Source organism: Xenopus tropicalis, chromosome 4 (assembly GCF_000004195.4).
Source record: "Xenopus tropicalis strain Nigerian chromosome 4, UCB_Xtro_10.0, whole genome shotgun sequence".
NCBI classification, from domain to species: domain Eukaryota; kingdom Metazoa; phylum Chordata; class Amphibia; order Anura; family Pipidae; genus Xenopus; species Xenopus tropicalis.
In genome coordinates, this window is record NC_030680.2 from 129876264 (window position 1) to 129948352 (window position 72089).

Sequence of the window (72089 nt, forward strand, 5' to 3'; positions counted from 1 at the left end):
TGTTTTTTGGCTTTAGCCGATAGGAGGTCATTTGTTAGTCAGGTTAGAGCAGTTTCAGTGGAGTGTTGTTGTCTAAAACCAGATTGTAGGGGATCCAGGAGGTTTGGAGCCCAAGAGTGGGCTGATCTGTGAACAGCCAATCAGATTTTACCTTTTGATTTGTCAGATATTCAACCTGCTGCCATACTCACAGTAATAACGTCAGGGTCCCCAAACTTTGCAGAGTTAGGCACCAGGTAATTGTGGTTCAAGGTTAGAAAAAGTGGGCTGAGCCACCAGCAGCCAATCAAATTTTACCTACTGACTTTCAATGGGGAAATCCAACCTGCTGCCATTCTCACAGGGTCCCCAAACTTTTCACAGTTGGTCACTAGGGGGCTGCAGGTTTAGATTTGAAAAGTGGTGGAACCACAAACAGCCAATCAGATTTTACCTATTGAATTTTATTGGTTTGATGCCAGGGTTCCCAAACTTTGCACAGTCAGTCACTGGGTAACTACGTATTCAAGGTTTTTTTGTCAATCATATTTTACCTATTTACTTTTAATGGGTACATTCAACCTGCTGCCATTCTCACAGTATTAACCCCAGATCTGCTATGGTCCTTATCCATGTTTCAAATGATGGGTGGGCATGTTCTATCGGTCCCTGCCAGTAACATAGTAAAAGGTGAATAGTCAATCACAGACCTGTATTCACACAAGCAAAGACAGACTTCAGTCCCCTATCAGGTCAATCTTGCTGCTGATTGGTTCCTATCTTACAGTGCAGTGTGTTGAGTGCCACTGGCTCCCCTGCACAGCCTGGGAAAGGAGGCAGCAGGAAGTGGAACAGATTAGGTTTTTGAATAAATTAGTCTTAAACACAACTTTTTATGGCATATTCCTTATATATTATATAAAGAGTATAATGCACTGGCACATTCTTTTTTTATGCAATATGTCCCCTGTAAAGAAGGTGAACCACAAAAGCTAACAACCACTACATAGTTTCAATGGTAAATGTGGTCAGAATCTGCCTTAAAGAATGAGAATCACAGAAGTGTGCCAGGCTTTGTGGGAAATAAGAGTCTTGGCTGGAGAACAATTAACTGCCTCTGCATTGATTTAACGGTACATGTAGCAATGCAAAGATTAGCAAAGAACAGAACACTGCTTTGGGGGGAATGCTTTCATTGTGCAACATTTTATGTTACGATATAATTAATTTTCATGGTTTATATATACAGGAATGGGATCCCTTATCCGGAAACCCGTTATCCAGAAAGTTCTGAATTACGAAAAGGCCGTCTCCCATAGACTCCATTATAAGTAAATAATTCTAATTTTTCAATATGATTTCCTTTTTCTCTGTAATAATAAAACAGTACCTTGTACTTGATCCCAACTAAGATATCATTACCCCTTATTGGGGGCAGAACAGCCCTATTGGGTTTATTTAATGGTTAAATGATTCCCTTTTCTCTGTAATAATAAAACAGTACCTGTACTTGATCCCAACTAAGATATAATTACCCCTTATTGGGGGCAGAACAGCCCTATTGGGTTTATTTAATGGTTAAATGATTCCCTTTTCTCTGTAATAATAAAACAGTACCTGTACTTGATCCCAACTAAGATATAATTACCCCTTATTGGGGGCAGGACAGCCCTATTGGGTTTATTTAATGGTTAAATGATTCCCTTTTCTCTGTAATAATAAAACAGTACCTGTACTTGATCCCAACTAAGATATAATTACCCCTTATTGGGGGCAGAACAGTCCTATTGGGTTTATTTAATGGTTAAATGATTCCCTTTTTTCTGTAATAATAAAACAGTAGCTGTACTTGATCCCAACTAAGATATAATTAATCCTTATTGCAGGCAAAACAATCCTATTGGGTTTATTCAATATTTAAATGATTTTTAGCAGACTAAGTTATGGAGATCCAAATTACAGAAAGATCCCTTATCCAGAAAACCCCAGGTCCCGAGCATTCTGGATAACAGGTCCCATGCCTGTATATATATATATGTATATATATATATATATATATATATATATATATATATATATAGGGGGAAGGGACTATCCATGGTGCCACTAGGGCAGTGATAATGGGGCCCAGAGTTATTGATAGACCCAATAAACCTGTTGATGGGAAGAGGTCACTGTTTTCCAACAGGTTCCAACAGGGGGCACAAACAAAGAGATCCTGCAGCAGTGCCTGGCAAGATCTTTTTTCCCACAAAGATAATGTATTGCAGTAAGTAAGTTACACCACAATACAGGACATGAAGAAATGTGAGGTGGTGATCGTGCAACTGCTTGTGAACGTGTGACAGCACATTTATCGGTAGCGGCAGAGTTTGCTGTGGGTGCCTCGCCATGTTTTGGGCCTTATCTTTATCCTCCAAGTCAGGGTGCAATTTCCTGGCCGTTTTTTAGGTGGTTGTTTATGTAACATGATCTGCTGATAATATTTTATTACAATTTTGCATACCTGCTTCATTGGTTGTAAATGCAAATATCCCTGGCCACTCTGTAACTTCCCTACCAATAATGTAGCGTCAACATTGTTAGCAGGGAAATGGTTAAAATATGCTGGCTACTTTTTCCCTTACAAAAAGAGAGGGGGATTGATCAATGCACATTCCCTGGTCCCGTTTCATAAGTAAATTGTCTATGCTAGTGCATGTATTGACAAAAAACGGGTTTTTAGTTACAAAATTATGATCATAAGATTGGTAAGCCCCCATACCACGTATGGTGGTCCTATCTATTTACCTCTGGTCATATTTTTCAAAGGCTGGCACTCCCGTGCACTGTTGCCATTCTTGACCTGGGGGCTGGTTTGAGTCAGAGGGCTTAGTCACTCCCATGCCTTCAGCTTTTATAGAGAGAGATTGCCAGGACCACAGCTTGGATCTACAGGCTCAATCCTCCCCCGCTTGCGGCTTGTAAAGGAGAAGACTGCCCAGTAGCCAACACCCATTTTTTTAAAGGCATAAGAGCACCATTAAAGGGACAGGTGTGGGGGTGCTAACCCACATGGAAGTTTGGCCTTTCTTCCTGCAGAATAACTCTGTGGTCCTGGCAATCTCTCTCTATAAAAGCAGAAGGCATGGGAGTGACTAAGTCCTCTGACTCAAACCAGCCCCCAGGTCAAGAATGGCAACAGTGCACGGGAGTGCCAGCCTTTACCAGAGGTAAATAGATAGGACCACCATACGGGGTTTACCTTGACGTGGTATGGGGGCTTACAAATCTTATGACCATAATTTTGTAACTAAAAACCCCTGTTTTTTTGTCAATACATGCACTAGCATAGACAATTTACTTATGAAACAGGGGACCAGGGAATGTGCATTGATCAATCCCCCTCTCTTTTTGTATGCTTGTAGTTAATTTGGCCAGATCAGTCGCACTTCCACTGTCTTTGTATACTCTATTTAGCCTTGGAGTGCTCCCACAACCCCTTTCTGTGTACTTTTTCCCTTAATGCGTCTAAGATAGTTGAAGGCTTTGCATAGTAGAACCTATGAATACATGTGGATAACAAATTTAAAAGGCACATATACCCACTCATGTAATCATGATATTAGTAGTGGGATCTGTTATCTGGAAACCTGTTATCCAGAAAGTTCTGAATTACTGGAAGGCTATATCCCATAGACTCCATTATAAGCAAATAATGATAATAATAAAAACAGTACCTTGGACTTTATCCTGCTGTTCTTCAGTTATGCATTATTAACAGTGTAAAATATGCACATTTAGGCAGGCTGCCAAGTTTGTCATACAGTAAAAAAAGACTTCAGCACCCAGAAATGTAAGAAAAAGCAATACAAAGTTATTGAATTCCTTATCACCTAACATGAACATACCCTAGAAATTAAAGTGCAAATTCCATGTCAGTACATATGATTCATTCAACCAAGTCCATAAAACAAGATCTCTATGCCAATCCCTTTTAGTTAGATATAAAACAGAGGAGTAGGTGGGTGCCTACCCACCCACACAGGGTTAAAGGCACAGGATACAGCAGTGCAGGAGCAAACATAATGCTCACTCATCATAATAAGCCCCCAGAGCAGCCACTGCCTAAAGGCTGCTAAGTTTTCCAGCAGCAACTTCCTGACAAACAATTTCAAGACAAATGCCACAACAGGCTGTGTTGGGGGTAATGGACAACGCCATTTCACTAAATTTTATGAGGACATATAAATGCCTCATATCTATCCTAGCACAGGAATTCCTAAGTCACTGTAGAGCCAACATTGTGTCACCTTTTACCATAACAGCAACATATATAAATTAAATTTTGTTACAACTGCGCCACCTACTGGTCTGTTGGCTACCGTGATCCAGTCAAGGAACTTGAGGAAAGACAGAGGGCTTGTCTGATGTTCTTCTGGTTAGGAAAGCACTGATAACCTCAGATACTCATGTTCTTAACCATAACAATATCTGGTGGATTCTTTAATTAAGACCATGAGGAAAACACTGGACTGTGAAGATAAATCGGTTTCCCTTTCCAAATTGGACAAATTATTCAAGTCTAAGAAAAATATTCTCTTTCCGGTTAATGACATGATTAAAGCAACAAATAACTCTGAAAGGGAAAATCCAGATAAAATATAATTTAGAACACTTCTCCCAAGGTTGATGCTGCCATAACCAGGGTGGTGAAGCAGTGTCCTTGAAAGTTCCCATGAAAAGACAAGATTCTGCTCTTAAGAGTTTATATTGCTGGAGGAGCTGCATGCAAGGTGGCCATTGCCATCACATCAGTTGCTAAAGCCAATAAGCTATGCATGCAGCAACTGGATGAGGCTATCAAGTCAGGTGCTGATGGACACCTTGTTTGACATTCTTCAGGACATCAAAGTAGGCTGAAGCCTCAATGGATTTGATCAAGGTAACAAGCTAATCTGTGAGCCCATCTGCGGTTGCTAGGTAGGGGCTATGTCTTAGGCACTGGAACACTAACCATCAATTAAAACATAACTCATGCTCGCTTCCCTTCAAAGGTAATCAACTTTTTGGGGGCAGAGCTGGATCAAATTATTTCCAAGGCCTCTGGTGGGAAGTCCTACTTCCTTCCTCAGGATAGAAGAGGCAGGAAAACCATTTCTAAAAATGTGAAGAGCTCCTTTAGAGATTCCAGGCAGACCATTCTCCAGGCAATAGAAACCCAGGAACCAATCCCTTCCCTCCAAGAGAGATGAGCAAAAGGATAAGCCCAGGTGCGAGAGTCCAGTCACACATTGGGGGGCAGACTTTATTCCTTTAAGATGGCATCGCTCATCTAGAAGTGGTTACAAACTAGATCCTCTCAAGTCTCCTTCAAAATAATTTATTTCCTCAGACAAGACAAGGTCCTTAGAAAGTCTCAAGGATCTGCCCCTCATCATCAAAGATTTATTACAGAAGAAAAGCATCTCAAAGGTTCCCCAGAAGCAAAGGGTTGAAGGCATCTTTTCACACATTTTCCTTAAGAAGAAACCAAACAGGGATTTCCACGTTATTCTCAACTTGAAGACCCTTAACCAGCTACTAAGAGTTCTCTTTCAGAATGGAAACTATCAAATCTATCTCTCAAGTCTTTTCCCAGGGTATTGATAAGCGAAGATAAACCTCAAGGATGCCTATCTTCATATTGCCATTTGGAGGAAGCACAAGAAGTTCTTCAGATTCAAGATTCTCAACCAGTGTTTTCAATACAATTCTCCCCTTTTGTGTTTGCTATAACTCCCAGTTATTGCTGTGACTTCAGGACATCCAATTATTTGTATACCTAGAGGACATCCTGATCAAAGCCCCTTCAGAAGAATCCTTGAGCAATCATCTCTTGACAGCTTCCACTTATCTGCTTCTGTGACGATCAACACCAACCTGTTAAAACCTTCAATGGGAAGGGAAATTCAGGATGTCAAGTCCTGTTTCTCGCCCCATTGACTGTCCAGTGACTTCAGCAAAATGTTCTAGGCAAATTTGTGTCTATGATCGATTGTGCCAAATGTGGCCAATTCCATGTGACCATAGTTCAAAATGACCAATTTCTCTCCACACCCCAGGAGCTTAAAGCTATCCTCCTCAGCCTCCTTACATCTCAGCAACAAGGCAGAATGGTCAAGTCAGACAACATCACTGAGGAGACTGTGGTTTTTCTCCTCATGTTGATGTCCCAGGATCAGCCATTCAGACTTCTGAACAGGCCAGATCTTATATCAGGGAAAGACAAACCATCAGATAAAAAGGCAAGTTCTCCTTTAAAATAACTTTTAGTATGATGTAGAGTTCTATTTTGGGACAATTTGCATTCGGTCTTCAATTTGTAATTGTAGTGTCTTTTTAATTCTTTAGCTTTTTGTTCAGCAACTTTCCAGTTTGGAATTTCAGAATCTATCTGGTTGCTATGGTAAAATGAATCCTAGCAATCAGGCAGTGATTTGAAAGAAAGACATTAATATGATTAGCGGGAGTATATAGAAAGTAATAAAACGGAATTATGCCAATGAAGTTGTAGCCTCAGAGAGCAATGGTTTTTTGGCTGCTGGGATCAGTGACCCCCGCACCCCCCCTTCTCTTTGAAAACTGAGAGTCAGAGGAAGGTGAATAATTATGTAGCCCACTTTATGATTAGATGTGGCACTACCTGCTGATATGTCACTATACTTGGCGCTTTCAGAGATCCTGAGCCCCGCTTACTTTGGGGAACAGCTGTTACTTTATACTTTGGCGTGCCTCCACCCAGAATAGGGATAGACTGAACTATAACTCCCCTCCTGGGACCTTGATACTGTACTGCAGTGTGAGGACTCCCAGCACCCCTGGCACCTTGCCCCCTCCCTGGGGTAGTTGCTTACCAGGCAGGTGGATCCTCCAGATATGCAGAGACAGGACACTGGATTGATGTTTAACCAGTGGAACTTATTTATTGTACAGTTGTATCAGACAGGCAGGTTGCATACAGGAGCAATGAGGCAGTCAGGGTATACTCCCTCTTCCTTAAGAGACCCTCTCTCCACGAGATATTAGCAGTACTACACGCCAGATGATTCCCTTTAGGGGTTCCCTCCGGTACTTCTCGCCAGAAGCCCCTCTCTAGGGCACTTCCCGGTACTCCCGCCAAGCGGACACCCCCTCAGCAGACCTCACCCCGGTACTTCCACTTAGATACCCCTGGATTAGGCTAATCTCCTATACTTAGCACTTATACCCTGACTCCAGCTATGAGTGCTGGTGGATCTTAATCCATTACACCTCCTGTCGGAGCCACGCTGCCCAGCTAGCTTGCCTGTCTCCCACTCCTAGAGTGGTCTATAACAAATCTCTAACTGTCTAACTCTAACCTGTTGTTCACCTGTTATCCAAGAGGGGTCCCAGGCTGAAAGACCTGCAGGCACATGGCTGCACAGCCTTATATACTGTGTGCACCCTGTGGCCTAACTATTGAACTGCAGGGAAGCTAACTCCCGGTTAACCCTTATAGTGCCAAACCACCCAAGGTGTCCCACTACTAAGTGTTACCTTCCCTGGGGCCTATCCTGGGGGCAACCTTCCTAGGGGACCCAAACTTTGGGGAACCCTACAATTACAAACATATAAAATAAAAAGCAATTGAAAAGTTTATCAAAATTGACCAAACCACCCCAATGATCAGGAAAAAAATAAAGATCTAGGAAGAGCCTCCAACATACACCATAGTGTCCCCCCTCAGCGGCTTGGTATCGCTCTGAATAGATCATACCAACCCAACTCCCCGACATTTCCAACTCAACCCTGTCCCCTTGCAGCCCTCATACATATATATTGCTACCCCCCCCCGGCCGCCCGCTCTCTTCCCTGGAAGGCCAGAAACCTATCTTTCCCACGGGTGGGTACGTGAGCAGAGACATGGACTGTCCTTCCGCCCACACGTTGGTCACATGGCTGTGACGTCACGCCCTCCCTGCAGGAACTGGCCAATAGGATGTGCTGTTCCGGGGGAGCAATGCTAGCGTAAGCGGGCCCATGTGTGAGTGAGACTGTGTAGCTCGGCTTGTACCGCTGGCTAATGCTGTGAGGTGGGAGCGGGTCTGTGTGGCCCTCAGATGCTGAGCAGGGCCTGGATACTGAGCAGGCGCCTCTCCACCATGAGGCTTCAGTCTGATGAGTTTAACGCTTTGTTTACCGACGGGTTAAAGACACTGGCAAGTGAGTCTGTGGGAGTGTAGTGTGGCCCCTCTGGCTTTCTGTACAGGTGCTGGGAGTTGGGGCTAGCACATTGCTGCTATGGGCTACTAGTGACACAGTGAGTAGGGCCCCAGCCGCCTGCCAGTGACCTTGCACAGTACTCAGCAGCCTTATTCAGGGGCTAAGGCGCCTTTTCACTATGTTTTAGTAGGAGGCTATTCTGAGACAGGCTGTCTTTGGTCCTCTTTGTGCTTTATTTTAATTACATTGTTGTTCAGTTTCTGCTGGAATATAGGCTGCAGTGGTTTTAATGATATTCAATAGGAAAGGCCTGGGTAGAAAGATAAGTAATAGGAAGTAAGACATTTTGTAAACTCACAGAGAAAAGTGGCAAATGAGGCAAATCATTCAAAAACAATTATAAATAAAGAGCAATTAATAAGGGGCTAAGCATAGGATAAAGGGGTGCATCATCTTTAAGTTAAATGTTCATATGTTATAAAATATCCTATTCCTAGCAGCTTTGCAGCTGGTCTTCATTATTTATTTGTTTTACAATTTTTGTTTTTAATTGTTTGCCTTCCTCTTCTACATCTTTCCGACTTTTGTTCCTCTGTCAGGCTGTAATTTTATTGTTATTGATATTCCTTATCTATCAGTTCAGGCCCACTCCTATTCACATGCAAGTCTCTCATTCGAACCAGTGCCTGGTTACTAAGGTAAACTAGACCTTAGCAACCAGAGTTGCTAAACAAAAACATAAAATAATAAAAAATGAGGACTAATTGCAGATGGTCTCAGAATATCAATGTCTACTTTATACAAAAAGTTAATTTAAAGTTGAACAATCCTATCAAAGGAACAGTAACACCAAAAAATGAAAGTGTATATATGTAACTAAAATATAATGTGCTGCTGCCCTGCACTGGTAAAAGTTGTGTGTTTACTTCAGAAAGTCTACTATAATTTATATAATAAGCTGCTATGTAGCCATGGGGGCAGCCATTCATTACATTACATTATCATTTATTTATAAAGCGCCAACATATTCCGCAGCGATGTACAATAAGTGGGTTACATACATTGGACATACAGAGTAACATATAAAGCAATCAATAACCGATACAAGAGGTGAAGAGGGCCCTGCCCAAAAGAGCTTACAATCTACAAGGAGAAATGGTCTGGTCTGTTTGCTACAGTAACACTACTATAATTAATTTATATAATAAGCTGCTATGTAGCCATGGGGGCAGCCATTCAAAGGAGAAAAGGCACATAGCAGATAACAGATAAAACACTATTGTATTCCACAGAGCTTATCTGTTATCTGCTATGTAACCTGTGCCTTTTCTTCTTTGAATGGCTGCCCCCATGGCTACATAGCAGCTTATTATATAAATTATAGTAGTGTTACTGTAGCAAACAGACCAGTTTTACCAGTGCAGGGCAACAGTGCATTATATATTTATTACTTTAAAGCTCTTTAATTTTTTAGTGTTACTGTTCCTTTAAAGGACAAGGCAAGGAAATTTATTGTGCACCCTGCAGTGATCCTAATCACTTACTTCAGACTCATTTTCACTGGAAATGTATTGACCAAGGGTATCATTCTGGTGGGGGCCAGATAATTAATTGCAAAATAATTGCCTCCTTACTAGAATAAAACCCTGGGCTATGGCGTTTTACTGCAAAGAGGATCTGAGAGTCTGATGTTAGCAATTATAATCACTTAGGGGTGCCTAACAAATTGACAACCCCCTTTTTTGCTCTTTTTAACTTAAAGGTGACATAAGCAACCAGGTGCTGTTGTTGTTGCACAAAAATTAAGACCAACTGCATATTGTCTTAGAAAATATAATAACAAAAGGTGAACTACTCCTCAACCCAACTTGGCCTCTGTGAGATAAAGTGGAAACCTCACTGTGAGCTGGTCTGGTCCCATCTGGCGTGACATGACTGGCAGGCAGATCCGGCAATATAGTGTATATACATGTGGAGCAAACCTATATATAGAAGTTTTTAGATCCCTGTTTCCTACATCTCCCAGCATTCTTTAAAATATCAAAGGTTGGAGCATGGTGGGAGCTGTAATCTAGCAACACCCGGAGGTTTAGGGTGAAGAAACAAGAATCTGTGATTTTTTTTTTTTTTTATTATGAAGCTATTACCGTACTAACACACCGCTGCATCTGTATTCCAGATATCTTTGCTAATGAGCGCCATGAGCTCCGCATAGCAGGAGGTGCCGTAAGAGATTTGCTCTCTGGAAAACAACCGCACGATGTGGATTTTGCCACCACAGCCACTCCAGACCAGATGAAGGACATGTTTCTCAAGCAAGGGGTCAGATTGATCAATAATAAAGGCGAGAAGCATGGCACAGTGACTGCCAGGGTAAGATACACCGGGCTGAAAGTGCCGCAATGTGCAGATGGCAGACTCATCTTTTGTTCCATTATGCCATCTGGCTTTTCTCTCTCTTTGCCTATATTTCTCTATATGTCTATTTTGTGACCTGCACCCAGGGCTGCTATTTTGGTGATGGGTGTGCTTCACTCTGTTCTCTCTCACTGATTTACCAGTGTTCTCAGCAATGCAGTGATCCGTGTGTGTGTATGCTATCTCTCTTACCTCATTTTGAAGTTTGGTTAATCTGTAATTTCTTCTGTCCCTTTAAAGGGGTTGTTCACCTTTGCGTTAACTTCTTATATGTTGTAATCGCTTACCTTATACCCCAGGGTGGTGCTCCCACACCAGCCTGGGGGAGCTGCGAGACCGTGATCCTTTTCCTTCTTCTGTCTTTGCACCGCGTGCGCAGTAGAGCGAAAAGCTAAGCTTTAACAAGAAAGTCTCCATTTTCACCCTACCGCACATGTGTCGGCCCTGGGAGGAGGATGAGGATAGCTGGTTTGCAGCTACCCCAGCCTGGTGTGGTTTTCTCCTAACAGGAGCACCAACCTGGGGTTTAAGGTAATTGATTACAATCACTGGGGGGGTGCCTAACATATTGGTACCCCCAGTGATTTTACCTTTCCTTCTCCTTTAATCACCCCAGTGCAGGGTATGAGTGTGCCCTATATACATATTGGAGTGAAGCGCAAACTTCTTGTTACATGTGTCATTAGACGGGGGGGTAGTGAGTGGAGAAGACCTTAAGGTTTTTCATGATTTTCATAAAGCTGTTGCTCATGTTGTTTTATACAGTAGCTCTGTGCACTGGCTTAGACCCAGGTAAATGTATAAATAACTGCAAAAATAGCAATAAAATGCTTTCCCATTTATTAACAGCTGTACGTCGGTGCAGTTATGAGACAGGAAACCCATTTATGACCAACTTATCTTTATTTTGGCTTTTGTTATGTAGTAACTTTTCCCGTCCACCTTAGATAAATGATCAGAATTTTGAGATCACTACTCTACGGGTGGATGTGCAAACTGATGGGCGACATGCTGAAGTGGAATTCACTACAGACTGGGAGACAGATGCAGAGCGGCGAGACCTGACCATTAATTCCATGTTCCTGGGTAATATACTGAACCATGGCTGTACAAATCCATCATTTTAAACAGAAATCAGACTTTAAAGATACTTGGAAACCATTATTGCTGCACGTTGTTCTTGTGAACAGCTTTAAAGGAATATTTCAGTGTAAAAATGAAACTGGGTAAAATAGATAGACTGCGCAAAAAAAAAAAATGTTTTCAATATAGTTCGTAAGGCAAAAATGTAATCTATAAAGACTGGATGGATGTCTAACATAATAGCCAGAAATCTACTTCCTCCTTTACAGCTCACCAAGCTGTTAGCAGTCAGTAGCCAATCAGTAACTTGAGAGAGGGGGGGGCGTATGGGACATAACTGCTCAGTTAGTTTGCTACTGAATCTGACCTGCGTGTTCACAAACTAACTGAACACTGACTGAAGTCACTGACTAACTAAGAGGTTAGAGAGCTGTAAAGGAGGAAGTAGTGTTCTGGCTATTATGTTAAACATCTGCCCACCCCAGCCTTTATAGATTACATTTTTGCCTAACTATATTACAAATATTTTGTACTTTGCGCAGTCTATCCATTTTACCCGTTTCTTTATACAAGCACACAAACACCAAAAATCCATTGGCACCACTGGTAATACCTAATTTGAGGCTTATGCCTACTCCCAAGCAGTTTAGAGGGTCCTACTGAAGCACAAACACTATTCTCTGTTCAGTCATCTCTCTTGTAGCCCTTCTCTTGCGAGTTCAGATCATTCAAACCCCCTGCATGCCCTTTGTTGTTGCACCCACACTTATTTTATCACTGTTTTGTCCCTCAGGGTTTGATGGGACCCTCTACGATTATTTCAATGGTTATGAAGATTTAAAGAATCACTGTGTAAAGTTTGTGGGGGATTCATCACAGCGAATTCAGGAAGATTATCTGAGGATTTTGCGCTATCTTAGGTAAGGAGTGCTTTTTAATCTTTCTGAACAGTGCTTCCTTAGCTATAAATACTAAATCTCTTTTATATGGGGACTTTCCACAAAATCTGAACGCGCAGTAACATGTGTTTTGTCATTTGGTTGCCAAAATGTTCCATGCCTACAGTGTTGCTGTACTAATCTAGTTAAACCTAGTTACAGTAGGGCTGCTACTGCCTCATTTTATTTGCCTTCACAGCTCCTCGTTTTTGTTTGACACAGTGCTTAGTATTGAATAAGTGCAGTGAATTGTCCTGAAATCCATCTTTGTCATATGGTGTGCACTGGGAATAGAGAAACTAATTACCCTGAATTGGTGCAGTTTTTTGCTAACAGGAGCACCGGCCCAGGGTATCAGGTAAATGATTACAATCATTGGGGGTACCTAACATTGTGCACCCCCCCAGTAGTGAACCTACTGAATCTATGTCTTTAGAGAATAAATACATATATTTTGATATGGGCCAATACACAAGTTTGGTAGTTTTAAGCCAGTAGTCTGTAGTATCTGAACATGGACCTCATATATTTTTTATCATCACACATATCCCTTTCATTTTTTTTCTGTTTATTAAGGTTTTATGGAAGGATCTCAAAGAGGTCGGGTGCTCATACATCAGGCACACTGGATGCAATTAAGGAGAATGCATCTGGGCTGAGGGGCATCTCTGGAGAACGGATCTGGGTAGAACTAAAGAAGATCCTAGAGGGAAATCATGTCAACCATCTGATGCAGATTATCTATGAGCTAGGAGTGGCACCACATGTAGGTAAGTATTACTGAGCAAGAGAAATAATAGTGCAGCTCTGGTGTGTCGCTGTAAGCCAGTGGTCCCCAGCCAGTGGCTCAGGAGCAACATGTTCTTCACCAGCCCCTTGGATGTTGCTCCCAGTGGCCTTTAAGATAGTGCCCATTTTTACATTTCTGGCTTTGTTTTGGTTGTACATAAACCAGGTGTACTGCCAAACTGAGTCTCCTGTAGGCTGCCAGTACACGTAGGAGCTACCAAATAGCCAATGACAGCCCTTACTGGCACCTCAAAGTAAATATTTTCATGCTTGTGTTGTTCCCCAACTCATTTTACATTTAAATTTGACTCGTGGGTACAAAAAATTTGGGGATCCCAGCTTTACATAGAGCCATTTAGTGTGTGACGAGTAGGGGCTGATATCAAGTCTGGAACAAGCAGCTGGCTTATTGGGGCAAATGTTATGAACATTTAGGCATGCATCCAATCATGTAAATACCATTTACAGGTGAGTTTTACTTCCCGTTTTGGAGATGTACACAAGTGCATTCCCATGTGAGAATTATATGATTTTTAGCGAGGGAAATAAGGGGAGCCGTGCAAAATTCTAAAAATGATTGTGCCTGCAGGTTTACCCAAAGGTGGAAACCTGGAGGAATTTGCCAAAGTCTGTGAACGCAGCCATCGCATGTCTCCAAAACCCATGACTCTCTTGACTGCTCTGTTTTCCAACACGGATCATGTCCAGAATCTGGACCTAAGGTTAAAGATATCCAAGGAGGAGAAAAACCTGGCCTTGTTCTTGCTACAGCAACGTAGGGAGTTAACTGCTGAACGAACAGATGCTGCACCCCTCAAGCCCTTTAAGGATTACGTGGTTGATGTAAGTACTACAAACATTTCACAGATCTTAACAATATTAAGCGAGTAAGTATTCAACTGTGTACTTGTCTAAATAGGTGTATTAAAGTGGACCTGTCACCCAGACATAAAAAGCTGTATAATAAAAGTCTTTTTCAAATTAAACAAGAAAACCCAAAGTCATTTTTATATTAACACATCCAAACCCATTATAAAGGGATTTAAAAATTCCAGCTGTCAATCATATATTGCCTGCCCCCTCTATGCCTTAGGCATAGAGGCGGGGCAGACAAGTACTTTAACTTTCAATTCAGTTCTCACTTTCCCCCTCTCTCCTAACCAGCTAATTGTGTAGCCAGTGCATGGGCCCGGGAATCTGATCCCCCATTCTGGCACATACACAAGTTTTGAGGTGATACAAAGCTTGCCTTAATAACAGGAAAAACTAATGTTAATATGTTGCCCTATTTGTAACATAATTCTTAGGCTGTGTCTTAAGCAGGTAGTGCTAGGAGCTCAAAGCTAACACTATAAACATGTACCCACATGACCTGGTTACTTTTCACCTACTTAAACCTAAAAAGCGAGTCTCTTCGTCCCTTCTTCTGTTATTACGGTCTTTTTTGTCTTTCAGTCACGTGAGCCTGATGCACACAAAAAAATATCTGAGCTCCTGAAGTACCAAGGAGAAGAGCAGCTTTTTCGGGAGATGGAGGGCTGGACATTGCCCCGCTTTCCAGTCAGCGGCCATGATTTGCGGCGTATGGGCATTTCCTCTGGCAAAGATATCGGTCGAATTCTTCAGGAACTGAGGGAACACTGGAAGGAAAGTGGTTATCAAGCTAGCAAAGAGGAGCTTCTGAACAGAGTTGGGCATGAGTGAATCTCCTACATTGAGATGAATGAAGGGATTTGTTCCTGTCACAGAGAAGCTCTGAAAAAAGCAAATAAGGAGCCTCCATATGAGTACGGCGCAGGGCTGCTTACTAGGGAGTAAGGTGTATGATTTGACCTAAATATGGCCAGTGTGACCGAATATGCAGTCATGGACAGAATCACCTGGTGCCTCCCAGGGATACTGAATTGTCTTAGTTCAACCAAAGAATGTTATAGATGGTACCAGTCATTTGGGGAGAAATGAATAAAGACAGAGAGGTGGTTATTATTTCACAGGTTTTATAACTTCTCATTTAAAGTTCTATTTATTTATTTGCTCTAGACATTACGAATTTTGCAGTGCAATATTCACTTCTCATTTACAGAGAAAAGACCGAGTACAAAGAAAGCAGGTCCCACACTGATGACTTTAGTGGTTTAGGGAAAGACAACAAATGGTCTAAATGTAATGATAAAAAGGCTGCTTCTATCAGTGCACTTCTTCCTTGTTACCACACGGGGGAGCTGCTTTATTATTTTTACACTCCTTTAGAGAATACAGGTTTTCTGATTATACTTATTAGAACTGGAAAGTCACATTGGTAACCCCTATATTTTCAATGATTTATAGTGCAAAAAAAAAAAAAAAAAAAGGCCAATTACCTGCCCTACCCTTATACACCACCCAAAATAAAAATCTATTTCTCAAAGAGGTTTAATTTATAGGGCAACCTCCAGCTTTAGGACTTTAGCTGGGACTGCCCTGGCTTAACATATCCTAAAAAGTCCCCCTGACCTTTCTCCATCTGTGCAATAGCAACACTGTCTGATTGTCCATTTAACAGCCCCAAGGTTTTCCCTATCGGTTCACTTATACTGTCCTTACATAGGTTCTGGTTTAAAGAGGTGGTCACCTTTGTTAACCTTCAATTTCCCACATCTCTTCATACATCAGCTCTTTATGCAGCACCCATTGAAATGAGTGCACATCTCCTGCAATGTCTATGGAGTTAAACAGAAACGTAAGTTGCCAACATGCTGAGACCAGATTTATTGGTATTAGGGAGAAGCACCCATAAATCCAGAGTTGTGACCATACGGCAGGAGGGTCAGGGGACTTTTTTTTTTTTTTTCCTTTCTTTTGGTAGATATATCGGAGTCTAAAAAATTAAATATATTACAAAAATATTTTTTGGCCTCAAAAATCATTAAAAGAATCCTAGGTGTTACATCCATTGTAACTAAATCTGTTTGGAAGCTGAATAAGTGTATGAGGAAACATTCCAGACATTTCCATTGTTTCAGAGGGTGTCTATGTTGAGATACAATGAAACAGAGGTTTTGTTCTACAGGGATAAGAAGTTTTGATACTAGCAATGCGCAGGGAGAACATATAGCAGACTGTGCTGGTTTTAACATTCCTGATCAGCAGGTCTGGACTGGGATTTAAAATAGGCCCTGGCATTTCAAGTACACAGAGGCCCAAACAGCCCCCCACCAGCCCAATAAATAGTGAGTGTCTATGGCATCTTACAGCAGCCCTTCTGGCATTTGCCAGAACCCACAGATTGCCAGTCTGGGCCTGCTAATCAGAAAGGCATACAGTGACAGCCCTTCTCCATACTTACTTACAAAGGGCTCAATTACAGGACAGGTACCTCTTTATCAGCAACATGGTCTCACATGCTGGGACACATGCAGAACCCCATACCTGCAGAGCATCTTTCTTGCGCAGAGATAAGGACATTTGTCAGCAAGACAAGAGAAAGCAGAGCAGTGATAAAGCAGTCCCTGATTCAGGATTCACAGGCACAGGATTGGGGAGTGATCATGCCCCATTTCCCCTTCATCTGGCTCTGGGATTCGAGGCTGCAAAGCTGAACGAGTCAAGCCCCAAAACTTCTGAGGTGACAGATCTTTCCGCACTGCAGTGAATTTCCATCCCATGTGACTCCCGCAGACCCTACATTGTGCAATAGTCCAAGCGAACCTGCAGTGCAAAGAAATACAATAATAAATACAACAAGGAGGACAAAAAGGGCATGCCGAATGGCAAAGGTGGAAATCGGAGAATAAAAAAAAAAAAATCTTTAATAGGACACAAAAGGCCATTGTAGTGAGTAAGGAAATCCGGTGACAAGATACACTGATTGCACCAAAGCTAGAAAGCATGGGGCATCATGGGAAAATATAAAGAAACACTTTGCATATACTGCAAAAACAGAAATAATGAGGCAATTAAAGTGAGATAACGTCAACAAAAAGGTCAGCCTGTTAGGTAAGATGAGCTCTGCAGACAGAGGACATAATGTTCTGTTCTGTTACTCAAATGGGAAAGAGGATTGAGCAAATAATGGATATATAAGGAGATGACAATACAAGGATGGAGCATGCAGAACTGCAAAGTCACCCAGGAGATGGGATTCAAGCTATAAATGTAAGAAATCAGTTTCTATTTTACTTATTGCCATGTCGGCCAGTTAATGCTGGACCCATATGGGCGGAATATCAGATCAAATGACCACGTAGCAATCAATTAGATATTAGAATAATTTAGCCACAAGCACGTGCCATATAGGATCACTGGTCAGGCTGTTTATGTTAGGTAAAGATCAAATCATTAGGTCAAGATAAAGGTAGAGGAAAAAGATTCCATAGAGGCAGAGTACAGAGGTTTCTAGTAGAGAGGGAATAAAGAGTCTTTGCCAGCTGTTGTCATACTCACCCTGGGAACCAGCTGTTCTCTGTGGAAGGACGACCCACCAAGCTCAGATTAAAGGCTTTGTAGACAGTCAGAGTCTCATGAACGTAACCATGAGGATTCACATATGCAGCCATCGGACCACAAAGTGATAAGCTACAGATAATGGCAATTGGGTTATGACCTGTCTTTGCTCACTGGAAATCATCTTCTTGATGCAGCCCAAGAGATTAAAAAACAAGCCCTCCCAAACCAATCAACTCTACTAAAGGGCACATACAACCACCATCCTTCAATTATTTACCCATTTAAACCAACTGCTCTTAATAAGACATTCCTTATAAGCACACAACATAGCTAGGCACCAAGGCATTTTAACTTTGCTGCCACAAATGAATTTTATTCTCAGCCTTACCTAAAGATCTCATTCTTTGTGGTGATCTCTGTGTCGGGACAGTGCTTACAACACAGCGATGTACACTGGAGAATGAGAGAATTTTACTCAGATTAGTACAAACAGCGTATAACCACCAGACCTGGACTGGCATTCTGTGGATTATGGCAAATGCCAGAGGGGCTGCTGTAAAATGTCATAGACAGGCATTATTTATTGGGCTGGGGGTCTGTTTGGGCATCTGTGTGCCTATTTTAAATCCCAGTCCAGGCCTTTGAACCACCACAATCTCAGCTATAAAGGGGTGCTTACTTTGCTCATAATGTCAAGCTCACAGCGCAGACGCTGTATGGCATTTCCAATCTGCAAAAGCTGGATACGTAAAGCATCATCAATAGGGAGACAGGCTGCAACCCGGTAAGAGAAATCTGTAAAAAGAAAGAAGGAAGATTACAAGTAACAACCCTTGCTGCATAAAAATGAGGTGCCTGTGAGTGCATGTACAATTATACAGAAACAATAACAAACTATATGTACTACATTACAACAGGCCCAAGAGTGGCAGTGTATGAGAAACTAAATGGACTGTGGAACCAAAAGAAAAAATGTACAATGAAAGGAAAGTATGAGAAACAAACAGAACAAAGGCAAATGGGGTTAGTTGGACATAATGCACAGCTGATAAGGGGGAGTTAGAGCAACAGAGATAAGGGTATGGCACAGATCTTACCAATCGGATTGGCTGGCAGAGAATCATCCCGCAGATTCTCATCCCACTCATGCAGCTGTAGTTTCACTCGTTCCATAAGGGAATCCTAGTGCATGACACAGAATTGGCTTTAACTTGCAGTCAGTGCACAAAATCATCTCAAAGCAACAACCTGACAATATACAAAGTACATATAATATACAGATTGATGCCTTACTAAAGGCAGTCACACAGACAGATTTAAGATGCTGATTTGGGTCCTTCAGACCAATTCGGCAGCTGATCTGCCCATGTATGGGGCCCTCCGATAGGCCTACCTGACTGATATCTGGGCGAAAATAGTGCAGGTTTAATTTTACTGTTAGATAGAGGATCACGTTGGCTTCTATTTCCTGTCATTGTAATTCGATCATTTGGCCCTATGGCCAAATGATCAGATTAGCAAGATATAGCCTACCTTGGACGTACTGTGGGAAAGAGGTCACCAAAGAGTGGAGTCTATAGTGTACGGCCACCTTAAATGTCCTAACACTGTCATTTTATGCTTGAGTTCCAGAACACAAACTACACAACTGCTGCCAGGAAAGAGCTAAGAGACACGCAGTGATACACCCCAGTCAGTTCAGTATTACCCCCATCAGAACACATATTTATTGTAACTATTTTAGTAGATTCTGTACGCTTCCATAGCTCATACTGCACAAATCTCCCACCCAGTGCAAAGCTGGGACACCTTATTGCCCCCTCCCAAGTGATGCTAAAACAAACCCCAACTGAGGGACACTCACTGCATCATACAGAGCATACAGCCAGGAAGGCCAGGAGGTCAGACTGGCACCAAGGAACTTCCTCTGTGGAAACATGACACATAATTACATAAGAGCTTTTAAAAGAATAGAAATTGTTAAAATGATCAGACAGTCAAGGAATATTCCTAGTTCTATTTAGCTCTGTTTGTTTTCAGAATTATTAAAGGATAAGTAAACCTTTAGAGAAAATGTAGAATTCCTTAGGGTATTTTTCTAAGCACTTTTGCAATTTACATTTATTTTTTTTGTTCGTTGAACGCCCATATAATACATTTTCAGAACGCCACCAGCTGGTCAATTTCTGAAACTGTAGTCAGAGAGATACCATTAAGAAGGAAAACAGAGATGTATTCTGATGTTGCTCTGCTCTGAAGGAGATGAAAAGGGGTTTCTGATCTCTTTCCTGAGCAAAACAACATCAGTACAGCTTTCAGTTTTCCTTCTGAGCTTATATCGGTCTAATCGCTCCGACTGTTTAGTTATAGACACTGTCCAGCAGGTGGCAATGTTGTTACAAAATTAATTATATTGGCTGGTAACAAATAACTCTGAACATTTTATAGTTTACTTATCCTTTAAAAGTTCATCAAGCTGGCTTGACATGAAATTAAAATGTTCTTATGGAGGCATTTATGAGCTTTCTGTTTCTACCCAGCTACCAGTAACAGCTTCTGATATCTTAGTGTGACTTAAGATGAAACTAACTACCTAAGGTCACAGGCTCCACCTCCAACCTGGTCCCCTCCAACTCCCTGGTGGGTTAATTTCTGACATCCCATTCTGTGATTGGATGATACAGAATGTATTGTACAATTTGTCACTATATACTAGGGATGCACCCAATCCACTTTTTTGGGATTCGGCCGAACCCCAAATCCTTTGTGAAAGATTCGTCCGAATAACGAACCAAATCCAAATTAACATATGCAAACTAAGGCATAGAAAGTGTAAGAACCACACACCCAGCAAAAGAATTTCAACTTCCGCATTTATGTGGCGAAAATCACATGATTATAAAGATTCGGATTTGGTTCGGCCAAAACCACGAATTTGTCCAAATCCAAAAAACCCAGAATCCCAAACTGAATCCTGGATTCAGTGCATCCCTACTGTATACAAACAAGAACTTTACTCTATGTATTTTCTATGTATTCAGTGAACCCTGATGTAAAGAAATAAAAATTACAGTTTTCATTACCAACAAGCCTTATAAGTATTCTACACGCAAATTGTAGGAGCTGAAACTGTACCCTGCGGTACTTGTGCAGCCACTGGCATTTGCTCTGTGGGCTTCGGCCGCTCACTGGCTTGTTTGTTGGGAACAGCAGATGCCGACTCTGAGAGTCCAATTGCAGAGATGTCATGGGACAGGGTAAAACCCTCTCTGGAAGAATCTGCACCCGAGCCACCTGGATCCTGGAGTAAAACAAAAGCACCCAATATTAATTAATAAGTGTATTACTCACCCTAAATAGGTTCTTGCGCTAAAAGGTCATTTTTTCATATGAGACAACTTTAGTCTTATAATAAAGGACTGCACTGCTGTAAAGGACAGTAGTGTTACTCTGCGACTCCAAACATCTAGTGAAAACCCTAATGTTGGTGGTTTTCCCACCATTAAAATCTTTCCCTCATTTCTACACTTTCCCTAAATGAAGTCCATGTTCCTTACCCATCAGCCTGAGTTCTTGTTTCCAACACCTGAAACCTCTGCCTTCCAATTGCTTTCACTTTTACAGTCTCAATCCCAAACTCATGCTCTTCTCGATATGCGTAGATTTCGGCAGTAGTTCCAAAGTGTGCTTCTCTCTGAAGGCCATCACTGTTTTAAAGGCAAAGAATTTATTATTATTAGTCTTTATATAGTGCTGATATATTCCACAGTGCTTTACATAGATTATACATCATTCACACTAGTTACTGCCTATGGGAGCTTAGACTCTAAAGGTCCCTATCACATTCGCACATAAACTATGGTCCTTTCTATTAGGAGCCAGTTAACCATCCTGTATACTTTTTGTAACTGGAGTATGTGCAAGCATGAAGAAGCTTTTTCATTAGTCAACCATATTCAATACTAACAAATATAGCCGACATTGCAAGGCTCCTTGTGTCACACACCTGTATGCAAGCACAGCAAATGTTCTGTCCCTCTGAATAAGACCACGCACCATGCTGACCTCTTGTGGCCTGGAAAGATGGAGAGGCAGAGTCTGCCCTGGAATCAGCATGACCTGAACATGGGGCAGTACTGGAATCTGTTGGCAGCTGTCATCATCATGCAGTGTCCGTCCATGGAACTCTTCCATGTCCACCCCAAGATACTGTAAACATACAGAGACACATGTATTCCTACCTAAACTATGGCTGTTTCAATTCACATACTTTTTACACAAGGCAAACACTGGGATGGACTAAATCTCTCTCCTTAGCACCCCCATTTTGCCAAAAAAGGGACCCCATGCAATAAGATCCCCCTGTAAGTATTATCCCTATCAGAAAATCATTCAACTCATTGTTTTTAAACATAGCATGGAATGTTTCCTTGCTGAAAGAAAACCAGGGTAGCTACAATAATGTTAACGTGTTCAGGGCTAGAAAAATCAGTGTAATGCCTCCAGAAAAATGGGAACCTCGAACACTAAGAGGAGGGAGGGTTCACATTGGTGGGTCCTCTTTTATTAAGGGGACCAGAGATCCTGAAAAGTTAGGGAATATGTAATATGTATTGAAATAAATAGTCACAAACTGCATGCGATGTTGGCAAGCTGGTGTCAAAATTGATGATATTCGGGGATTCACTGTCCGCAGTTTTTGCATCTTCCAACTCCATTTCATCTTCCTCTTCACTCTCTGTTGGAGACATAAGTCTATGAAGCCGAAATCCAATAACCTTCCATGTTTGCTACGTATCAAACCAAATAGAATATAACGTACATTTACTGCAGTGGCAAAAAGCTGTGTGTTTCCTTCAAACTATCATTTCTATAAATAAAGCTGCTGTGTAGCCATGGGGGTAGTTTTTAAAATTTAAATAGGGCTAAATGGCACAGGTTACATAGCAGATAAGCTCTGTAACACACCATTGCATTCTATAGAGTGTATCTGTTATGTAACCTGTACCTTTTCTCCTTTTTTCCAGCTTGAATGGCTGCCCCCGTGGCTACACAGCAGCTTATTTATATACTATAGTAGGGTTTCTAAAACAAACACACAACTTTTACCAGTTTATGGTAGCAGTACATTATATTTTAATTATGTTGATACACTTTCATTTATTGGTGTTACTGTTCCTTTCAGGCAACTCCCTGTTTGGTAATCTAAACAAACATGGAATAGTTTCAGTTTCTCTGTTTAGCTGAATAGCAAGAAAACATAGCTTGATTGTGATTAATACAACAGGCAAACATATGCTCAGGATAAGCCCCTTTCATTGCACTCCTGTTGCAGAATAGAATATACTGCCCCTTTAATGCCAAACCAGAAAAAAAACAATAATTCTATAAGTTCTACCTATGTTCTGTCCGTGGATTCCCACATTGTGCCCCTTAAGGATGAGATTTGGGGTGATGTCTAATTTGCTGCATTGGGTACTAAACATTTTTTGCATGAGCAAGGATATTCTATCTTCCAGTTTCATTCTGTGACCCCTTCTTTGCTAATTTATTGCTAGTGCTCTGTTTGTTTTAATATCACTGTAAAGCTCTATGTAATATAAATCAGTGCTGGTAAGGAAGCATTATAACAGTAAGCAAAATATGTTGCTATTTGTTTTGAGAGCCCCAAAACAAATGTGCAATCATCTTCAGAATCTGGTGGATAAATTTGTTTTTTTTAAGCATTAATGGCAGTAAGATTATAAAAGATTAGCTCAGCTGTAAAAGCATCAGGATCTGGAAACTGACAAGTAACAGCAGCTAGGTGATGCACAAAACTCACCTGGGAACAGTTTCATGCTTAGCTCAGAACAGTGTGTATATTTGTAAAGACCCGGGGGAGGTACACAATATTATGTAATGCAAAACCACTTTAATTAAACGTAATACCACAAAAGGGGGACTGGAGGAACCCAACTCAATAAGAGAAATTAATTATTAAAGAAAAACAAGTACAGGTATAGCATATATTAGCTAGAATGAATATTGTAGCTAATACATATAGTTTTACATATAAAGGGTTTTCCATAATTCAGAGCATCATTCATAAAATGTACTAGTACAGTTGTTTTTCATTGATGACAAAAGCTATATCCCAGGATGCATCTATCAGAATATCTATTTGTATAATTCTAGCTTAGTGTCCCAACAAGAGCTTTCATAAATATTATATATATATATCAAGTCTTGGATAAAGGCCCAAGATGGGGGCCGAAACGTTGACCTGCCTTTCCATGTACTAAGCTTTTATATATTTCAATAAAAGTTAATTTTTAAAGGATTCCCGGTGTGCACCGTTATACCTGAACTTTATCTAAATTGCCTCAATCGGTAGCACCTGATAATTACATGCTAAGGAGTGCTGGACTATTGCGGTTTGTATATATATATTTTATATATATAAAACATAGCAGGGTAACTGTATGTGCTTGTGCTACCATGTCTTCCAGTCTATGATGTACCCAACACACGTCTGCCCTATGTTTGAATGCACTATAATGAGCACTCACACTAAAAAATATATTGACTGTCTGGGTGCTAATAACAAATAATATAATAGCCCCATTAAGTACAGCACTCAACAGGTCTTATGCAAGTAAAGATACAGTTTTTGGGGTATTTTTTTTAACAATTTGGGAAATTGTGGGAAAAATGGCACCAAACAATAGTCTCTACGGCAGGGATCCCCAACCTTTAATACCAGTGAGCCACATTCAAATGTAAAAAGTTTTGGAGAGCAACACATGCATCAAAAAAGTTCCTGGAGGTGCCAATGATAGCTATAATTGGCTATTTGATAGCCCCTATGTTGACTCGAAGCCTACAGAAGGTTCTGTTTGGCAATTACACCTGGTTTTATGCAATCAAAGCTTGCCTCCTAACCAGAAATTAAAAAATAAGCATCTGCTTTGAGGCCACTAGGAGCAACATACAAAGGGTTGGCGAGCAACATGTTGCTCACGAGCCACTGGTTGGGGACCACTGCTCTACGGCAACCTATCAACAATACACAGTGTTTGGTGACTAAAAAGAAAATAACCTATCAAGATGTCCGCAACAAATTCAGTTGCTGTTTCACAGGGTATTATACCCAAAGAGCATGTAAAATATTGTATTTAAGGGTAGTAGTGAATAGTGCTTGGTAATAAAGCCAAGTGATAGAAAAGAGCTGTAAAAGGAAACAAAGGACATACAGACTGAGGGACAGAGAGGAATACCTGAACACAAGTTCTGAAATGATCAGCAGTGAATCAGGTTTGCTGTGCCAGGACTAGCACTCTGTGTCCAAGCAACAGACACACACATATATATATATATATATACACACAGGATTGGGATCCCTTATCCGGAAACCCGTTATCCTGAAAGATATAATTAATCCTTATTGGAGGCAAAACAATCCTATTGGGTTAATTCAATATTTAAATGATTTTTAGCAGACTTAAGCAATGGAGATCCAATTTATGGAAACGTCAGGTCCAGAGCATTCTGGATAACAGGTCCCATACCTGTGTATATATATATATATATATATATATATATATATATATAGATAGATAGATAGATAGATATATAGAAAGCCAACATATTAAGGAGTACAAACCAGAGATTGTTCATCATTCATATCAGTCCCAACCCAACTGGAACTTACAGTGTAAAGCCCAAGTCACATAAAGGAGGAACATGCACACAAGGGCCAGTGACCGTACCTGCATGCTTTTAGAGTGTTGGACATATGGAATACATACACATACCTACAATACACTGCCCTGTATAGCATCACTGGAGTCATTCACATACAAACAGCTTCATATAAAGGAAAAAAACACTGGAATCAGCTGAATCCTTGTATAAATGCTGTGCAGTAGACAAACACTGGCCATAAAATCCAGTTAATGACCCGTTCATAGCAGACGCTATATATTTTTTTTCTCACAACAGGTTAATGACAAGCAGCACCGTTTCGCAGGTTTTGTTCAATGGGGCAAACTGAGCTGGCAGAGATGAGCTCATCGGGCATATATTTAGTGCACATTCTACGCAGCTGATTTGAAGTTATTCTTTATATAGAACCAACAGCGTTAGATTACATGCATGCTGCAGACTGCACTTGTTTCTGTAAAACCATGCAGATGAAATGTAACTGCTGCCTAGCCATACAGCATGCATACAATGCAGCCCATCATCTTTATGGTAAATAAACTGAATGAAGGAATTCTTATAGGGAAATCATTCTCTCTTAAACCCAAAGAGGAAACTCCTTGCACAGCAGCAAATCGTCCTGATCAGCTGACTCCCGGACATGGCAGATTGATGGAACCCAAGCTGGGGGAGTAATTGCCCCTGGCACTGAGGTAACGTTATACATCACTATGCAAAAGCAGGCTATACATCATTGTTTATTGCCTAACCAGGGGCAGCCTTCGAGCATCAATGCTACATGCAGGTAATAATAATGGAACATTCTATAGCAATGTCTGACCAAAGAACACACTTCCCCAAGGCATTTCTCCTTCTGCCTATGTTTCAGCTACACCCGCTTAGCTCTAATGATTTCAACGCGTGTCCCTAACTAGGGGGCGCTGCCATCATTACCCGAGCTTATAACTTGCAGCAGATTGCCCATGTTATTGATGCCGGGATCCTCCTCGCCTTCGTCGTCAGCCATTGCTGTTTACCAGCAGTGCATGTCGGGATCGTAGCCCCAAGCCCAATAGATACAGTCTTTTGGCGTCACGTGACATAGGGATGCGCGTCAAGCCTCAGTATGGGAGCCACGCCTCAGCCTGAGAGGGTTATTTTAATTGGACGCCTCATCCAGCGAAGTTCTATGATGTTACTATGCAGATGTTGGTTGACAGGCGTGCGGTGTGAGAGAGTATTGCTTAGTAATGGGAGTATTTTCCATAGGAACCTAGTTTCCATCGTTTTCACTGATGTGAGAGAGTGGTTACAGGCAGCAGATATTAAAAACTACATTAACAACTAACATTGCTATTAAACTACAAAGTTATGAAAGTTACACAAATCACTTCACATTTTTCATGCTCTACTGAGTCTTTATATGTTTTTAAGTAAATCCATAACTTATAATTATACATATCAAGAGAATCTGCAGAGAATTTTCTTTAAATAAAAACGTTGGACAACTGCAGTATCGCAGAGGCTTAAGACATCAATAAAACCAACCTTCTCAGCATTGTGATCTGTCCTGTTTAAATACCTTGGGGGAGATTACCTGCACGCCCGAACAGATGTCTAATGACTATTAATATTTTGCAATGTCATTTTGACTATATCCATTACTCCCCTGGTCACACCCAGTAACTCTTGGCCACATACCCGATTCACAACCCTAGTACTGCCTCCATTTCACGTAATTCAGAAGCATGAACAGGTCAAAGGGCAGAGGTAAATGTAATGCTGTGCAAACTATAAGGGTGAAGACACACGGAGCTACTAGTAGCAGCTACTTGTCATGGCTACTTAAACAGACAATGCTGATCATTTACTGATAATTGTCTCTATGTGTGTTTTACCAGAGGCAATTCTCAGTTTTGTCTATGGCAGGGGATTTTCTGGCCTTTAGTAGCTGTGACAAGTTGCTGCTACTAAGTAGCTCCTTGTGTCTTCACCCTAATATTTGGATGACCCGGCTGTTCATTAGGGAGAGGGCTGCTCCAAAACCATGTGATTCCTGAAAAAGTGTGAAGAGTTGACATTTGTAGACATTAAGGAGTCTACAGCAGGATAATTCACATAGAAGAGACTTATATTAGCTGCCAAGAGATATACAAATTACAAAATGAACGTTAAAATATACAGCACATAAAGTGAGGTTTGCCTTTAAGGACTTTCATTTCCTCAGATCATGATCCAGTACTGGATTTCTTGTCCCATAATACCATACAGTTAAAAAAATTGAAAACGGGACAAAAAGGTCTGCTGTGCACAGCATGGTGATAGTTTTTTACCATGCCCATTTCATACCTCCCAACTGTCCCGCTTTCCGCGGGACAGTCCCGGTTTTTAGAGCACATCCCGCTGTCCCGGATAGTTCCATGAATGTCCCGCATTTCCGTAATAAATTACGGAAATGCGGAACATTCATTGACTTACCCGGGACAGCGCGATGTGTTGGCGCTCCTTCCTCCCCAGCGGCTCCTCAGTGTATGCGGCTCCTTCTCTGGCGGTCCCAGGTATTTTATAAGGTTGCCTGGGACCGCCACAGAAGGAGCCGCATACACCGAGGAGCCCCTGGGGATGAAGAAGACGAAGGGAGTGCTGTGTATATTGGGGGCACTGTGTATCGGGGGGCTGTATCTATTGGGGGCACTGTGTATGGGGGGGCCACTGTGTATGGGGGAGCTGTCTCTATTGGGGGCACTGTGTATGGGGGGGCTGTCTCTATTGGGGGCACTGTGTATTGGGGGGGCTGTCTCTATTGGGGGCACTGTGTATGGGGGAGCTGTCTCTATTGGGGGCACTGTGTATGGGGGGGCTGTCTCTATTGGGGGCACTGTGTATTGGGGGGGCTGTCTCTATTGGGGGCACTGTGTATGGGGGGGCTGTCTCTATTGGGGGCACTGTGTATGGGGGGGACTGTCTCAGTTGGGGGCACTGTGTATGGGGGGGGCTGTCTCTATTGGGGGCACTGTGTATGGGGGGCTGTCTCTATTGGGGGCACTGTGTATGGGGGGGCTGTCTCAATTGGGGGCACTGTGTATGGGGTGGGACTGTCTCAATTGGGGGCACTGTGTATGGGGGGCACTTTCTATGGGGGGCATTGTGTATGGGGGCACTGTGTATGGGTAGTACTGTCTTTTAGGCTATTGGGGGCACTGTGTATGGGGGGGCAAACTGGTAGATAGTTATAACTCACTAATAACTCACTGCCTTCTCTCTATATTTGTATTTTATATGTAAGAGTTGCTATATTGTTTCCCTTAGGTAGTACAGTATGAGGGTATAGCACATTTGCGTCTGATCCTGCCATTTCTACTATATAAAAGGAGAATTTTTTGAAAAAAAAATGGATGGGGTGTGGTAATTGGGGCGTGACCAAAAAAGTGGGCGTGGTCAAAAAATGCCGTGCTGCGCGCACCAAATCTTTTTGTCCCTCTTTTCATTTTTCAAATGTTGGGAGGTATGCCATTTTGTGACCATGTCCCTTAATACCACATCCATTTACCAAACCACACCCCAGCCACTATAATTACTACAGAAAATGGATAATCAGCATATTAACCCCAGATGTGCCAGTATAACCACTAAATAAAATGGATAATCAGCATATTAACCCCAGACATGCTAGTAAGATCACTGTAGAAATGGCCACTGGCCATGCCTCCCTCTGCCTGGCTTCAACTCCTGTTAAAAACTCAAGCACAGGGGCTTACTTATATTAAGGAACCCGAGGGCCAGTGCCTAAGGCAGCACGTTGCGGATTTCCCTAGGAGATACAACAACAGAGCTGGGGGGTTAGGAGGGTAGTGGGTCATGGGCTTTGGGGGAAGTGACGTCACGCGCACATTGTGATGCGTGATGTCACTGCCGCAATGACGGTGTGTGACGCATGTGGTGGAGACAGCTTTCCTTTGGCATAACTGGCCTAAATGGAAGGAGTCACAGTGCTGAAGGGATTCAGGCTTGGTTACTCCTAAGCCCATGAGTATACTCCTAGGCCCTGTTGTGTTTCCCAGGGAGAACAAATGAATTTCCCACTGATTATGCAATGGGTATGGAAAATACTCATGACCTCTGTTATTTGGGTTGCAAAGCTAACCACTGTGCCACTTCTTTGAAGTCATCTAGAAGTTAGCCAATAAGAAGGCAAGGAAAAACCTTAAATGGTCAGCTGCCATTGTAACCTATTGTAACTAGTTTAGCTGAGCAGATTGTCTAGAAACAAATTTACAGTGCTGTGTCTGTTCCTCATTGCCTGCTGTACCTTCAAATTATGCCAAACTCCTAATGGCAAATCCACAAGGTTATTTGATGTGAAGGAATTATCTTACATTGCAAAACTGACTGGGGGGGTCTCTGAAAATGGAAATATTATTGTATAAGGATCATAACTCCTCTCAGGGCAAAGGTAAAATATACCAGTGATTACTGTTACAGCTTTATAGAAATGGGGGAAAGCCCTACAATAGAAATATTCATTAATGGCATAATATTCCTAGTGAAGAAATACCAAAAGGAAAAAATGCACACATATAATGTGATCATCTAGATTAGAACAACAGTGAAAGGACTCAGAGTGATTGATTGAGAGGATAGTAGCCTTATACAAAACTCAAAATTATTATTCATCTCTCTCTCTATCACTGTCCTCTTCATTCTGTATACCCAATTATATATGAACATGCAGTCTATGAATACCCAGGCAGTAGTGAGAGATGTAGATCCCACAAAGCTTTCAGCTACATGCAATTAGAATGAGGAGCAATTCATTACTGTCAATAAAGCTGAATGTGTGACTAAATGCAGAAACATTCTAGCAAGCTTGTACTGCAATGTACTAAGGTATACAATCCCATGTGCTCTTCTATTTAGGCTTTATCTTGATCATAACCCACACTTCTCTCCCAGGTCTTCATCCTTCCTGGATTCTACCCTCCCAAACACAAAATAAATAATACAGGCTTGGTCCATAAATAGCAATAGCCTCTGTGTAACTCCCTGAGAAACCACACTGTATCCAATGGATATCACAATCAAAATATTAAAGAGACACTGTCATATGTTTTCTTTTTGCAAAACAATGAACACAGTTTAGTAACAGATTAGTTATATAAAAATGTGCTTTTCTTAATGCGCACACATGCTCACACCCTTATAAACTAAATGTAAATTGTACATAGTTCTCTTTCGAGCACTTTTTGCAATTTCCATCATTTTTTTTTCTTTTCACCTTCATGATGATCTGTCAAAATTCCACTTTGCTTATCTTTCATGTTTAAAAATCACAGTGATAAAATGCAGTCTGAAATGTGTTCAAGCTTTGAAAATCCAGTATTTGAGATTTGTTACAGTAAAAAATCTCGAGAATTTGAATGGAAAAATCTGCCAGAACTGAGCAGGAGATGATCAGGAGATGCTTCTTACATCAGTAAATTAAGCTTTTGCCTTGCAGCCTCCACCCGGAGAGAACAACGCAGGATTTTCCTCTTACACATTCATTATATTAAAAGTGAACAACTGCTAATATCATAGAGTCTAAAAAAGTGCTGGATACAACCACACTGGTGGCAAAAAATTAGGTTTATTTAATGTTAACAGGTTTTTTTATTAGGGTTATGGTATGGTGATCCAAACTAGTGAAAATAAAACCACAGGTCCCAAACATTCCAGATAATATATCTCATAGGGCTATTATAGGCATTGAGCAATATAAATGACTGATCCTTGGTCACCAAAATGAGACCTGTTTTGTGTTTTTTTTTGTTTTTGGGTGTAATCTTTGTAAAAAGTTGAACTGGAAAAGTGTTTGTACCCCAGAGAGGGGCTTTATTGCCCACTGTAAATCTCCTCCCGCAGGCAATTGAGTGCTCAAACATACCTGCCTACCAGCATCCATTGGAATCGCCACATGTAAATCACTTTCCATGCAGCAAGACCAAGTAACCCTGCAAAACTGCAATTGGTGCTCTTAGTTTGTAGGTGAATTGTGCCAGGGTAAGGGTGTGAGCCCTTTAGTACTTAAAATGGCATTTTTCTGTTTATGATTATCCAGTGGCACATGCTACTAGAAAATAGCTTTTTTTAATGTTATTTTTTTTTTTTTCAATAAAAATGGTTTATTTAGGTGAGCAGGGTTTTAGTATGTACATATGTGTGATATATTTATAGAGACCTGCCATGTTTAGGAGTATAGTTCCCCTTTAACCCCTTAAGGGGTATAGTTTCCCTTTAGACGTGTGGAAGAAATGCTGTACATTTTGTTTTGTGCTTCTGTACCAGCCCAAGGCGCCCACAGCCCTTTAGCAGGGAAGATCTGTGCCCTCAAAGATTCCCCCAGTAGCCCCCCATCTTCTTTTCTGCTGATTTCCTGCCCATACTCTGTGCTGCTGGCACTTACCTGAGCTTAGGGACCCACTCACAATATACTGTATATATATATATGTTATGATACAAGGCTGATGAATAATTCATTCAGCTTTGCATTACATGGTAGATCAGAAACCAGTGCCATTTGCCCTGTAGCTTCTATGACATCTGATCCTCATTTTCTGTTTAATGATTTGTGACGACCCCTAAGCTCAGCTTCTTAACAGCTACCCAGAGCCCACTGAGCATGTGCAGTGTCACTGACACTCCTAAAAAAAACTCCAAAAGGCCAGTATTCCTATACTGCACCCCCATGCCCCAGCATCAAGATGCCATGATTCCATGTACCAGTACCTCAGCATCCCATATGTTTCCCTGCCTCTAGGGTTGCCACCTGGCCAGTAGTTGACTGGCCCAGCCGGTAAATTTGTAATTTCAGCTTTAGCTGGAGATTTACCAACTGGGCCAGTCAACTACTGGCCAGGTAAAATACCCTATATATCCCATCCTTCCCTGACCCTCTCCGCTGCTGGATTCCCCATTTTAAGAAATCATGGGGCCCCTCACAACAAAATTTTCTGGGCCCCCCTTCCACGCCCCCTCCCCCAATGGCCCCTCCCATCAGTACAAAGGACACATACACTGGTAGCCAGCCCAGCAGTGCCCCCTAATACATTGGTAGACAGCCCACTTCTTTGGCTCCTCTGGCATCTTCAGCAGCAGCGGCTCCTTCAGCGGCGGCTTTAGGCTCCTCCAGCGAGGCCCTTTCTGGTTGATGCCTCTGCACTTCTGACTGCAGAAAGAAGACAGGCCCTTTTATAAGGTTGCGCCCCGTGCGTACTTACATTAAAGGGGACCTGAGCTACTAAGAAAACTGTAGCCCATTTCTATGCCCAGTCTTCTTTTTTCCTGCCCATTTCCCCACCCAGAATGCCAATTTCCCCACCCCAATGTGACATCAATTCCTACTCCCTCACCCAAAGGCCGGTATTGCCTCACAAAAAAGGTGGCAACCCTACCTGCCTCTAGTTTGCTCTGTTTCTAAAAAAGCCTAGCTCATTGTACTACTGCCATCATCTATATCAATCCTCCACTTCTGCCTGCTGCTCTTTCCCTTACACCTCTTCACTGCTCTTAATGCTGCTTAGGCACACAGCAATGTTCCCTCTCATTATCCCTAATTACTCTTCTCTGTCTGGATCAGCCATCACAAGAGATTCTTTAAAATGCTGAGCTTTCTATCCAAAGTCTGGTGCCAGCTCTTTTCTTAAACACGCTGACCCTGCACAACCTGCCAAAATAATCAGAGCAGCTTAAAAATACAATGCTTGAAGTGGGACAATATATATATATATACAAGCGCAATATTATAGTGAGAAAATTAAGATGTGTCCTTTGCTTGAGTCCTCTTCATTAATAAAGAGCATTTTAATATGTCTTCTCCCCCCTACAGTGAAACAGTTAAGTCATGAAGAGTATTGAAGTGCCTGCATAAAGGTTGCGCTGCCAGGCTTGATACAAAATCTTATGTCGCTATTAAATATTCATTCTTTCTGAAGAACTCATTTGCCGGGGTTAAGTATGCAAGAGATAAGTCAGTCTTTGCATGTTATATGAATGTGGCCGGACTGGCTTGGGAGGAAGATTTTATTAAGACTTATTAATAAAGCTTTATGCTGAAAAAGGCAACAAATTAGCCCATCATTCAGCAAACAGCATCATTAGAGGTAAAACAGAGTTGAGGTATAACAATATGTGAAACGGCCGTTCCAGCAGAGGCTAGAGGAAATAAGTCAGAATTGATGTGCCAAGTGAGAGCGCCACAACAGAAGGTGCCGTGCTGGTTGGCTGGCACTGATAAGAAGCTTCTGACTGTATGGAATAAGTGATGTATCTGCAGGCTGTAACTGTTACATTTGATGTATTATTTGTGTAGCGATAAAGGAGTTTTGTACATTAAGGACTCGTTCTGCAGTTTTACTTCTAAGGCAGTAAAACTGCAGCATAAATAAGATTTATAACTTACATAGATTCGGAAAGCAAGGTAAACGTAATGGAAACTGTTATGGATAAGTTAAACACTTTAGTGGCTACTTATTGGCACAAGTTGTAAGCTTATCTCCTCTTATGCCTGGCCAAGGTAAAGTGGGCCTCATTTACACTATAACTGGACAAATTTGCCTGTGAGCAGTTGTGCAGAATCCAGTGCAAGTTGCAAGGCACAGTGCAACACAGCAATTAATACTTGCCATAGGCAGGCAGTAAGTACAGTCTGCTGTATCTTGCACTCATTGGTGCTCCCTAGATTGCACATCTGAATGATGCTCAAGCTAGGGAGTGTCCAAATGAACACCCACCTACCACCCCCAGCCTGACGATCATAGGCAGTGCTATAGTAATGGAAGAAGCACTCCATTCTGTAGTGCAAAGACCTGTGCCTATGGGTGCAAAGTGCGATACAACATAATGGGATGTATCTGTTTTTTGCACTTTGCCCCCTGTCCTGCACTTCATGAATTAAGCCTAATAAGTGACCTTGAGAAGCTTCAAAAATTTGTATATGGGGTTGTTGTTGGTAGAATTTTGCCATGGCAGTCTTCCTTTGCAATTAAAAAATCGATGGCTTACCCCTTTATTTGGTGACCCATCTCCCTTTCCTTTGAGTTGGAGGGGAGAAACGTTAAGCCTTAACTGCAGGTAAGGTTGTGCTAAAATGGATGTAAATGTTGCATGCACTGATGCCATTCATTATACATGATCCTTGCCCCTCCTTATAGTTGCACCAAGCACTAATACATAAGCAGATTGTGCTCCGATGAATAGTGTGCAAATACATCTAGTAACGCTGGGGAACCCTGGAGTTACCATTACCCTGAACATAAATGTAATTTCACAATTCCTACAGTGGGTCTCGCCAATAGCTGCAACAGACTGGCACCAGAAGAATCACGCTAATGCCTCAAATGATACTGGAATTCTTGGGCTAAAAACACTGCATTGTGTGGAATAAATATGAAGATCTGTGTCCAAAAATTGCACTTTGCACACTGTACTGCTGTCATAAGTGAGCCCTGTTGTCTCCTCTAGGAGGAAGCATTCTGCTGTGTAGCATCAAACCTCATGTTTAAAAACAAAGCTTTGCTCTTCCATTGCTAAGTGTTATCTGCTGCCCCCACAGGACTGTCACCTGCATTGATTATTTCACAGCCTACATTGTCCTGAGACTAAGCCACTTGTCCCTTGCCACCAGCTCTCTTATGCCCTTTCTGTATTAACCCCTTTTACTCTCCAGCTGTTCAATAGTGGCTGCTTGGGGGATTTCAGGGGGTGGAATACACTGAGAACCATGGTATTTATTCACCTCTGTTACATCATGGGAATTATGATTCATCAGTACAATTCATTAAATAGGGACAGACAGATCCCCTTCATTATTACCGCCAGTTGCAGAGGTTTTCTGGGAATTGTCATTGTACCACAGCAGGAAGGCTTGAGGATTATCCAGGGAAGTGAAGCACTTAATGGGGAAGTTCATCCAAACACAACTTGAGCTTTTTGTATAGTAAACATAATTTCAAGCAACTTTGCAATATACATCAATTAAATAATATGCAGCCTTTTCATGATTTTTAATATAATAATATGGTTTGAAACAGTTACCCAGGCCTGGCCCCCTGTTCCCCTGCTGATCTACTTTGAGACTCAAATAAAATGTAACAGTAGCCGACTGTCCTCAGCCTGCCTTCAGCCTGCATCCTCCCAATCCCACAATTCCCTGCACACATGTCAAAAAGGAAAGAAACATCGCAGTGCAATGCATTGTGGGTTATGTAGTTCCTGCATGCTGTCTGTAAGCTGTGGAGAAGTTGTTACAATTTGTAACATTAATGTTTTAGTCTCTTCTCCCCTGCCAGGATTTCAAATGATGCAGAAAGAGAAGTACTGTTCTGCAGCTGGATTTAAGCTTATAACAATGGTATTTAATTATACTTTTTGAATGAACAGATTACAGTGATAGGTATATTAGGGGTTTCTGCATTGTGTGGGGCTCTTTAACAAATTTTGGTTCAGAAGCCAGAATGGCAATCTTCATAGTTTCCTAGTATCTGAGGCTGAAAAAAGACACCTATCCATCATGTTCAGACTTTTGTTCAACCTAACTTCTAGTTGACCTGAAAGTGAAAAAAAACCATCTGAAGCTGTCTAGTCATTTACTGTGCAAAAACCTGTATCAAGTTATTCAATTGCTTAAGAAAAAATGCGGCGCTATTCTGCTTTCCTACCATTTCTTTATTAATTATTCATTAATGCACTAGTAACCTGCCTAGCGCTCAGCAGGTTATAGAGAGTGCCTGCCATTTGCGTCTTCATTAACTATTGCCTCTTCATGTAAGACCTTAGCTTGCCTGGGATTTTCAGAGCTCTAAAGAAAGAGGAAATTTTTCAAAGAAACCAGTCAAAAACTGACTTTGTTAGCCGGGGCCAAGAGAAACCAGCCTTAGCTTGTAGGGAAAGTAGTGAGACTTAATAATGTGGATATGACATCGGCTTCTGGCAGAGTGACACTGTTTCTCAAAGGAAGCTTTAGAATAGCATTAGCTTTGGCTGGTTATTTGTAATACAGATGTGACATTGTTCAGTTGCGCCTTTGGACATTATGTCTGAATTGAAGCAATTGCCAGATGCTTGCAGCCGAAGAACTAAAACGTTAAGATTGACCATTGGAAATGTCACTAAAGAGCCAATAACACTTCACATAGAGAAATATTGCACACGGATCAAGGCCCCAGCCTGTATTGGCTCAATTTCTTCGCCTCTTGCAGTGTATCTGGAGGTGCTTAATGCTTTGCACATTTCTCTTCTTACCCTGTGCAGCCATAACCCCCTTCATTATCTCAAATCAACCTTTTTGCCGGCCAACTCTCAATGTCATATGCTGCAGTCACTCTGTAAATATGTTACACTACTACTCCATTATCTTTGACATACAATCCCCTGGGACCAGAGCTTTGTCATTCATCGCTGAGAAACATTTGTGAAAGCAGCGGGATGGAGCGTTTAAGTTTCCCTTCATTTTGGTGCCATTTGGAAAGCTGTTGTTAAGAGACCTTCTGATATTAAGGAGGGCATATGTCAAAGGAAATGCCCAGCGTGAAATGTAAAAATTGTTACCATCAGCTGTTTTAGATCTTCTACTGTATTGTGTTTGGCACAAGCAGAGATAAGCATACCGTTTCAGCACATTTTGGAATATTTATGAATCATAGCAATTTGTATACAGCTACTGGATTTGCCAGTCATTTAATTCACCAATCACTGCAAGAAGGTACAAGTATTCTCTTCAGGGTCTTTTATGGTAAAGATGATCAATACTGCCTCTGGAGAGGTTTAAGTATAAGGAGAAAAACTGTTAAAATAAAAATTACACTGGGTTGCCCTGGATCCCCTAAAGCAGTGGTTCCCAAACTGGAGCAGTGTCAGGGGGGCTCAGCCTGAAGGCCAGTTAGGGTCAGAACAGGAGAGAATGGGAATTTGCTGTCCTAGATACACCTGAAAGTCTAACTTGAAGGTTAGTAAGAGCAAGATTTGTGGTGAATATGTATTTGCTGTCCTAGATATTCTTGAAACTATGATTGAATGACTGATATTGCCTGATATCTATACTCATATAATTAATTTACAGCCCCCCTAGCCAAAAGTTGGACTTTCAAGTTGGTCTTGAACTGAAAAAGTTTGACACCCATGTCCCCCAATTCATCCAGAAGTACTGGGTGTTTAACCCATTTGGCAATGAAAGAGGAGGAAAAGATTTTGCCTTATAGCTGTCTATTAACATAGAAAAAAAGAGGCGTAACAAGAAAGTCCCTTCCCAACAGAAGTAGCCACTATATCCATGTGAGAACGGAGGGGAGTGAGTTACATTTAATTAATAGTTCAGCTCTTAAAATTTATCAAACAGGTCAACCTACGGTAATGCCAGGACACAAGTCCCAGGTAACAAATCCATGATAGTAGAGTCAGAATAAGAAAGACAATATGAAGTTCAGGCTAATGGAATGGTTAACCTAGAGGAATAGAATAAAGAATGAAAACTATCAAGCCATTTTCCTAAATCTTAACAAATTCAGTAGGACAGCCTTTATTAATAATGCATGCCAACTTACTGTAGGCTGAGGGACTGCTTTATTGATTTGGTCTTTAAGTAGAACATCATGGAGAAATGAGGCCTTTTACTCTTCGATTTTGCAGAAAATAGCACATTTAACAAGCAAAGCGTCTCATTCTTCCTAAGTGTAGGTGTGAAGGACCCCAGGAAAAAGGTTTCACAAATGACATGGGCAGTGGTTCCAAAATTATGACAGTGAGCAATGTCTAGAAGGCCCAGCCTAAAGGTCAGTTAGGGTTAGATTTGTGGAGAACAGTTATTTGTTCATTGATTTGTCCATTGATACTCCTGAACACCAGTTGAAATTTTAGAAGAATTATGGGATTTGTGAATTCCTACATATGAGAGATTGATACAGTAGTATTTTTATATGTAATCTTCCTATCAACTAGGGAGACCATAACCAAATGTTGAAACTCAAAGGATGGCTTGAACCAAAAGTCCGAAACCACTGCAACATTAAAACTTGCTGCTTTGTCTTTTTAATACAGTGAGCTATGTGAAACATATTGGGGCACAGTGAGCTGTGCAGTGCCACAAAGATTGGGATCTCATACCCCCATCAGGGGGGCATTGTCTCCTGTTGGCAACTTTGTATGCCTTTGGTGGCTTGGCTGCTTCCTTCAGCAAAGTCCTCCTTTAATTCCTGCCCTAGAATTAGAAATCTTCCCCCCCCCCCCGTGTCCCCCTGATGGTGACCCTACCCACTGGGTTGTAAACAACATCCATGAAAATGAAAATTTCAGGGCTTCCTTCTCAGGATTCCCTTTTCTTTGAATAGGTGCCAAAAAGCTTGGAACAGATATGTCAACTAACCCCATGTCATCTGTAGATAATGACCCACTGTGGAAATTTTTGAGACATTATTTAGGGTTACGAATCAAGTGAAGAGAAAAAAGGTTTGAATAAAAATCCTGAAGGGATCATCATCATTCTAATGACATCAGGTTAGCTGATGTATCTGTTGGAATCAATCCCCACTGATTTGAACAGCAATCACTTGGAGTGAAGGATGCACTTGTGTGTCCGGCCACTGTTGCTCGGAAACGCTAATTGCTGCATTTATAAGCGACAATTTGTCACGTGCTGGAGCTTCTCGAGTTCTGACACCATGCCCACTGCTCGGCAAGGACAGAGTCTCACAGAATGTGCAAATCCAGAGCTGAGGGCAGTAAGAGAGTGCTAACTGAAACCCCACTGGGATAGTTCATCTGCTAGAAGGCCATGAGTGATACGGATTCTGATTAGCAGACACTGCAGAGCTCGGATGTGTAATGAACAAGGGGTCCATTAAATGTTAATGTCCTAAAGCAGCTTAACCTTATATTGCAGTTGAGTAAGGATGAAATTTTCATTATTTTATGAACTTATGTGCCACAGACCCTGGAATTTGTTTACTGACATACTGAGCAATGGGTCAGCGTTCCTATGGGCTGCACAGTCACCTTTGCCTCTTTTGAAAAGTGTAGCACTTTTATGCAGGGATTTACATTACCAAAGTGGCAATAAAATGTTGCTGACTGCTTAAATGACTTTTTAATTCTTGGTCCAAGTAGGTCAGATATGCGTGCATGATTAACATTTTCCTTGGCATTACTTGAAGAATGAACAGTGTTCAGAGCAATGAAAAGACAGAAACCACAATGGCATTCTGATTTCTAGGTAAGAAGACTGAATCTGCTGCTAGAAAATTCAGAAATCCATTTAAAAACCTATTCTCAGACTTAGGCCCAGGTATCAGTTTCACCATGTCCAAGCACTTGCAAAATGACATTGCTGTCTGTACCAGGACTGGAGAATGACCAGGGACATGCACTTTTCCAGATAGCTACACAGGCAAGTAGGCAAGGGCAGCTTCTTGCATCTTGTGTCCATGGCTGTGATCCCCAACCAGTGGCTCATGAGCAATATGTTGTTTACCATCCCATTGGATGTTGCTCCCAGTGGCCTCAAAGCAGGTGCTTATTTTTCAAAACTTGGCTTGGAGGCAAGTTTTGATTGCATAAAAACCAGATGTAGTGCAAAATAGAGTCTCCTGTAGGCTGCCATTCAACATATTGCCAGTGACAAGCTATATTTGGCAACCCCAGGAACCTTTTGCATGCTTGGGTTGCTCTCCAACTTTTGAATGTGGCTAATGAGTAAGAAGACGGCAACAATTATAAGCCACAACTAGTCTTTAATTAGGGTAAATTGGGACAACAGCTGTAATTCTTATCTAGGCTTCAGTATAAGATTTAAAGCATGTATATCTGTCATGCCTGTAGCAAGAGATGGCTCTGTAGTGCTAGCCATACATGTGCCGACACTTAGGCCAATAACAAGTATTTTGAAATGGGTGTCCAGTCATGAAGGCTCACAATAGGATCCCGTTGGATCTTATTTTAATTAAAAGACTTAAAGAACCGTTGGTGGCTCCAAAGGTGGAGTCCTGTAGCAGTATGCAGGCATTGAGAGTGTCGTGATTAAGTAAATGCTGGTGCAGCTAATGGTGTTGGAAGAAAAATACATTATAGGTGCAGTAGCAATAAAGTCAGGCTACAGCCCAGATCTATTTAACATTCATGCTTCCAGCATTGACTTAGCAACCATAATGGCTCCTGTTCTGACTGAGGACATGCAGCCCAACATAGTAATATTTGCAAACAGGTTTTGGTAAGAAAACACTAGGAACAAGCTTTGGTAAGAAGCATGGTTCCCTAACCTCCCCAGGTATTGCTCAACTGTTGAGCCATTGTAGGGTTGTAGAGGGGATTGATCAATGCACATTCCCTGGTCCTGTTTCACTAGTAGTTTAGTATTTATGCAGGTACTTAGAATTTCAAAAACAGGGGTTTTAGTTATAAAGTTATGATAACAAAAATGACAAGGCCAAACTTCCATGTGGTTGCAGCACCTCCACACCCATCACTTTTTAATGGTCTTATGCCATTAAAAATTGGTGTTGGTCTGAGCAATCTCTCTTAAAGTGGTTGAGAAATAGCCTGTGAAACCAGTGTTTTGGACATGGCAGTGTCTCCTCTATAAAAGCTAAAGATATTGGGGAGGTCAAGCCCTGAAAGACCAGTACCTTGGTCAGGATTGACTAAAGGTGGCCATACATGCTGTGATCTTCTCGTTTAGTTGGTCTCCAAATTAGCGGATCTTCTCCCTATATGTCTATCTAATGTGGCCAATATTCAGCTAATTCAATAAATTAAAACAGTGTAGGAGCCATTGGGCCTAGCGACAAGGAATATACTGTTATTGATTTTCGAATGTAGGGTCAGGGACAGTTCTGCCCAAGGTAGCCCTAAGTCTAAGTTGTAACATCGGTAATGATAGCAAAGTAATGTTCGAGCATGCTTAGTTTTGTGAATATTTTAGTGCTTTGCGTTTTTCACTTTCGTTCGTAAATGAGCCCTATTATCCCCAGGACTTCTTGCCTAAGTAGAGTAACAACTGATTCTGTATACAAGTGAATTTATTTTCCAGAGGGCTGTTTAGGAATTCAAGGTTATTGACAAAAGGAGAGATCTGATTGTGATTGCCTTGTTGGCATCAGAAAGAAATTTATTTCCCCTTGTGGCTTCATTTTCTTGTGCTTCATTTAGGTTTTTGTTTGCCTTTATCTAATTCAGTATTAATGAGCTCTGTGAACTTGTCTGGCATTTCCAATTTTTAGCTTCTTTGTTACTGACTAAGTCATTTCATAGGAAAGAAAATCACATTTTATTATTGCTATCTCTAAATAAGCCTTTTCCTTTTTTCACAAGGCAATTTGCCCTGGCTAACCTTGATTCCCTAAAGTCTGGCAAAGTTAAGTTAAAATATAACTTTCTTTGGGTAATATAGTTAATACTAAGGCCTCAAGTCAGCCCCCTAAACCGTAGAAGATTTTCAGTAAATCTGTCAATAAATGTTACAGTTATTGAAGAGTTGGTTTTGGTAATATAGCAGGGGTAGGGAACCTATGGCTCGGGAGCCAAATGTGGCTCTTTTGATGGCTGCATCTGGCTCGCTGCCAAATCTTTAATAAAAAAAAATAATGGGGGGCGTGTCCTGCACTCTCCTCCACATCGCATCCACATCCGGCATCCTTGGCACCCACCCTACCTTGCCCCTGTGCTCGGCGGATAGAAGACGTGTTCTAAGCCTTAGAACACGTCTTCTATCCGCCGAACGCAGGCCACGCTCTCCTCCTCTGCATCGCATCCGCATCTGGCATCCTTGGGGCCCACCCTACCTTGCCCCGAAGCATCCGCGGCCAAACATATTGTTTGGCTCTCACGGAATTAATTTTAAAATATGTGGTGTTTATGGCTCTCTCAGCCAAAAAGGTTCCTGACACCTGTAATATAGTTTCATTAAATGTGCATTAATAATACATATAAATACAAATACAAATAATACATATAAGTGAAAAGGAGGTTGATTATCACCATTTTGTCACCTGTCAAATGAACTGCACATCCCTGAGGTGGCAAAGTATGCAGGGTTACCCCCTGTGCCAATGTATTCTTCCTGGGCACAGTACTTAATCTATAGATTCGATATACTGTAAACATATTTTATGGTACAGGTATAGGATCTATTTTCCATAATGTTTATGGTTTTCCACTAAGGGATCTTTCTGTAATTCAGATCTCTGTACCTAAAGTCTGCTAAAAAAAATAATTTAAACGTTAAATAAACCCAATGCTGTTTTATTATTACAGAGAAAAGGGAATCATTTAACCATTAAATAAACCCAATAGGACTGTTCTGCCCCCAATAAGGGGTAATTATATCTTAGTTGGGATCAAGTACAAAGTACTGTTTTATTATTATAGAGAAAAAGGAAATCATGTTTAAATAATGGGTTTCCAGATAAGGAATAGTCTGTTTGCTCTGTTTCCCCTTTGTTTAGAATACTGGACCCGTTCAATTGCCATAATTCAAAATTTGCACATAGCCCTCTCCAGTGGTCCCAGTTTGGGTGGGACAGTCCCTATTCATGTAACCAAAAAGGTAAGGGGCTAACTAGAAAGTAACCGAATGCTCCAGTATATCCTTTGCTGAAAGCTTAAATGTGAGAGGTTTCAGCTTATGCCCAAAAACCATTTAAAACCAAAAACTGTACATAATCTTAATCTTATAATTCGGCATGCACCCCAAAACACTGCATTAAAAGGGTAAGCCCCCATGGATCCTCAAGGGCCGCTGAGCTCAGTACTTGAAAATAGCTACTAAATATCACTCACCTAATCTGTGTCTATGGGAAACTTAATGACATGCCAATGGTCAGCAAAGCTGAAAGACCACTGTGTCCTCTTTTCCCCTTGTACAAGGTGCTGTTTATACTGAATGCTGCAACTGTCCCTTGTGACCTGTATAAATCCAATGTGCAGCAACTTTTTTTTTTTGTCTTTGTAGTAGGCAGTTACATACATATGGCCATAGTTGGCCAGCTTGAAGCAGATTGCAATATGGACAAACAATCCCCGTTTTGCTAAAGGGGAGGGCATTTCTTGGTAGCTTAATGCACAGAATGTCTTAATGCCCTATATATACCTGTATATTGAGTGCAGAGGATCTCTTGTTGTCTATATGTACTTTGTGGTCACAACCTCATTGCACCCCCGCTTAGTGGTTGAGCACAACTTTCCCTTTTTGGCTATAATTTATACAGGAGCAGTGGCCAGCTCCATGTTGTAGCTCCCACCCTTCCCAGCTGCAGTCAGGTGATCCCAATGGAGCCAATAAAAGGACAACCATATGGGGGTTTTAACCTAGAAAACAAGTAAGTTGCAGGTAAAACTCAGTCCCTTTGTTACATGTATATTGAAGCAGTATAATTCTTAATGAATCAGATAAGTAAGTGTAGGACTGGCCAGACCGGGAATGACTGGGACGTAGTTGGCCAGCTTGGATATATTGCAATATATGGACAAACAATCCCTGTTTTGCTTAAAGGAGAAGAAAAGGCTAAGTCACTTGGGGGTGCCAAAATGTTAGGCACCCCCAAGTGACTTTAATTGCTTACCTTTTACCCCGGGCTGGTGCCCCTGTTAGGAGAAAACTGCACCAGCCCGGGGTACCTGAGAGCATTTCCTCTTCCTTCTTCGCGCGCTTGCGGCTTTTCACCCTACTGCGCATGCGCCGGCCCAGGGATTTTGACGACAGAAGGAAGGAGGAAGCGCTCGCTGCAGGTACCCCGGGCTGGTGCGGTTCTCTCCTAACAGGGGCACCAGCCCGGGGTACAAGGTAAGCGATTAAAGTCACTTGGGGGTGCCTAACATTTTGGCACCCCCAAAGTGACTTAGCCTTTCCTTCTCCTTTAAAGGGTAGGGCATATCTTGGTAGCTTAATGCACAGAATGTCTTAATGTCCTATATATATTGATAATGGGTGAGTGTAGAGGGGCTCTTGTTGTTGTACATATGGCTGTTGTACATTACAGGTTGTACAGTAGCCTTATGAAGAAGAAGTAAACCCAGAAATGACAGTTCCTTCTCCTATTGATTATCTCTGCCCTCTGACATTACGCATTGAGTTGCAATGTTGCCAGCGAGTTTATGGATGCTCTGCGCCTTCACAAGTCACAAATCTCTGTGTGTGTATTACAAACCTGGGGGTCAGGACAAAGAGAAGGAGGAGAGGTGTGTGTGGTTGGGGGGCTACGGAATAGTTTTATAGCACCCTATGGGATAGAAGCAAGCAACAGTTTCTATATGCCTTTGTTCTGCTCTAACTGCTAACCCCTGCGCTTTTTGTTCCCTTTTCGCTTTATTTCCCATGGGCTGCCAGGTTCAAGGATATCCTGAAATAGATTTCTCATATGTGCTCGGAATTTCTGTAGCCTAAGTAAACGCGCTGACAAAATAAATGCACTGTAGTGAATTAAAATGCAAATAAGGGAAATTCTTAATGTGTTTATGGATTTCTATAACCTTTTCAGGGTGCAGTTCGGGGAAGAGTCTCTTCATAGCAGAGAGACTTAAAATATGAATGCTTTTAAGGATCCGTGCAGAAAGCCCCCCTGAAAGATAAATTAATTTCCAAGTCTGGTCATGTGCGGGGAAGAAAGGAACAACTTCAAAGCATTGGGTGCATCTCAACTCAGCATAGTGATAAATATGGACGTTGGCAATTGAATAAAATAAACTCTCTCCTTTTCATTTTGTTCTTGGGGTTTATATTCCTTATTCACTTGTATAACATTAGCCAACTAATCACAGTCAACCTGGGGGACCCAAAGCTGCCCAATCAGTGTGCTGGAAATTAAACCGCCACATCCTGCAGCCCAAAGCCTGCTCATTATCCTGCTGCATATGGGACCAGTAAAGCTAAATCGGGCATCTGATTGCCCTCCTGCCTAACAGGCACACAGTCAGCTGGTGAATGAGAAATGAGCTCATTAAGCCACAGCTAATTTGGAGGAGAGGCGATTTTTGTGATTGTGCCCTGTGTGGGGTTGCCTAAGGCAGAGCAGTTTTAGCTGTCACAGTGCTTGCAAGCTAAGCCTAGGGGTGAGACCATTCACACAGTGATGGGGGACTCCCAGAGCATGGGGGCAACTCTTACAGCAATGGGGGGAACCCTACAGTAAAGGGGTGACTCACAGCCTCTCAAAGCCAGTGTATTAGAGTAGGGGTGAGTCCCAAAGCTCACAGACCAGGGGGGACTTTTACAGCTCAGGTGCACTCCCTTTGCCAATATGTAATGCTCTTTAACCATGTTAAAGCCACATTAGTCCACACTGAATAGCAGAACAGTTTTAAATTAAATTAGTATCTATCTATCTATCTTTATATTGGACCTGCTTGCAGAATAAAGCTCTTGTTTCGGACTCTAATTCAGACCTTTATCAAGTGACTGAAATGTTTATGTAGCACCAAAAAATAGCTTTATTTTTTAAAGAAGAACTAAACCCCCCTACAGGCAAAAGCCCCCATAGCTTGTCCTCAACTGCCCCCCTCCCTTCTCCTTTCCCTTACTGTCCAATAATGGAACTAGTGCTAATAGGGCCTGGGTGCAAGCAGCGCAGCCAGGCCCCCCACCCCCCTAATGCACACAGCATTGGTGCAAGCATACGGTGGGGCCCGAGGGGGTGCAGGCCCAGGTGAGATCACTCACCCAAATAGTTCCGCCACTGGCAGTGTCTGTTAGCTGCAAAAGTGTCCCTATCTGGAAAGCTGACCTATAGATGCTGAGTAGCACAGGGTACTTTCCATCTTCTAGGTCTTTGGATTTTGTTCAGCAAGTTCGCCGACACTGAGCTTTCTGGTGCATGTGTAGTTGAAGCTACTCTGGGATTAGCATCTGTGAATTAAGAGGAGCCAAAGATCTGAAAAATGGCGCCTATGAACTCCACTGCGCTACTCTGCTTTTATAGGTCAGCTTTCCAAAAAGGGGTTCTTTTCTATCTAATAGACACTGCCTTTTGCCTGTGAGGAGAGTTTAGTTCCCCTTTAAGCAAATCCTGTGAGTACTGTGCTTTTCTTGTGGATGTTGTTGCTGAACTACAACACGGCACCCAGGCATATTTATATTTTTTTGAGTGCATTCAACAGGGTTCTGGCCAGCCAGGGTAAGATGCCATAGACAGTCACTATTTTTTGGGAGGCTGTTTGGGTCTGTGAAATGCCAGGGCCTATTTTGAATCCCAGTTAGGATTGCCACCTTTTGGGCTTCCTATACCAGCTGTGCAGGGTCTGGCCCTGCGAGGGGGCGGTCTCTGATATAAAGGGGTGTGGCTATGTGATAAAGGGAGAGGGGTGATAATGTAAAGGGGCGAATCATGCCCTCAAGCATTGAATCAGGAGACGATTTAGTAAGTCCATCTGAGCTAGGAGGGGAGAATGGGGCAGGCAAGGGGTGGATCGGAGGCAGGCCAGGGATGAAAGGGTTATGGTTACATTGCCAAAAAATTTGTAGTACCAGCCCCGGCCTTGACTGGTATTTTACTGGCTGGGCCAATGAAATGCCGACCAGGTGGCAACCCTAATCCCAGTCCAGACCTGCTCTGGCCCCAGCTATGGACACACTCCACTGGCAGCAGAGATGGGGGGCTTTACTTTGCAGCTCACACAAAAATTCCCCACTGGCTGGGGCCTCTGTGTGGCAGTGAACTTTTCAACTATTTGCTTCAATGCAGAAAATGTGCCTGTGCTGCCTTTGTATTGCAGTTACTAAGAATGACCCTTATAAAATGACTTTTCTCCCAAATGCCGGCACAATCACATTCTGCATCAGCAGCACTATAACATCTTAATCTGAAGAACAAAGGCACAGGCAGCGAGTATTCTCTTATTTATGCAGATGTATTCAGTTCCCTGATTGGTGGACCTTTACACACAAATAATTGACTTTGCCTGCAGCAAGAGGGGGAATGCAGAGAACACTAAACCCCCTAAGTGTAAAAATCTAACTGTAAATTGCAAAAGTACTTGCATTAGCAAGTCATAAGTTAAAATATACTTGGAGGTGCTGCTTGACTTACTGTAATTCCAAAGTAATTCCATGGGAAAATGAATTTCGAATATAACAGTTTGCCACTGAAAGGTATTGTTGCATTAGAATCTGTGATTGAGGTGTTTACATATACTCATTAATGCAAACAATATGGCAGATTTTGCAGACAAATAAGGGTCCTTGATAGGGTTGTGACCTTTCATCAGTGTTCTTACTGGCCAGGGTAGAGGGTGGGTCCACAAGGGGGTGGAGTTGTGACATAACAGGGGGCAGGGCTTGACATCAGTGGCCTACATGCAAGGGGAAATAGGGAGCCAGGGGTTAGAAAGGGAGCTGGGAGAGTAGATAGGAGGTGGGCTGGGGTAGATTGGAAGTGGGCCGGTGGCAGAAGACAGGTTTTGACAAATTTACTGGCAATTATATTACCAGAAAAATTTGTAATACTGGCCCTGGCTGGAGAAATACCGGCCACATGGCAACCCTAGTCTTGGACCGTTACTCATAAACACCAAGAGAGGCACCATTTGCCAAGAGCTAGGCTACTGCCTAGGCAAGTCCATGTCTTAGCAAGCAAAACAGATATACAGAACATAAATAGAAAAAGTGAGAGCCTCAATGGTAAGAAGAGCACTTGGGTATTTCCATTATTCCCGTGACAGCGCAATGCATGCGTCGGTTGCGATGGAGCAAGTGCTTTTGCTGCGTGTGATTTTCAGCCATGCAAATGAACTGAAGTGGCCCCCTATGGGAATCCTCATAACCCAAGGGACCCAGCACTGGTTCTAATACAAGTTCTAACAGTGTTGATTCCCTCTAACACATACATGATAGGAATAAATGTGCCAATGACTCAGCAGTGCCTGGTCTATATATGGCTGCCACATAATCACAGCTTGTATAGGTGCAAACATTCTACAGAAATGATGTATTTGTTTGAGCATCTGAGCTCCCCTTAAATTAATACCGTGCTTTTCATTGCGTAAGGGTTTATTTTTAAATGGAAGCCTCCAGTGCCTAATTTAGAGGAGACATATTCAGGCGTTCTCTTTCATTTTAATTACTGTTTCAGGATGATGTACAAATCTGTGCCAGTTAGTGCAATAGGCCCTACATGAGAATCTGTGTTAGAAATTGTAACAGAATACGGAACAGCTAAAGATACAATCATTAGGGAGGACATTATTGATGTGCAGGTTGACCCACACCCCGCTTGACCCATGGTTTACCCTTAGCTCCATTGAGTTAGTGTTGAAATCTGGGCAACCACTTCAGGTTTGGGTTGGGTGCAAGTCAGACTGAAGAAGTGGACTCTTCCTCTGCTCCCCAAGTTCCCTGTGTTGGAACCTAAGGTACAAGCAGAAGCAGCCTACAGAGCAGAAAGATGTGGGTACAGGTTGGGTGTGGGTCCTTCAATGGTAACATTATGCGGGCTAGGATCGGGTGCAGATTAGTGTCTTGCGGGTGCAGGTTGAATTTTCTGCACATCACTGGTGAACATGTAATTTTGCACCTCTTAGTGCTCAAGAACATATGTTTGGGACATTGTTAAATAATCCCTTAAGCAGGGTTTTCAGTAAAAAATCCACACAATTGGTGAGGTCACCAAACGAGTGGAACTTTCCACCATGAAGTGGGCAATATCAGGCCAAATGATCAGATCACATTGATGGGATACAGGCCATCAAGATGAAGACTGCATCAACAAGCCGATGTGCTCCTCATCCTGGCAGTATTTATAAACCTGCCTGAGCTACATCTGCCCAATTTTCAGACAGATCTATCGCAGATCTATCTATATACGCAGGCCGATAAGCTGCCAAGTTGGCCTGTTGGCACCTTATGTCGGTCCATGTATGCCACATTTAGGTCAGAGCTTGCCAACTTATTACATGCTGTAGGCTAATTATTACACTAGACTGGGGGCCATACCATAAAATTATTTTGGAGGGCCACATCTGGCCTGTAGGACTCCAGTGGGACTGATATGCTTTAGGCATTTATATATTCTCCCCATGCTTGAGGTACCTTGGTTTTCTTCCACAATGCTAAAACATAAAGGCAGATTAATTGGCTCCTGATAAATCTGAACATCTGAACACTTCTCCTCTACTCTCAAAGAGTCCTGGTTTTGGAATACAAGCACAAGGGAAGTAGTGTACAGAGAGGGAAAACCTGGGTGTGGGTTAGGGTTGGGTGCTGGTTGTTTTTCCTAACCTTTACAAATACTGGATATTTATGAAATCAGTTTCACCACAGGTTTATTTATCCTATGTTTCTTTATTTCTGAGCCAATTTGCTGTGCATTCCCAGAAATGTTTGGGATCGTTTCCTGATTGCAAGGTGCACTTTTTTTGTTCCACTTCCATAATTGGTAAGGTGGCCTAAAAATATTATCCATTGCATTGTAGGATGGCCACACAGGTTCTTTATTCTGGTGTTCATGAATACTTCCTATAGCCTCTTTTGTTCAGCACGTGGCCTGGATTTGGTGGGACGGCCTGCTCTTGGTAGACTGCCAGAGATCTGGAATTTTCTCCGTTTGTGCATAATGAGCTGTACTGTGCAACGGCGGACTTGGAAATCCTTTGATATTGCTTTATAACCCCTCCCAAGCACGTGGACATCAACGTTCTGACTGAGGGCCTCTGAGAGTTAGACTGAATTTGGCACAAGGTCTTTCCACTTGTTTATCTGCTTAAAGCAAAACTAGAACGCGCTTCTCTTCTTTATACACAGATTGGCCCTTCAAAGGGACTCCCTAATCCTGTGCAAATTGTAATCAAAGCTATTGGTGTGCTACATTTACCACCTTATGGAATTGTATTCTTCAAAATTTATGTTAAATACTTTTCTTTTGCCTGCCAATAATATAATTAGGGTAGCCATGCACGTTACAACTACGATTTTTCCCGCGTTTATTGGTCATGGAATAGATCTTTTGTTTTATCTACTAATATTAAGAACTGAATTGTCAAATATGGAGGTAGAAACAAAATAATTCTACCTCTATCTGACGATTCAGCATTATGTTTTGCTGATGTTTGGGAGCATTTAAATGCACCAAATAAAAATTTTCCATCCTGATGACCAATATTCAAGACTTTAGCCAATATTGGTCGCCTCATCTCCCACCATACCCGCACCGAATATCATACAATGTGCTGATCTGACAAGTCACTGTATACCCATATATAAAACTCAATGTCAAATTGCTCAAAATGCTCTTCTGAGCACTTTTGCAATTTACTGTTTTTTCTTAAACGTCATGTTAGTAGCAATTTTTCAATGGAATGCTTGTCAGGGATGCCCCTGCTGTTTGGTTTAGGAGGGGACTTAATAGAAAGGCAAAAGTTGAAGGTACTGATACCAGAAGTATCACCTGGCACTTCCCTGCTCAGTTGTAGTAAAAAAATAAAACTGAGCAGAGAAGTGTCAAAAGATACATCCTGCATCAGTAACTTAAACATTTGCTGCTCTGTCCTGCCCCTGCCTGTACAGGACAAATGGGGGCCCTTCAGTGTAAAGGCTAATGCTAAATGGGGCTGATTTCCAGCCTGCAGATAAATGCATGCCTAGAATCAGCCCCTCAGCCCTGTCATGTTTCTGCACCCAGAGCCACTGATTGAGCCTGGGTGAAGACACACAAAGCGTATTTAGGGGCTGAAATGCATGAGTATGTATTTTATGCAGCAGATCCTGGTGCAGACACATGAGAGGACCAATGCCAGTGGAGGGCCTGATACTTGGCCAATGTTTATCCGCAGGCTGAGAATCAGCCCCCTGTGGCATCAGCCTACAAACTGCTAATATCTTGAAACTTAAAAAAATGTGAATTGCAACAGCGCTCAGAAGACCACTCTGACTGAACTTACATTAAAGGACAATGAAAGGTTAATATAAATTAAAAGTAAGTCTAAAGGCATTCTTTTTAAGTACTTACTGCATATCTAAATTCCCAGATCCCTGCTTGCTTCTCTGAGATATGGTGCTGGCAGCCTACATCAGTGTGAAACCTACAGTGACATCACTGAAATCTCTCTCCCCTTCCTGTAGGTGCCAGCGGCAGCCTTCCTATTCTCTGAGCATGTGTGTAACTTGATCCTGTCTCCTGTTCTGAGCTACACATGCCCACCAGCCAATCAGAAGTGGATCTGGCAGAGGGGAGGGGGGGAGGGAATGAAACACATGTGCAATATGAAGCAAGAAGGGAAAGGAAGGGAGAATACCTTTTTAGAGATGGCTGCCTGTTCTAGAAAATGTGAAGTAAGTGTGACTGAGTAAATATATGATTAGGTGAGCCAAAAGTGTGGCGTTTGTACTAAACAATAGGAGGACTATTGGGCAGTATGCTTTTTACATTTTGACTTGCATTCTCCTTTAAGGAGTCCTACACTTACCTACATTCGTACAGGTCCCCTTTGGAAAAAGACATATATTCTTTATAGTGGCCCTGTAGGGTTTGCACAAATCCCAAACCAGTGATGAAATTAAACATCATTTTCCATTCTGTATATAAAAATATGTTAATAGGACAAACAATTTAAGGGCCTATATTAATTTTCCCTGCATTAGTGAAGGGTTTGGGATGATTTTCGCCTGTAAATGAAAAACACCAACCCAGTTAAAGTTAATTCCTCTCACTGGAGCTGTTAATAGAAACAGTAGGAAAAGATAATCTCAGCTGGGATTATCATGGGTTAGTACAATCCCAACACCTTCATTAATGATGACGAACATTGATGTTGTCATATGAAATATCTATGGAAAAAACCACTGCACTGTTTTAGAGGTGACGCCTCCAGGCCCAGTTTTAGTGCAACAGAGATAGGGGGTTAATGGTGCAGCCCAGCCGGAAGCGGTTTTTATGCACTCACTGCCAGTATAATATCCCTGTGTAGGAGATTGATTCCCTAATCCCAGTGACAGAAGTTGATACTGTATTTCCTTGCCTCTCTGGGTGTGTGATCCAATCACTGCAAATGCTAAATCCTCTTCCGCTTCTAATCCTCAGCAAGCCTGAGGTTGCCGAGCAGATCATGCTGCGGTGACATTTAATACTTACTCTGGGCCTGTGTGATCCGACCCCCTGTTATTCTGGTGACGTCCATCCAACCTGCATATCAGTTATTCTAGATTATGGGAGGAGAACCCAGAGGAGACCTACGCAAATGCAGAAATGAAATAGGGACTCCAAGCAGATGTTACCTTGGTCAGAAGCAAACAGAGAACACCACATGAATAAGCAAAATAAATGTATTTATTTAGATGTTTCAACAGATATAAACATGGACTTGCCTACTGCAAAAAACTTGGCTATTCTTTAGTGTATGTTAGTAATGTACTGCACCAACTAACTCTGGAATGAGCCAGTTACAGAGGGGAAATGTATCAGCGACTCACAGCATGTTAGGTTGTAGAGTTCACAATTAAAATGGAAAACATAAACTGCAGGGAAATTAAAGACTCTTTGTGAAATACATTTATTAAACATCCATTACCAGGGTCGGACTGGGCATGCAGGACCCTTGGAAAAAACCCAGTGGGCCCTTGTCCTCATGGGCCCCTCTGAACCATACCCAATCCCCCCCTGCCCTCTCCCATCACTCCCCCCCTGCCCTCATCCCCTCCTCCCTGTTTTGTAGCTATTTGTTCCTTGTTATGTATACAAACTATGTGGAGCACATCCATAACTACATCCCCTTCTTTATATTAGTCACTGAAAAATTATTTCAAGAAATCAGGGGCTGGGTGTAGTTGAACAACACTTGGAGGGCCCAAGATTGCCATCCTTAGGCCAAGTTATTGTGAACATATATCTTTTTAACAAGATGGTCTCTCAGATCTGACCGTGTCCCTGTTTTACTCTGTGAGTATAGTTATATAATGTTGTTTTTAAAATCCATAACTGGTCAATATAACGTCCCATTAACCTTGGTAGCTGCATTACAACTCCTGGTGCTGATTATTAGCTTGTTAACTTATGGATACCCTTTCATAAATCCATATAATAAGCCTATGGGCACCCAGTGTCATCTTAAGCTCATCTCTTTATTTAAAATGATAAATAGTAGGCTGAACCGAGACGTACCCACATCCCTTTGGGTCTCTTAATACGATATTAGGAATCAGCTTGAAGTTTAATAATATTCAATAATTACAAACCCTTGTTCCTTTATAGCAATGATAACCAAACTGTGGGCCTGGCCACCTTAGGGGTAATTAGGATGAGAACTCCAGTTAGAGTAATGTTTGGGTTGTATGGCTATTTTCTCTCTAGATATTCCTATCTTGAGCCTAGCCTGAAGATAAATTAGGCTGAGATCTAGGGTGGTAGGGTAATATAATAAATGGTGTAAAGTTTGCCCAGGTCTAGTAGGTTTTCAAACTGTGATTGGTTGCTAGATCAATAGCAAACATTACACCTTTTATTACATTACCTTCCTTTTTGACCCTAGATATTCTTGAAACTATGGTAAAATCGCTGATCCAGTAATGTGTCCTGTGTTCTACTGCAGAATCACTGATCCAGCAATCTGTAACCTTGTTATGAGCCAAGGGAGGCCCTGCATAAAGGGCAGATCTCTAAGGAGTGGGCTTGAATCGAAAAAGTCTGAAAATCTCTGCTTTATAGGGTCAGGAATTGTTGGGTCTCTTCTAATATTATCTTTTACAACAGATAAAAGACTTTTCTCTCTAATATTTAACTGTAGAGGGACCATTATGACTAATATATTTTGTATCATATTGTGTAGTGGGCCCATTACAGTGTCGGACTGATATGGCAGGGGCCCACCAGAAAACCCTGTACCATGGGCCCACTCTCAGAACTTTAATTCCTCTTTTCTTTCCTCAACTCTTTATTATCCTAGTCTATTTTCTCTACATACAATACTCTTTTCTTCTATCTATCAAGCTTTTTTGTTCCTATACAGAAATAGGGAATGACCATGAAATAAGCCAAATAATTAGAAGCAAGAGGGTCCACTGACACCTGGGCCCACTGGGAGATTTCTGGGTATCCTGGTGGGCCAGTCTGACACTGGACCTTTACAATCGTGGCACCCATGTCTCAGTAGGGTTGCCACTTTCTGGCAGTGGGGAATCTAGGAATGGGGGCGAGTCATGACATCAGGGGGTGGAGCAGTGATGTGGGCCATGTGCCATCAGTGAGCAGGGCTATAACATGGCTATAGGTGATTGGCTAACTGAGGCAGCAATCAAGTGTAAGCCTGTCTGGATTTCCTAATTTGGAAATACTGGGCAGACAGTTTTTGAGCCTTTATCAAGGACAATGTGGGCTGAAAAGTTGGATACACAAGTATACTAAATAAAAGTTATTTATTTACAAGAAATGGATTGCTGGTCCATATGAAAATATTTATAATCTAAACTGACCTAGCACTGAAGATTGCATAAGACCAGAATGAGTGCGAACACTTGGGTGCCTACATATAAATATATAGCAGAGGTGTCCAGCCTGCGGCCCTCCAGCATGCAGCATCCCCCATCAGTCAAGGGCTAGTGGCTGTTTCCCTACACCTGCAGGCAACTCTACACTTTCAAAGCAGTGTCCCTGTATGTTTCTTTCAGATGTTGACAGCTCTGTGAGATATTAAGGCATCTGCAGAACAGCAGATTCTGGGAAAGCCTAAGGTATAACCTAAGTATTTGTCTTGGGATGGCTTGCAGAGAGCAGGGGTCACTATTCTGACCCTCGACATTCCCATAAGAGAACAGGCAGTTTCTATACAAACACGCCAATACAAACTATTGTAGGATAAGTCTTTATGGCTGATATAATTCATTTTGCATTTTTTCTCCTTTTCTCTAAATGGCAGTGCAGAAATGTTCATCTTGTGTATAATGCTTCCAACCTGGAGCAATTACAGCTGAAGCTTTGAAGTGCCCTCAGAGGATAATATTAATACAATTGCACATAATGTTCATTTACCCCAACTAGAAAGTGTTTTTTATTAACTCGTTCCACTGTTATCCTGAAATAACAGAACAATATCTCTCAAAAGTATATAGAAATCTATATACAGGTATGGGATCCATCATCCCGAAACCCTTTATCTGGAAAGCTTTGAATTACAGGAAGGTCATTTTAACTAAATAATAAACAAAATAATAATAATTACAAAAATGTAAACATATTTCATTTTGTTCTGTAATAATAAAACAGTAGCTTGTACTTGATCCCAACTAAGATATAATTACCCCTTATTGGGGGCAGAACAGCCCTATTGGGTTTATTTAATGGTTAAATGATTCCCTTTTCTCTGTAATAATAAAACAGTACCTGTACTTGATCCCAACTAAGATATAATTACCCCTTATTGGGGGCAGAACAGCCCTATTGGGTTTATTTCATGGTTAAATGATTCCCTTTTCTCTGTAATAATAAAACAGTACCTGTACTTGATCCCAACTAAGATATAATTACCCCTTATTGGGGCAGAACAGCCCTATTGGGTTTATTTAATGGTTAAATGATTCCCTTTTCTCTGTAATAATAAAACAGTACCTGTACTTGACCCCAACTAAGATATAATTAATCCTTGTTGGAGACAAAACAATCCTATTGAGTTTATTTAAGGGCTTATTTATCCATTTTTGAGTTTGTGATTTTGGGTTTGTTTTTCTAAATGAAATAAACTTGCATATCGAATGGTCGCTTATTTATTAATAAGGAAAACTCACTCAAATAAAAAACTCAAAAATCTCGAAAAATTCAAGTTTGAGAATATGGCATGACTTTGCCTATGACAACTCCTACTGACTTCTATAGGAACTTGCAAGCTTTTAGATGGCAAATTTTTACATTCGAGTCTTCAGGGTTTTTTGCACTTAATAAATATCAGGCATTCAAGTTTTTTAACTGTAACGCTAATTCGAATTTTTAAGCGCAAAAATTACTCAAATCGAGAAAAAAATCAACCTCAACCATTGATAAATCACCGCCCTAATTTTTAAATAATTATGAGTATTGAGATCCAAATTACAGAAAGACCCCTTATCCAGAAAACCCCAGGTCCCAAGCATTCTCGATTACAGATCCCTAACCTGTAGAATGTTTTATATTAAATAGAAGCAAACTTGCATACCCAGCTGAGCAAGGCCTGTCTGCATCTGCTTCTCCTGTATCCTTGTTACTCTTCGTGGGAAAGAGACAGGGCAACTGAAGACATTCTGCAGCCCCCAAAGAGAGACTAGGTGGAACCTAATACATAACATACTGTGCCATTTCCACAGGATAAGATTCATAGGATTCTTCTGGTAGCCCTATAGGTCTCTTTGAAGGCTGTGTTCATGCTAATCCCATGTAACACAAGATCAAGTGACACCCTTTAGGCTTATGGTCCATTGACCCCATTAGTGCTTGTGAAAAGAAGAAAAAGAGATTCCTGTAGACATCAGTGGGTCCAGTTTACCAGGCAGTGGTTTGAAATTGAGACTTCAAGAAGAACAGGAGAATGCTTGAATAGAAGGTTAACAATTTAAAAACAAATGAAAAGTTGTAAAAGGCATACTGTCATGGGAAAACAAGTTTTTCAAAACCCATCAGTTAATAGAGCTTCTCCAGCAGAATCCTACATTGTAATCTGTTTTTCAAAAACACAGACAGATTTTTTTTATATCTAATTTTGAAATGTCACATGGGGCTAGCCATATTCTTCATTTCCCAGGGTGCCACAGCCGTGTGACCTGTGGTCTGATAAACTTCAGTCACACTTTACTGCTGAGCTGCAAGTTGGAGTGATATCCCCCCCCCCCCCAGCAGCCGATCAGCAGAACAATGGGAAGGGAGCAAGATAGCAGCTCCCAATAGGTATCAGAATAGCACTCAATAGTAAGAAATCCAAGTCCGGCTTGGGACTCCTCCAGTTACATGGGAGTTGGAGAAACAATAGGTTACCTGAAAGCAGTTTTAGTAAATTAGAAATAAAAAGCATGCCTTAAAAATCATGACAGGATCCCTTTAAGAATAGGACAGTGTACATTTATGCACAATTCAGATTACAAACAAGGGATACGTGAAATCCATCCTTATTGGGTTTACCAAATTAAGAAAATAAGAACCCCAATCCAACACTACTCACATCTGACAAAACGATTTTATAAGTGGTCCAGTAGATACAGGGCCAATTTTAGCCACATACAGGTCAGGCAGACCATTGAGGAGGCAAAAGACACAGGTCAATAAACTGCCAATTTGGTCTGGTGGGGCTGATTCTTATGGGCTGGTGCAATCAGGCCTGGATTTGTGGCGAGGCCACAAAGACATGGGCCTTGGGTGGCACAAATTTAAGGGTGGCATTCTGCCCAGCCACACTGACATTTTGCTCACATATGGAGCAATGGTGAACGGACGCGCAGAAACTTTAGCACATCCTCTCCCCACTGCTCCGTATGTGAGTTGATTGGCGCGGATGGGGGGGGGTGGCCTCGGGGTGCCCACACACAACACAAAAATATACCTGTCACTGTAATCTGTTCCTTCAAAAAGTATGAATAAACACCATTTTTATATGCTGAAATCCAGCCACAAAACAGTTCTTCTCTTTCTGCATCCTTTGAAATCCTGGCAGGGGAGAAGGGACTACATAACCCACAATACATTGCTCTGTAATGTTTCTTACACATCATGTGTGCAGGGAATTGTGGGATTTGGAGGATACAGGCTGAGGACAGGCGACTACTGTTACATTTTGTTTGAGTTTCAAAGTAGTCAGCCAGATCAAAAGTGGAACAGGGGGCCAGACTTTGGGAACGTTCAAAACCATATAGAAAAGCAATGAAAACTGTATAATTGTAACAACATTGCTCCCCGGCACTAAAATGAATACAAAATTTAAAAAAAAATCTAAAAAAAACAAAATTGATATGACAGTATTCTATGGGTTAATCTGCATCTGGAATAACCTTTTTGCATTAACCAGTCTAAGGATACCATTGGCAAATGCGGCACTTGCAGGTAACAGTAGGTTCTGCTACGGAGTGGGACACCGCTGTGATTCTGTCCCTTTACTATAGGTTTGTTCTTGATGAAAACTCTACAATTAATATGCTCAGTGTAAAGCACAACACCAGTTATTTAAGGACACAAATTATTTAGAGAGCAATAGATCTGATTCAAGGACTTTTTCAATGAGCTGAAGGGGAAACCACATGGGACAAGGATAAGATTAGGCTTGCTGGTGTTTATGATGGGCAAATCCGGCTTGAAGGTGCAAATTGTACATTTAATTGAGATTATAGCATCTACAAGAGAAGCCAGATAGTTATAAGAGAGAATTAATGTGAATCCTCTACGGATCAGCACCTTTGGAGAAGTGTGGAACATTCATCGCTCACAGAGTGCTGGCTCCTCCAGCTGAGAGCGTAATAAAATCACTTGTGTCGCTCCAATCCGCTCTTCATTACAGAGGGCTGCAATTAGCACATTCAGTTTTGTTAATGTTTTGCCTCTAATAACAATCATTTCAAATGCTGCTTTCAGCATGGTCATAAAAGACACATTATGTATTCATTGTCTTGGTTTCCACTCCTAACATAATCCATTCCCGCTGCTCTGTCTACATGACTTGGGTCCAAATCGACTTACTTGATATCCAAATGTACTTATGATCTCGGTTAGACACTGTGGGTAATGGCATGGACTGGTGGGACCCAGAAAATGGGATAAACCAACATATGCAAATGTTCTTTCTCTCTTTGGCTAGGGGAATGTGTTCATCCTCTGCCTGCTTTAGATTTATTCTCATGTAAAGTTGTGTCTTCTGTGACTCAAAGTGCAGCTGCCCTGGACATGTCACTCTTCAGCTACTCATGAATAGGGCATGAGGATTCAGCAGGGATCAGTTTCACATGCCCTGCTACCTCTAGGAACAATACACAGACAGAAATATCAAAGGTTTCACTTTCTGCAACTGCTACTGTGATCAGACACCTCCACCTTGTCTACTAGAAGGCAAGATATCTAAAGCTGGCCATACACGTAACAATTCCGTTCTTTCCTGCAACCATTAGTACCATCCGCTGACGTTCAAGGCTGAATCGTCAGATATGGAGGTAGAATTCTGCCCCTATCTGACAATTCAGCCCTAAGCGCAGCTTTTGCTGGGGTGCCTTCAATGGTGCCCAATCAAAATCTTTTGTCCCACCCGATCGATAAGAGGACCAATATCCAAGTCTTTTGCAATATTGGTTGCCTTGTGAATCCACCATACACGCACCGAATGTCATATGAAACCTTGTTTCATACAATAATATGGCCAGTTTAAAGGTGGCCACACACGTGGCGATTTGCGATCATTCGTGCGACCATCGGTCACAAACCATTCAGGGCTGAAACAGCACATAAGGAGGTAGAAACAATAGGATTTCTACCTCCTTCTGCCGATTCAGCACTGAAGGCAGATTTTGGTCAGGCGCCTTCTATGGCGCCCGATCAAAATCTTTTAACCTGGCGATTGGCGAGTCGACCGATATCGGCAGCTTCCTGCGATATCAGTCGACTCGCCAACTTGCCATACACGCACCGAATATCGTACAAAACGAGGTTTTGTACGATATTATCGGTGCATGTATGGCCAGCTTAAGTGACTAGAGAAGGAACCCTCAAATTCATGTACCAACTGGCCAGAGAAGCTGCTTAGGACATGAGCTGACCATCTCAGTACTGGAAAAAAAAATTCAATGAGTGTAGAGATCCCAGGCAAGCCTGGCCAATAAACTGTAAATATTGGCCAACTGTAAGATGTTTTTAGAGCTAATCTACCTATGCACCAAATCTGCCAGTGTAAGGTACCAAATAATAGCTGGGTTTTATATATAGGTGTGTTTTATTGGGTTTAAAGCACTTACTTTAAGAGCTTAATCTGAATATTGGTCTACTGTTTTTGGAACAGGCTATATGACCCACAGTGGTGATGACGCCGGTAAAGGGGGGGCAAGAGAGACAACAGAGGGAAGCTAAAATCTATATTAAAGATTCATGCATTCAACTTGAGTTTTCATGGGTTCATCAGGGCTAGGTACAAGTGCAGGAGCACTAGGGGCTGCAACATTGCACAGCACCAGCAGGCAAAAGGGTGTGTAAAAAAGAAATATATGCTGAATTTGATGTACTGAATTTTCTATACCAGCTCAGAGGTTAAGCAGTTCTATAACCAGTGTCGGACTGGGGGATCTGGGGTCCGCACCACCCCTGGGAACCCCACCCTATTTGTGAGGGCCACCCGACACCGCAACCTCCTCCCCCCACATGTACCTTGTATTCTCTCTTGTGCCCACTATCAGAGGGGAGGTCAAGGGGGAGCACCCATGGTTTCAGGCAGGAGCAAGTCTGGGTTGGCAGGGCTCACAAGGGCTGGGGCCCACCGGGTGTTTTCCCAATGTTCCGTCATCCCAGTCTGATCCTGCCTATAACAGTAATGATCCTTGCCTTCCAAGATGCTGACAGAAACTCTAGATCTGATCTTGTTAGGCATTTATTTGAGTTTCAATGGCACTGCACTAGCTCAGTGTGCTCTGGGCTGCTGTTGGAAAACAATGGGTAGGGGTTGTCAGAACATTAGCAGTAAGTGAGGTCATATGTGTCATAGAAGCTGATGCTTCATGGAGGATTATTTATGAACTTTGAATACATTGTTCCTGTGCTGATAACGTAATCAGATATAATTGTCAATCAGCCTTCTAATGTAAGTTTTCCATTATATATATATATATATATATTGTATATTTTCAGTTTGTCCCTAAGCTCAGGTAAGTGACAGCAGCACAGAGCATGAATGGGAATTCATTAGAAAAGAAGATGGGGGGCTACTGGGGCATCTTCAGAGGCACAGATCTTCCCTGGCAATGGGTTGCTGGTATAGAATCCTGGAACCGGCATTTCTAGACTAATTCTTTGTAAAGAGTTAGCCCTGCAGGAGACACTCATGGCATAAGCACATGGAAAATACACGGCTCCCTAGAGAATGCTCATTGCTCCTGGCGTGCATATTCTCAATGCACAAGCTCTGGGTGTGCCAGGGGACGTCCATATGTCACCCCTCCTGTGCCTGTCTGCAACTTGCCCCTTCTTTGTATATGAGCTTGTCAGCCTTAGGCTGCTTTAGCAGAAGCTACCATGCAGCATCAATTCAACAGAGCATAAATGTATATAAATATAGTGTAATTTGGGCAATTTGCTTATCCTAAAGCCTCATCTTGGATATGAAATATATTCTTAGACAGTAGGTCTATTAAAAACAACAATATGGAGCTTGAAATATATATTTAAAAGCAACAAAAGGAAATGAGAGTTATGGGGAGACAACAGGAATATTAGTAAAGAGAAATCTAAAGGAACAATACACCCTAATCCTTATAAGTGAGGCTTGGGTTTACTTAGGGTTAGGACTAAAGTTACATAGAAGCAGTTATTGTTATGGCAATAAATAAATGCCATTTACTTCTATGAGATGTGGTGTTGATCTCTGCTTTATAGACATTTGGTAGAGATAACAAGGTTAATTTAATAACACAGCCACAGTTTGGTTTCAGTGCATTAATCACCCAATCAGAAAGCAGGTTTGATCATTTCAGTGCCATTAGGACAATAAAAATAGGTTTGTGATTGGTTACTATGGGTTACTGCACTAATTCACGTTTAGAACTTGATGTATTTTCTCTAACAAAGCAAAATCATGTTAATGGCGTTTTACAGAAACTCTAATCAATCAGTTCAGTTTTTTGTTCTGGCTGCAATGATAGCTCATTTATGCTGTCAGCCTGTTTCTACGCTCTGCAGTTGTGCCCAGATTGCATTATTATGCAGAGAAATCTCTCTTTTATTTCACTGTAGATGTTGCCCCTTAAGGGTCATCAAGCATCTCTACAATAGGAAGTGTGTCGGCTATTATTATGTTTGACAGAAGTCTCTACCTGTCATTGTTAATCTGGAGATGCAGCAACTAATCACCCATCATGAACCCATTCCCGGGGAGTTAGCCGCTCTGGCTACTCTGCTCTGCAATTAGGATCAGTGAGGGCTAAACAGAATGCGGTAACAGAAAATCCTGGCTGGGACGGGGCTCCATCCCTCCAGTTAAAGGGCCATGCAGCATTCCCAGTTTGGAAATACTTTTTATAACCTAGGGCCTGATTCACTAAAGGGTGATAAAAATTATCGCACGCTTTTTCGCGTTAAAAAACGCAAAATAATTTGCGCGCGATTCACCATAGTATTATCGCGTGCGAAAAATCGCTATTTTCGCATGCGGTATTTCTCGCACTAGTTTTACCGTTTTGCGTTAATTTCCGCGCTGAAAAGAATACGATCGCATGATTCACTATAACTTTTGCGCGCTAAATATCGCATTCGGCTATGCGAAAATTAACACCTACTACAGGCAGGCGAAAAATTATACAAAAGTACAGTAAATGATTTTTTGCAATAAAATATGGACTTACAGTGTTATTTATTCAAGTCTGTGTTTCCCCTAGAGTGACGCAGCTGCCAGTTTGCAGCGAAATGTTCATTTTTAATACAGTAATTTTCTGCAAGTATTGGCGTGTATGGCTAACATGGCGTGCGTTCATTTGCGCAACTATTTCTATTTGGCTACAAGTGATGAAATGTTTCGCCAGGCATGGATTCGCAGCGAAGTTTTGGACGTGCGTTGAATTTTTTCGCGGCGGATTTTTTCATGCGTTTCGCAAAACAATCCGCCAATGGCAAAACGCATGACAAAATTTGCCACGCAAAAATTCACCGCACATCCAAAAATTGATACAAGTGTCAAAAAATAATAGTCACAGCAACAATTTTTTTGCCCGCACAACATTTTTGCCGTTTCGTGAATCTTTCGAAAGATTTGCTACTCTTTCACTAAAGAAACCAGAACATATTTGCTCATCACTAGTGGCTACTATTTATAAGCATCTACTATTTATATGCTACCATTTATATGTGGCTAATATTTATATACATCCTTTATATGCGGCAACAATTTTTATACACTATTTCTATGCTACCATTCATATGCGGCGATTATTCGCGTAATTTAGCGCATGTACCGGCAAATACCGCATTGAAATAGTCTTTTCGCGAGTTAAATAACGCATGCAATATCGCGCGTAAAAAAGCGCAAGTATGCTTATAGTGAATCGTGCGAAAAATCGCCAAAATTAAGCCGCGGTAAAAATTTTAGCGCACAATAAAAATAGCGCACGTTTTATCGCCCTTTAATGAATCAGGCCCCTAGTCTCCAAATCCTATGGGGGCCATATACTATTAGTGATGAGCTAATCTGTTCCATTTTGCTTCGCCATAATATTCATGAAACGGCAAGATAATTTGCAAAACAGCGGAAAATTTGCGAAACGCATTTGTCACGCGTCTTTTTTGTCATCCATGTCTCTTTTGGTCGCCTGCGTATTTTTTTTTTGTCGCCCGTGCTTTTTTGACGCGACCACACCCAATTTGACGCAGCCCCCATCCTTTTTGAACTATTTTTTTTACATGCAGGTCATTTTTCCGCAGCAAATTTTAACAAAACAATTCGCCAATGGTGAATTGTGGAAATTCGCTGGGAATCCATGCCTGGTGAAAAAATTCGCTCATCACTATATACTATCCATCAGATATATTTTTCCTGATTCAGATTTTTTTGTGCTAAATCTTTAGTAAATCTTTGGCGAGATTTACTATGCGGCAAAACGTCTAAAAATCTAATCACGCCAATTCGCCAGCTAGAACTTGCGAGATCATGTAGAAATCAATGGCAGGTGTGCCTTCCCTTTTTTGTGTTTCGAAACATTAGAGGTTTCGGATTTTTGAGGTTGGTTTTTTTTGTGCAACAATTCAAAAAAGTTGCCATTTTCATGCGACAAGTTGAAAAAAATTGGAATTTTTGCGACTTTACTGTCACTTTTCCCACACATGCTTTTTCATTTCAGCTTTTTTAGTAAATGCCAGACAGTTGTGGAAATAAGTTTATTCGAATAATCTGCCCCTAAAAGATTTCAGTATAGGGGTGTGTGTAGTACCCAGAAAATGTATATATTTTTTAGTATCTTTGCTATTACTGAAGGCATTATTATTATGCTTATGTTTATATAGTGCTGACGTATTCCACAGTAAGGCATGAGTCTATAAAACAGATGTTAAGCTGGCCATACAGATATAATCCTACAAAACTACATTCCATACAATTTTCAGACAGTGTGTGGGCTCTGATAATTTACGTACCATGGCGATCGGTCATTTAGTCAATCGGACAGGTTAGAAAATTTTGGTTGGCTAATGATGATAATAACTTTGTATCTGACGATATCCTTGGGGGACCTGCAATGCATTCCCGGGACATCCCATTCATACGTTTGTTGTCTGGCAGTTATTATGGTCAGAACATCCTTTGATTTGTTAATCCTACAGTTTCAATCTGAATGTCAGTTTTAGATCATTGCATTTAAATATCCGATTGATATCTGAATGTTTGTTGGAAGAAAAGTGTACGACCAGTTTTAGACAAAGGTAGAAAACTCACTCTGTTATACTTACCCTTTAAACAACAAAGTATTATGTGAAAAGAAAAAAAAAGCCTCAAGTGCCAATAAATATGACCTGGTTTAAAAATCTGTGGCACAGCTTGACATTCTTACAATATCCAATATTTACGGAGCACTAGGGAATGCGCCAATATAATTAAAAGTCATTTTTTAATGTCTATATTAAAGGGGAACTCCAGCTTCTGAGCCAAACTTTGTTAAAGATCCCCACGCAGCACAGAATCCCTACTATATCTATCACTTTAATCTGTTCCTTCAAAAAGTAGGAATAAATACCGTTTTTATATGCTGAAATCAAGCTGCAAAACAACTTCTGTTTTTCTGTATCATTTGAAATCCTGGAGGGACTAAGACATTCACTGTGATGTTCCTTTCCTTACTGACATCATGGGTGCAGGGAATTGTGGGATTGGGAGGATGCAGGCTGAAGGCAGGCTGAGGACAGGCGACTACTATTACATTTTATTTGAGTCTCAAAGTAGCCAGCCGGATCAGCAGGGGAACAGGGGGCGGGGCTTAGGGAACTGTTTCAAACCATATTATTACATTGAAAATCTTGAAAGGCTGCATATTTTTTAATTGACGTATATTGCAAAGTTGCATGAACATATATTTACTTTTTAAAAAGCTTAAGTTGTGTTTGGGTGGAGTTCCCCTTTAAAAACAAAGTCCGCTTGACACGTTTTGTGGTTTCCCACCACTTCTTCAGAAGCAACCAACGGCCCCCTCTACCATCCTTATTAAAGGCAACAATAAACTCCACACCTAAAAACATTAACCCATCACATTCAGTACTAACAAAAAAAATGGAAGCCACAGGTTAAATGGATTGAATTAACCCAATAAACATTGCATAATACCTAATGAATATGTAATGATAATAATTCATTGCAAATAGATTAATTAAATTCATCATTGCCAAATAACATATACCTAAAATATTAATAAAGAGAGGAAAGCTCCCATTTCCTATTTATACCACCAAGGGGTTAAATAGTTCTGAGCTTATAAATTCAAAATGCTTCCTTCATTAATATCTCTCCTATCATAGTCACCATTTTTAATATGGAAGCTTGGTTTATCTATAATTTGGAACTGGATACGCATTACCCCGTTATGTTTTTCTAACACATACTTAGCCACTGCAGATTTAAGATCCTTTCCCTCTATTGCTTAGCTGTGTTTCAGTAGCCCTACTCACACACTTCATGTGCTATTTCCCTACATATTGGGCACCACAGGTACAAAAGACCAGGTACACGACTCCTTTGGACATACAATTAAAGTACTGCTTGATCTGATATATTTTCCCTGTATTAGAAATCTTTGATACTTTTAAAAAATGTCAAATTCTGCATCTAGTCCTGCCATATCTGTAATTCCCCTTATATTTAAGCCATGACCTAGTACCTCTTAGAGATCCATGAAGCTACATCCCTACCTTTCCTGTACACAAACAATGGTGTCTTATCCAAAACTCTTGCCAATATTGGATCCTGCAATAGGACCCCCCAGTATACTCCGTTGGATCAAGGAAGCACTCCTATTGTAAGTAGTAGAGAACCATAGCTTGAAACTGTTATACTTGAGTCCAATGTGTCTTTTATTAATATCCGACAGGAGCTTCAATCTATCACTTTCAACCGCTTTTTCATATGCCCGCCTAATGTTATCTACACTGTAGCTCCTCGCCAAGAAATGGTCCAACATCTCCATCACCTGTTGCTGAAAGGCATCGTGAATGGAACATATGTGCTGCAGGCATCGGAATTGTCCTACTGGGATGGCCCTCAAACAACTGGTCAGGTGGGCACTCTGGGAGTGCAAAAGTGTACAGTGTGCAATAGGTTTTCTGTAGAGGTCTGTATGTATAACACGATCCCTAACCAAAAAACTACATCTAAATAGGGAGTTTTATCTACATGTCTCAAATGTAAAAAAATACCTTCCATCCTAGTGTACGAAACAAGCCAAAGAATTTTAATCCCTGTCCCAAACCCCAATGCAATCATCAATTTAATAAAGAAATCAAATAATCCAAGACCTATATGGGTCTATATCTCTAAAGATATGGAGCTGCTCAAACCAACCCATAAAAAGGTTGGCATATGTAGATGCAAAGGGAGCACCCGTTGTGGGTCCATGCCTTTGGAGATAGAACAAAACATAATTAGTGCAACAAAAAATTTGCTGACTGTAAAATAAATTCAAATTGTACCTCAGGAAAGTTGTGTTCTTTTCCTGACCAATACTGAATATCCCCTAAACCTTAATCATGATTTATATAAGAATATAAAGCCACCGCATCTATGGTAAACCATCTATAGGTAGGCTTCCACTCAATATCTTAAAATGTATTAATACGCATAGTAGAGCAATGGCATGGAGGCTCTTAGTCTGGTAGGGCAAGAGTTCCTTTTTGCTGTTCTGGATACACCTAAAGGCCCACCTTAAGGGCGAAGACACACGGAGGTACTAGAACAGCTACTTTTCACGGCTACAAAAAAAGACAATGCTGATCATTTACTGATAATTGTCTGTACGTGTGTATTAGCAGAGGCAATTCTTAGTATTGTCTATGGCAGGGTATTTTCTGGCATTAAGTAGCTGTGACAAGTAGCTGCTACTTATTAACTCCATCTGCACCCTGAAGGCCAGTAGGGTAAAATTTAAAGTGAAAACTATTTGCTGTCCCTGATATTCTTTAAATTATGACTGATACGGAATGATGATCTTGTTATGAGCTTATCCCTGCCCCAAAATTTAATGTCCAAGAAGAGTTTTAAATGGAAAAGTCTGACAGCCACTGCCATTAGCCTTTGTGGAATTGTCGCCAGCAAACTCTTGAGAGGATACGCTCTATATGGGGGGTCCTAGGAGGTCCAGTCCAACACGGACCTAAAACCTCTAGTACAGGCAATTTTCCACCAAAAGTGCTCACAGTGAAATGCTTATGGATGAGAAGTCCCAAGTTAGCCCATATGTCTTGTATTAATTTGACAACAAACAAACCCGGCACTGGCAGCCAGGGGCATCCTACGGTTTTTGTTATCTCATTTAGTGCAGTCCGGTGCGTATAATCCTGCCGCTCCCCTATTGTTCAGCAGAGCGAGCGCATCATTAGATTATTATTTAAATGTTCTATCGGTTCTGCTGGGAATGTCAGCTCATTATTTCTGGCTTTTCTTCTCTCGCTTCAATACTCTTGTGACTGCGTTGCTATTTCCCACGTGGGCAGCGCGGTATCAATACACTTAGCTACTGAAACAGGAGCAACTGTGGATTTTGGCGCAGCGAGGTGTCATGTGATCCATGTCTACTAAACTGTTTATAGGAAAATTTCCTAAACTGGTAATAAATGGTTCATATAAGCCTATATGCCAGCATGAAAGAGGCCACATCCAATTACACCAGGCCTTTTATCCCTCCTGTTCTGAGGGGGATTCACACCGAACCCTGACACTGAGGGTTAAATCACGCTTAAAGTTTCTTTCCACCGTAAAAAACGTGTTTTACAGATCAGCATTTCAGAATCTCCTCCAGGGTCGTTAATCAAAGTCTAAGAATCTGGGACAAGAAACTGCTACAGATCTATCAAAGGAAGGGGAAAAAATTACTTCCACCGTTTCTTCCTCAACTTTTGCTTCTGGGAAATTCTGATAAGAACAGGGTCTCATATGTCTGCTATCTGCTCCGCTGCAGCTCTCGGCGTCCATTAGCGCTCGCAGGATGAGCACCACCTCTTCAAATGAGAAAGCAATGCTGCTGTTTTCTTCCGCACTGGGGGGTACAAACAGGGAATTTGCTGCTGTAGTCAGGAATAAGGAAAATATAGGTACCATTTTCTGTATATACAGTATATCTATATAGATCATAGCAGAGCAAAACTGACAAATATCTGTCTATCACTATTTTGCTCTGCAGACCCTACCCAGTGCCCTCCCCCTGCCTGCTTTCATATAAATCCCTGCTCCCCAATCACTTCCCTACCTGAGAGCCGGTGGAGAGAGGGATTTATATGCCTGACCTTATGTCTCAGCCCTCCCTTTTAGATTGTAAGCTCTTGCGAGTAGGGCCCTCCCCCTAGTGCAGGGATCCCCAACCAGTGGCTCGGGGGCAACATGTTGCTCCCCAACCCCTTTTATGTTGCTCTCAGTGCCCCCAAACCAGATAGTTATTTTTGAATTCCTGACTTGGGGGCAAGTTTTCGTTGAATAAAAACAAGATTTCCTACCAAATAAAGCCCCTGTAAGCTGCTAGCAGGGCCGGAACTAGGGGTAGGCAGAAGAGGCAGCTGCCTAGGGCGCAACGATTGGGGGGCGCCAGGCAGCCTCTCCTGCCTACCCCTAGCCCGCTCACTTTAGTCATTGCCCCCACCGCTTGCCATTACGGGGGCAATGATCTAGCCGCTAGCGCATCGCGAACCGCTTTAGCGCGCATGCGCAGTGGGGGGGCGCACGACTGCGTATGCGCACTAAAGCACACGCACAGGGGGAGGAATCAACAAGGTTGCCGACCGGGTTGCCTAGGGCGCCCGGTCAGCTTGGCCCGCCCCTGGCTGCTAGTGTGCATAGAGGCTGCCTAATAGCCAATCTTAGCCCTTATTTGGCACCTCCATGAACTTTTATGGTGCTTATATTCTGTAAAGCGCTGCGTAAATTGATGGGGCTATATAAATAATAATAATTATTATAATAAAAAAACAACAGAGGAAGCAGACCCCATGGCCAGGCCCCTGTCCTCCTGGCCCCCCGCAACCGCATTGTCTGTTTCCTCTATTGTTTTGCCACAGGTCCTCACCCGATGGGCGTTTGTAACACTCCTGTTAAATTTCTGGCCATTTGTGGGCTCATTGCCAGCTAGAATTACTGGGGGTTGGTTGCCACCTTTGCCAGTGGTTAAAGCGAAACAAGGGGGAAAGGGAAGTGTGAAAATCGGCAAAGATGCTGGGACAGAGAAACAGTGTGGCCTCTGATAAGAGAGGAAAACTACCTTGGGCCGTTGCATTTTTTGACGAAGAGAAGCACCAGCCAGTGGACAAAAGTTACCACCTACATTTAGTAGGGGGTGCAACTATAATCAGTAGGGGGTACTCAACAACTTGCCATGCTCAGTGATCCTACCTCTCCTTGCTGATGGTTTCCATGTAATGGACCATTTTCCCATGTGTTTGAATTACATAATATTGCCACAGGGTATTTTTTGGATATTTAATCTGCAGTATTGTATTTATTAATATAAGAAGGAGCTGCCATACTACTTATCTTGCTATAAAAAACTACAATAAAACAGTGCAAAAAGCAGAAACATTTTCAGGCAAAATGTTGGCATGCATCCTAGGCTTTACAAAGCAACAGGCTTTCTCTCAGATCCTCTTCAGCAGGGAAAAACCTATTTAAGAAAGCAATTTATTCATTTATTCCCAGTCCATGATTGGTCAGTGCAATGTCCCTGGCTCAGAGCTTTGCTTAATGAGACGCCATGGAACGCTGTATGCGAAACACTTTCATTTTAACAGAGCCCTACATTTATAGTTCATTAAAGGCTGATTTCTATGTGTAATTTTTATTTTAATAACATTGAAGTCGGGGACAGTGTTTCCTCTGTCAGCAAACAGCCTGCTGTCTTCTCTAAATAAATCATGTTCCAAAGACAGTGGCTGGGGGAGGAGATAAGAGCCAAGGACCCGGGCAGCTTTGAAAGCATAATGCGCCTTGGCAGGAGGAAAGGATGTAATATTTATAATCTTTTTATTGGCTGGTGGCTACCTCGGCTTCTGGACTTGGGCCTCATGGGTTGAGCCCTACCTAATTCTATCACCAGGCACTCTTTCAGTAAACAAGATTATCATCTTTTCAAAGCTTGGACAAAAAGCAGTCAGCATGGAGGGGGAATACGGGGACGGAAAGGGAGGATAGAGGATGTGAATATGGATGCACGGCTTCTCTTTGGTCAATATGCCAGTGATTAGGCTGGAGGCTAGCTGTCTCGCTGCTTCATATCCACATCACATCCACTCACGAGTATATCACAGTCCTAAGGATAATGGCACATTGTACCAGCAGTTTCAGGCATTTCCAATCCGAGTGAAAAAAAAGACATAGTCTGAGATGCCCTCCATGTGGGCAAAGAGCACTAGAAGTTACAGAGCCCCACAGCAAAATAGTTTTTGAATCCCTTTAATGAAACGAATTATCAGTCAGTGCCCACAATGCTCCCTATACCTCCTGAGTCCCCTGCGGTACCAAGCTGGGAAATGCCACAAATGCCATCTTGTCCCAGAGAGCGCTGATATAATGGCATGGGAGAGAGCAGAGGAACTATTTTTCTGTCTGTATGAATGATGTGTTTTGAACCCTGGATACCACAAATACCACCTTACCATGCAAAGCTGATTTCCCCACTTGTGGTCTAATGATCAGCTATTTAGACTACTGTGTGTTTCACCCTCCCATAGGCCTAACTCACCCTCCTGCTCTTCATTACCTCAGCAACAGCAACATTTGTTGTAGTGTAGTGAGCACAGTGCATAAGTGCTCTCCTCCCCTTCTTAAAACCCAATCTAGTTCCAATTAAGCCCCATATATCCTATTAAACTCTTGTCCTTTCCATCAAATCCACACTCTTAGCACTTGAGTATTCCTGCTATTATTGAAGTCTTTTGTGTTGCACTCAGGATAACTCCTAATCCATAATCCAAGTTGTTCAGGTTAAGGCCCCCTTCTTGTAACCTATTTACACAGGTTATTGTGTTATCCTGGCTTAAAGGGTACCAAATCCACAAATCCACAATTTTAGGATCCAGCCGAACCCTGAATCCTTTGCGAAAGATTCGGCCGAATACTAAACCGAATACTAATTTGCATACTAGGAAGGGTTAAAGAGAACCAAACGAAAAGAATGCAGTGAAACATTTTCCACGTACATGTTTATGCAACAAAAAGTCACGATTTTAAGGATTCAGAGTCATTGATTTAGCCGAATCCTCCTAAAAA

The 72089-nt window shown here is 41.7% G+C and overlaps 2 protein-coding genes across 4 annotated transcripts; one reads left to right on the forward strand and one right to left on the reverse strand.

The window, feature by feature from the left end:
• The first annotated feature begins 7982 nt into the window (after positions 1-7982).
• trnt1 (tRNA nucleotidyl transferase, CCA-adding, 1) lies at positions 7983-15398 on the forward strand. 2 transcript variants are annotated; one of them, XM_012960722.1, is made up of 7 exons: positions 7983-8005; positions 10364-10557; positions 11550-11688; positions 12479-12605; positions 13200-13393; positions 14002-14255; positions 14868-15398. In XM_012960722.1, exons 1-7 carry the CDS (start codon positions 8002-8004, stop codon positions 15114-15116), a joined length of 1161 nt encoding a protein of 386 aa, XP_012816176.1. In that variant the 5' UTR covers positions 7983-8001; the 3' UTR covers positions 15117-15398. The 2 variants fall into 2 exon arrangements, with proteins under 2 accessions (XP_012816176.1, NP_989006.1); NM_203675.1 differs by having other exon boundaries at positions 8004-8184.
• Positions 15393-26560, reverse strand: crbn (cereblon). Of its 2 annotated transcripts, none has more exons than XM_031900042.1 (11): positions 26362-26401; positions 22472-22575; positions 21844-22046; positions 21395-21544; positions 20973-21138; positions 19702-19764; positions 18935-19019; positions 18517-18632; positions 18226-18290; positions 17835-17966; positions 15393-17099 (listed from the first exon to the last, which is right to left on the reverse strand). In XM_031900042.1, exons 1-11 carry the CDS (start codon positions 26384-26386, stop codon positions 16913-16915), a joined length of 1296 nt encoding a protein of 431 aa, XP_031755902.1. In that variant the 5' UTR covers positions 26387-26401; the 3' UTR covers positions 15393-16912.
• Between the last annotated feature and the right edge of the window lie 45529 nt (positions 26561-72089).

Bases quoted from the DNA above. Each gene is read 5' to 3' on its own strand.
- trnt1 (NM_203675.1), top strand. From the start codon at position 8,124: ATGAGGCTTCAGTCTGATGAGTTTAACGCTTTGTTTACCGACGGGTTA. The intron at 11,689-12,478 runs GTAATATACTGA...TTTGTCCCTCAG, and splicing joins CATTAATTCCATGTTCCTGG to GGTTTGATGGGACCCTCTAC. The intron at 14,256-14,867 runs GTAAGTACTACA...TTTGTCTTTCAG, and splicing joins TTAAGGATTACGTGGTTGAT to TCACGTGAGCCTGATGCACA.
- crbn (XM_031900042.1), bottom strand. From the start codon at position 26,386: ATGCCTTGGGGAAGTGTGTTCTTTG. The intron at 21,545-21,843 runs GTGTGTGACACA...CCTTTAAAACAG, and splicing joins TTTGCTGTGCTTGCATACAG to TGATGGCCTTCAGAGAGAAG. The intron at 19,765-20,972 runs GTACAGTTTCAG...ATGTTTCCACAG, and splicing joins GGCTGCACAAGTACCGCAGG to AGGAAGTTCCTTGGTGCCAG.